This window comes from Haemaphysalis longicornis, unplaced genomic scaffold (genome assembly GCF_048455015.1).
Source record: "Haemaphysalis longicornis isolate Haplotype H1 unplaced genomic scaffold, Haemaphysalis longicornis Haplotype H1 scaffold_4, whole genome shotgun sequence".
Lineage (NCBI taxonomy): Eukaryota > Metazoa > Arthropoda > Arachnida > Ixodida > Ixodidae > Haemaphysalis > Haemaphysalis longicornis.
Genome location: NW_027526361.1, coordinates 181269262 through 181341350, shown reverse-complemented (window position 1 = coordinate 181341350; position 72089 = coordinate 181269262). Strand labels below are relative to the sequence as shown.

Genomic DNA, 72089 nt, shown 5'->3' with positions numbered 1-72089 from the left:
TCTTGGCGCAACAATTTAACGTCACGCGCCAACTCAGCATTCGTCGGCATCATTGCGATCAATGCACGCTTGGCAGTACCAGCCGTGGATAAAAAAAGAATGCAAAAAACTTAAAGGTACAGGGCCTTGGTAACTGACCTGCGTATCAGAAGGAGCGAGTTTAGCAGCGCATGCTTCTTGCCACGACTCCCACTGCTAAGTGATGCTCTGTGTTGGTCGATGCTTTTTTTATGTGGATTTCCGCAGAAGTGCCCAGTGGTGGTTGCCACAGGCCCCCCAAGATGGTGGGCTGGGCCGCCGCTTCCTTGTCTGCGCAGCACGATGTCGTCACTGGTCGGAAGCGCGTGCCGTGGACTGCGCAGCTGCGATGATGTCCAGGACGCAGTGGTTACCGTGCTCTCTTGCCAGCAGCTCGACCACCTGCGTACCAGAAGAACCGAGTTTAGCAGCGCATGCTTCTTGCCACGACTGCCACTGCCAAGTGATAAGTGACTGCCAAGTGCCAAGTCATAAGATTCATGCTGACATTTTATGCGGGACAAGGCTTCACGACCTACACCACTGCCGTAATTTTGTATTCGTTAGGTTTCTCATTTGTAGCCACAAGTGGCACAACAAAGCAGCGGGTCCCCTGCATGTATTAGGGGCACCGGGCTGTTGAAGCAGGAGCCGACACAGCAGCCTGCTGTTGCTTGCATCTTCTCTTAGTCATAAAATCGACCAAGATAAGCGGGACAAACAGATAGAGACAGTGATGGGTGTTGGAAGAAAGAAAACGGCTACACGAAAACACAAGGCACATATCAATGCAAGAAATTGATCAAGAACAAATACAGTTGTCAGAGAAAAAATGATCCCCGAAATGTGTAAATTCCCCGAGAACTCAGATTACAATACCGGCTTGCTGTTTCGCCTACTGCCTGAGTCAGGCATACGATTCATGCTGACATTTTATGCGTGAGAAGGCTTGATGAGCTACACGGCTACCGTAATTTTGTATTCGTTAGGTGCCTCACTTGTACCAACAAGTGGCACAAGAAAGCAGCGGGTTCTCTTTATGTAATAGTGGCAGCGGGTAGTTGAAGCAGTAGCCAACACCAAAGTCTACCGTTGCTTGCATCTTCTCTTAGTCATAATATTGACCAAGATAGGTGGGACCCTAACAGATAGAGAAGAAGATGTATATTTCAAGAAAGAATACGGCTACGCAAAAATAGAAGGCACATATAAATGCAAGAGATCAGTCAAGAACAAATGCAGTTGTCTGAGAAAAAATGATGCCCCGAAATTTGTAACTTCCCAGAGGGCTCTGATTGGAATACCGGCTTGCTGTTTCGCCTACTGCCTGAGACAGTCATACGATTCATGCTGATATATTTTACGCGAGATGGCTTAACGAGCTACACGGCTGCCATAATTTTGTATTCGTTAGGTGCCTCACTTGTAGCAACAAGAGGCACAACAAAGCAGCGGATCCCCCCAAAATGAAAAGTGGCACCGGGCTGTTGTAGCAGGAGACGACGCAGAAGCCTGCCATTGCTTGCATCTTCTATTAGTAATATAATTTAGCAACATAGATGGGACCCTAACAGATGGATAAAAGGATGTGTGTTTGAAGAAAGAAAACGGCTACGCAAAAATACAAAGCATATATCAACGCAAGAGGCCGGTCATGAACAATTACAGTTGTCTTAGAAAAAATGATCCCCCGAAATGTGTAAATTCGCCTAGAGCTCTGGTTCGAATGCCGACTTGCTGTTTCGCGTGCTGCCTGAGAGTCACACGATTCATCGTCACAATTTATGTGCGAGAAGGGTGGACGAGCTACACGGGCCGAGTAATTTTCTATTCGTTTGGAGCGTGAGTTAGCTTGGAGAAATAAGTGTCACAATAAAGAGGCGGTTGCCGTTTATGTAATAGTGGCACGGGGCTGTTGAAGCAGGAGATGAGGCAGATGCCAGCCGTTGCTTGCATCTTCTCTTTGTCATAAAGTTGACGAAGACGGATGGGACTCTAACAGATAGAGAAACTGATGTATATTTGAAGAAACAAAACTGGTACGTGTAAACAGAAGGCACATATATTGCAAGCCATCGGTGAAAAACAATACAGTTGTCTGAGAAAAAAGGATATCCGAAATGTGTATATTCACCTCGAGGTCTGGTTTGAATACCGGCATGCTGATTCGCTTGCAGCCAGAGACAGTCATACGATTCATGTTCCCATTTTTTGCGTGAGAAGGCTTTACGAGCTCTACACGGCAGCGGTAATTTTGTATTCGTTTGGTGCATGACTGACCTTGGAGCAAGAAGTTGCCCAACAAAGGTGTGGCTCTGCTTCATGTAATAGTGGCACGTGGCTGTTATAGCAGGAGCCGAAGCAGAAGCATGCTGTTCCTTGAATCGTCTTTTATTCCTAGAATTAACCTAGACCGAGGGGACCCTAACAGATAGAGAAAATGATGTGTAATTGAACAAAAAAAAACATTATCCCTCAACACAAGGAAAATATCAATGCAAAAGATGGGTAAAAAAATACAGTTGACTGAGAAAAATGATCCCCTGAAATGTTTCAAGTTGCCGAGAGTTCTGGTTCGAATACCGAGTTGCTGTATCGCCTGTGTCCTGAGATAGTCATACGATTCATGCTCACATTTTATGCACAATATTCTTGAAGAGCTACACGGCAGAAGAAATTTTGTATACGTTCGTTGAATCAGTGACCTTGTAGCAACAAATGGCACAACAAAGGAGCGGGTCCCCTTTCTATAATAGTGGTACCGGGATGTTGAAGCAGGAGCCGCTGCAGAAAATGATGTCTATTTCAAGAAAGGCGAACGGTACGCGTAAACACAAGGCACATATCTACGCAAGAGATCGGTCAGGAAGATATACAGTTATCTGAGAAGAAAGGATCTCCCAAAATGTTGCATTCGCCATTTGCTCTGGTTTGAATACCAGCCTGCGGTTTCGCCTCCTGCCTTAGACAGTGATACGAGTCATGCTGACATTTGATGCGGGAGAAAGCTTGACGAACTACCCGGCAGCCGTAATTTTGTATTCGTTTGGTGCAAGATTTACCTTGGAGCAACAGGCGGCACAAAAAAGGAGCGGGTCCGCTTTATCTATTATTGGCACGGGTCATTGAAACCAGAGCCGACTCAGAAGCATACCGTTGCTTGCATCTTCTTATAGTCATATAATTGACCAAGACACATTAGACCCTCACAGATAGAGAAAATGATGTGTATTTGAAGAAATGAAACCGCTACGCGTAAACGAAAGGCACATATAAATGCAAGAGTTCGGTCAAGAACAAATGAAGTTGTCTGAAAAAAAGATACCCGAAATGTGTAATTTCGCCGAGAGCTCAGGATCCAATACTGGCTTTAAGCTTCGCCTGATGCAGGAAACCGTCATACGATTCATGCTTACATTTTATGCGGGAGAACGCTTGACGAGCTACACGGCCCCCGTAATTTTCTATTCGTTTGGTGCATGACTTAGCTTGAAACAACAAGTGTCACAACAAATTAGCGGGTGCCGTTCATGTAGGAGTGGAACGGGGCTGTTGAAGCAGGACACGGCGCAGATGCCCCCCGTTGCTTGTATATTCCCTTAGTCATAAAATTCACCAAGATGGATGAGGCCCTAACAGATAGAGAAAATTATGTGTATTTGAAGAAAAAAAAATCGGTACGTGTAAACACAAGGCACATATCAATGCAAGAAATCAGTGAACAATTACAGTTACCTGAGAAAAAAAGATGTTCGAAATGTGTAAATATTCCTAGAGCTCTGGTTCCAATACCAGCCTGCTGTTTCGTCTGCTGCCTGCGACAGTCATACGATTCAGCCTCATATTTTTAGGACGAGAAAGCTTCACCACCTTCATGGCCCCCGTAATTTTCTATTCGTTTACTGGATGACTTAGCTTGGAGCAACAAGTGTCTTACCTTGGAGCAACAAGTGGCACAACAAAGGTGTGGCTCCGCTTCATGTAATATTTGCACGGGGCTGTTGAAGCAGGAGCCGACGCAGAAGCATGCTGTTGCTTGCGTCTTCTCTTAGTCATAGAATTGACCAAGACAGAGGGGACCCTAACAACTAGAGAAAATGATGTGTGTTTGAACAAAGAAAACCGCTACGCCTCAACACAAGGAAAATATTAATGCAAGAGATGGGTAAAAAAATATAGTTCCAGCGAAAATGATCCCCTGAAATGTTTAATGTCACCGTGAATTCTCGTTCGAATACCGGCTTGCTGTATCGCCTGTTGCCTGAGACAGTCATACGATTCATGCTCACATTTTATGCACAATATTCTTGAAGAGCTACACGGCAGAAGTAATTTTTTATACATTCAGTGTATCACTTACCTTGTAGCAACAAGTGGCACAACAAAGGAGCGGATCCCCTTTCTGTAATAGTGGTAACGGGGTGTTGAAGCAGGAGCCGCCGCAGAAAATGATGTGTATTTCAAGAAAGTCAAACGGTACGCGTAAACACAAGGCACATATCTACGCAAGAGATTGGTCAAGAAGATATACAGTTGTCTGAGAAAAAAGGATCCCCCGAATTGTAACATTCGTCATCAGCTCTGGTTCGAATACTAGCTTGCTGTTTCGCCTGCTGCCTTAGACAGGCATACAATTCATGCTGACATTTTATGCAGGAGAAAGCTTGACAAGCTACCCGGATCCGTATTTTGTATTCGTTTGGTGGATGACTTACCTTGGAGCAACAACTTGCACCACCAAAGAGCGGTTCCCTTCATGTAATAGTGGCACGCGGCTTTGAAGCCAGAGCCGACGCAGAAGCATACCGTTGCTTGCATCTTCTTACAGTCATACAATTGACAAAGATAGATTGAACCGTAACAGATGGACAAAATGATGTGTATTTAAAGAAACAAAACCGCTACGCGTAAACAAAATAGACGTATCAATGCAAGAGTTCGGTCAAGAAAAAAAGCAGGTGTCTGAAAAAAAATGATCCCCGAAATGTGTAAATTCGCCGAGAGCTCTGGTTCGGATACAGAATTGCTGTTTAGCCTGCTCCGTGGACAGTAATATGGTTCATGCTCACAGTTTATGTGCGAGAAGGCTTGACGAGCTACACGGCAGCCGTAATTTTTTATTCGTTTGGTGCATGACTTAGCTTGGAGCAACAAGTGTCACATCAAACGAGCTCGTGCCGTTCATGTAATAGTGGCACGGGGCTGTTAAAGAAGGATACGACGCAGATCACTGCCGTTCCTTCGATCTTCTCTTATTCATGAAATTGACCAAGACGGATGGGACCATAACAGTTAGAGAAAATGGTGTGTATTCAAAGACGAAAAGCTGGTACGTGTAAACAGAAGGTCCATATCAATGCAAGACATCAAGGAAGAACAAATACAGTTGTCTGAGAAAAGAGGATTTGAGAAAAAAGGATCTAAGAAAAAAGCTCTGGTTCGAATACGGGCTGGCTGTTTCGCCTGCTGCCTGAGACAGTCAAACGATTCATGCTCACATTTTATGTACGAGCAGTGTTAACGAGCTACACGGCCACCGTAATTTTCTATTCGTTTGGTTCACGCCTTAGCTTGGACCAACAAGTGGCACAGCAAACGAGCTCGCACCCTTCATGTAATAGTGGGAAGGGGCTGTCGAAAAAAGAGACGACGCAGATGCCTGCCGATGCATTGATCTTCTCTTAGTCATAGAATTGACCAAGACGGATGGGACCTTAACAGTTAGAGAAAATGGTGTGTATTCAAAGAAAGAAAGCTGGTACCTGGGAACAGAAATCACATTAGAATGCAAGACATCGGTGAAGAACAATTATAGTTGTCTGAGCAAAAAGGATCCCCTGAAATGTGTACATTCGCCTACACCTCTGGTTCGAATACCGGCTTGCTGTTCCGCCTGCTGCCTGAGACAGTCATACGACTCATGCTGACATTTTATGTGCAAGATGCCTTGACGACCTAAACCGCAGCCGTTTATTCTATTCGTTTGGTGCATGACTTACCTTCGAGCAACAACCGGCACAACCAAAGAGCGGCTCCCCTTCATGTAATAGTGGCACGGGGATTTGAGGCCAGGGCCGACGCAGAAGCATACTGTTGCTTGCATCTTCTCTTAGACATAAAATTGACCAAGACAGATTGGACCCTAACAGATAGAGAACACGATATGTATTTAAAGAAACAAAACCGCTACGCGTAAACAAATGGCACCTATCAATGCAAGAGTTCGGTCAAGAACAAAAGCAGTCGTGTGAAAAAAAATGATCCCCGAAATGTGTAAATTCGCCGAGCGCTCTGGTTCTGATACGGAATTGCTGTTTCGCCTGCTCCCTGCACAGTAAAACGATTCCCGCTCACACTTTATGTGCGAGAAGGCTTGACGAGCTACACGGCAGCCGTAATTTTCTATTCGTTTGGTGCATGAATTAGCTTGGAGCAACAAGTATCACATCAAAGGAGTGGGTGCCGTTCATGAAATAGTGGCTCTGTGCTCCTGAAGCAGGACACGACGCAGATGCCTGCCAATGGTTGCATCTTCTCTTAGTCATAAAATTGGCCAAGACGGATGGGACCCTTACAGTCAGAGAAAATATTGTGTATTCGAAGAAAGACAGCTGGTACGTGCAAACAGAAGGCACATATCAATGCGAGACATCGGGGAACAAGAAATACAGTTGTCTGAGAAAAAAGGATTTTAGGAAAAAGGATTTGAGAAAAAAGGTCTGGTTCGAATACCGGCTTGCTTTTCGCCTGCTCCCTGGACAGTAATACGTTTCATGCTCACATTTTATGTGCGAGAGGGCTTGACGAGCTACACGGCAGCCGTAATTTTCTATTCCTTTGGTGCATGACTTAGCTTGGAGCAACAAGTGTCACATCAAACGAGCTCGTGCCGTTCACGTAATAGTGGCACGGGGCTGTTGAAGAAGGAGACGACGCAGATGACTGCCGTTGCTTCGATCTTGAGTTAGTCATGAAATTGACCAAGACGGACGGGACCCTAACAGTTAGAGAAAATGGTGTGTATTCAAAGACGAAAAGCTAGTACGTGTAAACAGAAATCACATATCAATGCACGACATCGGTGAAGAACAATTATAGTTGTCTGAGCAAAAAGGATCTCCGAAATTTGTATATTCACCTCCAGCTCTGGTTTTATTACTGGCATGCTGTTTCGCCTGCAGCCAGAGACAGTCATACGATTCATGCTCCCATTTTATGCGTGGGAAGGCTTGAGGAGCTGTTTACGCCAGCTGTAATTTTGTATTCGTTTTGTGCATGACTTACCTTGGATCAACAAGTGGCACAACAACGGTGTGGCTCCACTTCATGTAATATTGGCATGGGGCTGTTTAAGTAGGAGCCGACGCAGATGCATGCTGTTGCTTGCATCTTCTCTTAGTCATGGAATTGACCAAGACAAATTGGACCCTAACAGATACAAAAAATGATGTTTTTGAATAAACAAAACCGCTACGCGTAAACCAAAGGCACGTATCATTGCAAGAGTTCGGTCAAGAACAAATGTAGTTCTCTGAAAAAAAGATCCCTGAATTGTGTAAATTCGCCGAGAGCTCTGGATCCAAACTGGCTTTGAGTTTCGCCTGATGCAGGAAATAGTCATAGGATTCATGCTGACATTTTATGTTGGAGAACGCGTGACGAGCTATCCGGCAGCCGTAATTTTGTATTCGCTTGGTGCATGACTTACCTTGGAGCAAAAAGTGTCACAAGGGAGCGGGTCCCCTTCATGTAATAGTGGCACGGGGTGGGTGAAGCCGGAGACGACGCAGAAGCATACTGTTGCTTGCATCTTCTCTTAGACATAAAATTGACCAAGACAGATTGGACCCTAACAGATAGAGAACACGATATGTATTTAAAGAAACAAAACCGCTACGCGTAAACAAATGGCACCTATCAATGCAAGAGTTCGGTCAAGAACAAAAGCAGTCGTGTGAAAAAAAATGATCCCCGAAATGTGTAAATTCGCCGAGCGCTCTGGTTCTGATACGGAATTGCTGTTTCGCCTGCTCCCTGCACAGTAAAACGATTCCCGCTCACACTTTATGTGCGAGAAGGCTTGACGAGCTACACGGCAGCCGTAATTTTCTATTCGTTTGGTGCATGAATTAGCTTGGAGCAACAAGTATCACATCAAAGGAGTGGGTGCCGTTCATGAAATAGTGGCTCTGTGCTCCTGAAGCAGGACACGACGCAGATGCCTGCCAATGGTTGCATCTTCTCTTAGTCATAAAATTGGCCAAGACGGATGGGACCCTTACAGTCAGAGAAAATATTGTGTATTCGAAGAAAGACAGCTGGTACGTGCAAACAGAAGGCACATATCAATGCGAGACATCGGGGAACAAGAAATACAGTTGTCTGAGAAAAAAGGATTTTAGGAAAAAGGATTTGAGAAAAAAGGTCTGGTTCGAATACCGGCTTGCTTTTCGCCTGCTCCCTGGACAGTAATACGTTTCATGCTCACATTTTATGTGCGAGAGGGCTTGACGAGCTACACGGCAGCCGTAATTTTCTATTCCTTTGGTGCATGACTTAGCTTGGAGCAACAAGTGTCACATCAAACGAGCTCGTGCCGTTCACGTAATAGTGGCACGGGGCTGTTGAAGAAGGAGACGACGCAGATGACTGCCGTTGCTTCGATCTTGAGTTAGTCATGAAATTGACCAAGACGGACGGGACCCTAACAGTTAGAGAAAATGGTGTGTATTCAAAGACGAAAAGCTAGTACGTGTAAACAGAAATCACATATCAATGCACGACATCGGTGAAGAACAATTATAGTTGTCTGAGCAAAAAGGATCTCCGAAATTTGTATATTCACCTCCAGCTCTGGTTTTATTACTGGCATGCTGTTTCGCCTGCAGCCAGAGACAGTCATACGATTCATGCTCCCATTTTATGCGTGGGAAGGCTTGAGGAGCTGTTTACGCCAGCTGTAATTTTGTATTCGTTTTGTGCATGACTTACCTTGGATCAACAAGTGGCACAACAACGGTGTGGCTCCACTTCATGTAATATTGGCATGGGGCTGTTTAAGTAGGAGCCGACGCAGATGCATGCTGTTGCTTGCATCTTCTCTTAGTCATGGAATTGACCAAGACAAATTGGACCCTAACAGATACAAAAAATGATGTTTTTGAATAAACAAAACCGCTACGCGTAAACCAAAGGCACGTATCATTGCAAGAGTTCGGTCAAGAACAAATGTAGTTCTCTGAAAAAAAGATCCCTGAATTGTGTAAATTCGCCGAGAGCTCTGGATCCAAACTGGCTTTGAGTTTCGCCTGATGCAGGAAATAGTCATAGGATTCATGCTGACATTTTATGTTGGAGAACGCGTGACGAGCTATCCGGCAGCCGTAATTTTGTATTCGCTTGGTGCATGACTTACCTTGGAGCAAAAAGTGTCACAAGGGAGCGGGTCCCCTTCATGTAATAGTGGCACGGGGTGGGTGAAGCCGGAGACGACGCAGAAGCATACTGTTGCTTGCATCTTCTCTTAGACATAAAATTGACCAAGACAGATTGGACCCTAACAGATAGAGAACACGATATGTATTTAAAGAAACAAAACCGCTACGCGTAAACAAATGGCACCTATCAATGCAAGAGTTCGGTCAAGAACAAAAGCAGTCGTGTGAAAAAAAATGATCCCCGAAATGTGTAAATTCGCCGAGCGCTCTGGTTCTGATACGGAATTGCTGTTTCGCCTGCTCCCTGCACAGTAAAACGATTCCCGCTCACACTTTATGTGCGAGAAGGCTTGACGAGCTACACGGCAGCCGTAATTTTCTATTCGTTTGGTGCATGAATTAGCTTGGAGCAACAAGTATCACATCAAAGGAGTGGGTGCCGTTCATGAAATAGTGGCTCTGTGCTCCTGAAGCAGGACACGACGCAGATGCCTGCCAATGGTTGCATCTTCTCTTAGTCATAAAATTGGCCAAGACGGATGGGACCCTTACAGTCAGAGAAAATATTGTGTATTCGAAGAAAGACAGCTGGTACGTGCAAACAGAAGGCACATATCAATGCGAGACATCGGGGAACAAGAAATACAGTTGTCTGAGAAAAAAGGATTTTAGGAAAAAGGATTTGAGAAAAAAGGTCTGGTTCGAATACCGGCTTGCTTTTCGCCTGCTCCCTGGACAGTAATACGTTTCATGCTCACATTTTATGTGCGAGAGGGCTTGACGAGCTACACGGCAGCCGTAATTTTCTATTCCTTTGGTGCATGACTTAGCTTGGAGCAACAAGTGTCACATCAAACGAGCTCGTGCCGTTCACGTAATAGTGGCACGGGGCTGTTGAAGAAGGAGACGACGCAGATGACTGCCGTTGCTTCGATCTTGAGTTAGTCATGAAATTGACCAAGACGGACGGGACCCTAACAGTTAGAGAAAATGGTGTGTATTCAAAGACGAAAAGCTAGTACGTGTAAACAGAAATCACATATCAATGCACGACATCGGTGAAGAACAATTATAGTTGTCTGAGCAAAAAGGATCTCCGAAATTTGTATATTCACCTCCAGCTCTGGTTTTATTACTGGCATGCTGTTTCGCCTGCAGCCAGAGACAGTCATACGATTCATGCTCCCATTTTATGCGTGGGAAGGCTTGAGGAGCTGTTTACGCCAGCTGTAATTTTGTATTCGTTTTGTGCATGACTTACCTTGGATCAACAAGTGGCACAACAACGGTGTGGCTCCACTTCATGTAATATTGGCATGGGGCTGTTTAAGTAGGAGCCGACGCAGATGCATGCTGTTGCTTGCATCTTCTCTTAGTCATGGAATTGACCAAGACAAATTGGACCCTAACAGATACAAAAAATGATGTTTTTGAATAAACAAAACCGCTACGCGTAAACCAAAGGCACGTATCATTGCAAGAGTTCGGTCAAGAACAAATGTAGTTCTCTGAAAAAAAGATCCCTGAATTGTGTAAATTCGCCGAGAGCTCTGGATCCAAACTGGCTTTGAGTTTCGCCTGATGCAGGAAATAGTCATAGGATTCATGCTGACATTTTATGTTGGAGAACGCGTGACGAGCTATCCGGCAGCCGTAATTTTGTATTCGCTTGGTGCATGACTTACCTTGGAGCAAAAAGTGTCACAAGGGAGCGGGTCCCCTTCATGTAATAGTGGCACGGGGTGGGTGAAGCCGGAGACGACGCAGATGCCTTCCATTGCTTGCATCATCTCTTAGTCATAAAATTCACCAAGATGGATGGGGCCCTAACCGATAGAGAAAATGATATGTATTTGAAGAAAGAAAACCATACGTGCAAACACAAGGCACATATCAATGCAAGAGATCGGAGAAGAATAATTACAGTTGTGTGAGAAAAAAGGATCTTCTAAATGTGTAAATTTGCCTAGAGCTGTGGTTCGAATACTGGCTTCCCCGCACGGGGTACCTTGAGCAATCTTGGTGACGGTGTTGGCGTCACCGCGGACCCCGAGCCCCCATACCTGTGCTGGATCCAACAGTGGCGATGTGTTTTAAGGTGAAGGGTAGAAACCTCAAACGATGGCCGTCGGAGCCCAGGTCAAGTTCCGGCGGATGGGCTGTTTACCAGGTAGGGAGCTCCGGCACCTCTCTCGGTATCAGGGTAACCCGAGCGAAGGAAGTACCCCCGTCCTTTGCTTTTTCCTATGCAATATGGTAAATCGAAAAACCCCCTCCAAACAAGATCGGACCCTGAAAAGGGTCCGCACCGAAGAATTTTTTCCTTGCTCTTCCTTCCATCAACTCCCCGAAACCTGAAAACTACCCACGTATTTTGATATTTGAATCGGTTGACAAATCCAGGCCTCTTTCCTCACAATCCGTATTTCTTGTATCCAAGTTTCTTGAATCTATCCTTGGCAAGACATACAATGTTAAAAAAAACTAAGCACTGGTGAGCTCTTAGTTGAGGTTAAACACAGCTGCAAGCCACAACTCTCATAAGCCAAACCCGCATGGCAGACCTGGATATCAGAGTCACACCCCACCACAGCCTCAACAGCTCCCGGGGTGGAATATCTGAGCCAGACCTGAACCGAGACAGACCTGAACCGAGACCGGATATCTGGGATATCTGAACCGAGACAGAGACCGATCTGCTCGAAGGCCTAAAAGATCAAGGCGTGACAGGAGTAAGGCGCATCGTCATAAGGAGGGAAAAGAAAGAAATAGCCACAAAACACATGACACTTACCTTTGACCACTGCACAATGCCCGAGCATGTCAACGCAGGTTTCATCCGTTGTTCTGTCCGGTCGTACATTCCGAACCCGCGGGGCTGTTTGAAGTGCCAGAGATTAGGGCATGGTACCAACTCCTGTCGCAGCAGAACAACATGTGCCAAATGCGCACAACATGATCATCTCTCCGACAACTGCACTGCAACCAACTTCACCTACCCGATTTGCCAGGGTCCCCACGCAGCATACTCTCGCGCTTGTGAAAAGTTTTATCTTGAGAAAAAAATCATTAACGTGAAGGTAACCGAAAACATCACCTTCCCAGAGGGGCGAAAGAGGTTCGCCTCCTTCCCCCCGAGGAGGTACGCCGACCCAGCTCGCCGGGGGGCGGGGCGGCGTCTTGTTTCGGCGGGGACCCAGTACCGAGAGTCGGACGTGGTCCAGCCCCCTCCGCCTCCCTCCCCCTTGGGTTGCCTCCTACAGTCCAACCCGCCTCCGCACCGCTCGCTGAGCCAGCAGCGGCTGTGGTGGCATCCACGTCCGGTGGGGATGCTGCTGTACCCATTGTTTCCTCCTTTCCACCGGCCAAAGCACACGCGAGGGCCCGGAGGAGATGGAGACGGAGGAAACTTAGCAATTCCCACATCTTCCGCACCGCCTGTGCCACCCGGGGCGCTCGTGACGCCCTCGGCGGTCGCGGCTAAATGAAGGGCACCAGAAAGGGTGCCAAGTCTGGGGGGTCCGGTACGCCGGGTACCCCTTCCAAATCTGATGATGAGATGGATGTGGGACCTTTCCTGTGGCACCTTTCCTGCAGGGGAAGGAGCGGGTCTCTCCATCTAAACCTCCAGAGAAGGCAAAAAAGCCCCACCCAAGAGTGCAAGCCCCGAAAGACCTTACGTAAATAGTCACACTCCAGTAGCTCTACCACATCATAATGGGAAGAGAAAACAGTTCAATGTAACTGCAGAGGCCTTCTGAATAATCTTGATGACATGCATGACATTCTGCATGCCAATCAGCCAAGTTTAATGTGTGTCCAGGAAACACTTCTGAATTCCAAGCACACAAATGTTTTGAATAGTTACCTGGTATTCAGAAAGGACAAGGTTGGCTGCACACTCTCTTCTGGCGGTGTGGCCATAATCGCCCGCAAATCGTTAGAATGCCACCCTGTCACCTTGAACGCCGTCCTTGAGGCTGTAGCCGTCAGCACAATAATATTTAATAGGTTGATAACGGTATGCTCCATCTACATCTCTCCTGATCTTGCACTTCTGAGCTCTGACTTTGATGTGCTGGTCGACCAGCTGTCTGAACCATACATCCTAACAGGCGACTTCAACGAACACAATTCTTTTTGGGGCTCTTCTGGCACGGATGCCCGAGGTCGCCTGATAGAGAAGTTTTTAACATCCTCTGGAGCATGCCTTTTCAACAAGAAACAGCCTACATATCATAACATAGGACACAATACATACTCATATTTTGAATTGGCTATTGGTTCGGCAATTCTCTTTCCATGTCTTGAGTGGGGTGTGGGCACTGACCCATATGGCAGTGACCACTTCCCCACTTCACTAACATATATAGGTAAAGGCCCAAGCAGTTCATATTCCCATAATAGGTTCAATGAAGCACGAGCTAACTGGAACACATTTACAGAGACATCAAAACTACGCCACACATCCATAGGACACTTACACGTTGAAGGAGCTACCCAACTCCTCACGGCGTACATCCTCGACGCCGCCGAAAATGCAGTTGTCTGAAAAAAAATGATCCCCCGAAATATGTAAATTCGCCGAGAGATCTGGTTCGAATACCGGCTTGCTGTTTCGCCTGGTGCTGAGACAGTCATGCGATTCATGCTGACATTTTATTCGCGAGACGGCTTGAAGATCTAGACGGCAGCCGTAATTTTGTATTCGTTTGGTGGATCACTTATTTCACGACTGTTCTGCGCACGCAGCCTCTCAGTTATGTTTGATCGTGTTTTTTCTGACTGGTACCGGCGCACGCATGGTGGCGTCAACTGCAAGTGATCGAACTGGTGCGTTCGTGATACATGGCCTATACATAGCAACCCCATGCGAACAATGTTTGATAAATGACACAATCATCCGCTGCAAAATAAAACTCAGCTGCACGAAAATATTTCCCCGAACTGCCGCATCATGATACTAATGACTGGTAGCAGCCCTGTACGGAGTACTGTGCTCCTTGTATACCTGGTTTGTTGTGCTGTTTTTGTTTAACGCACACTGTCTCAAGTCGGGAAATTGCGCTGGTATGTACAGTGGCCGATGTATCTAGTTTTAGGTGTGGAGTAGCTTAGGACCGCAGAATGCCCCTCCGCGTCCCTGCCCCATAGCACTTATAATCGCAAAAAATCACACATGCATTGGCAAGATTCGAGCATGTGTCTGTTAGACCAGATAGAGTTAGTGTCAGTCGTCTTACCCATTTGGCTACGGCAGTGAGTTAGTGCCCGATAGCCAATCGGCTTAATCCTTCGCCTGTAAGGGTACGGAGTACCTAAAGACCTCCCAATGTCAGTCCGCGTCCATCTGTGCGCACACCACCATCAAGTGAAAATCGAGCGAGATTTGATTTGAGCCGTGAGTTGCAGTTTCATTTAGGGAATAATGAAGGTGCAACTCAAGGCTAAAATCCAATGACGGTCGGGGCGCAAATCGGATAGCACTCGGGACGCAACCTGGACGTCATTTTGGGTCACCGTACTCCGCACGCTTGCAATCATTCATGGAGTGTAGATGCCGATGCTGCCATTTCCTTGTGAATAAAAACAGGATATCCTCACATCTTCGTGTTCGGCCCGTTTTTAAAATTTGCAGCCATACCAACGACGCCCACAGAGGTTTACAAAAAGAATACTACTTCTTTCACCTCCGCGGCTTGTGATAGTTGTAGATTCAAGTTCGAGAGGGCTCAACAGTTACACTCAGTGCTGTTCACTGTCACAGCAAAACTGGGGAGCGCCGGCGTATTTTCACGGTATGCTTGCACATTGCTGCATCCGAAAATCATGCGCTCTGAGTGCATTTTTTTATTGAGAGCTCCTACAAATGCCTCCCGTTGAGATGGTTGTGAGCGCATGACAAAAGAAACATAATAAGTCGTCCCCCAGAGTTATAATTCCAATACACCTTTAAAAACGTGCCGGTCTGCCTTGGACATTTTTTATTCGCTTGCGAGAGACTCTTCACCCACATCTTTTTAGAATCCACTGCTAATATTTACCTTTTGTTACCTTTTTTTCAGAGCGGTTGGAAAATCAAGGACACACCAAAGGACGCACATGCAATTACACCCGGTTTCTTTTTAGAGAACGGAAATTATACAGTGGTTTTCGAACACACAGGGTCACAAAAAACGTAAGAATTCAGCTTGAATGTCATCCGTGACAGTAATTTCATTACCGTTGAAGTGCAAGAATTGACGAGAATATTAGGGAGGCTCGAGGATATCTGCTGAGCGCCAGAGAGTTTAAGATTTTTATCTGCGGCAGCAGCGCCAGTTTGTCTGATAGAAGCATAACAGAAAATAATACACGACTGCAGCGATTTCTCCGCTCAAAAATGATCTCTATGGGGTATTCACGTGTTCCTATAAGCAAAGCGTTACTTCACCGTGTAGTAGCCGTATTGGGATCTATGAAACGACAATAGCGCGGATTCCGTACCGGAAGCTCTGATAAGTGAATCTACTATGTCACACAGCGCCCACAGCGCCCCGCGCGTATTCGCTGCATCTGACGGCGCTCGACGGCGGGGCCGACTCGTGCCTCTGAGAAACCGCCCGTGCAGACGTGCCCCAACTTGAAGACGCTGCAGAGTCGCCTCTCCTTACCCCTTCGCAATGGTCGGGCCAAATCATGCCCAGGACAAATGCCCGTGGCAGACACGCAGCAACACGTCCGGAGACGATACAGCTGGGTCTCCTTTCCTTTGTCGCCTAGGCGGCTTGGGCTGACGTAGTCGTTTCGGCTCCATTTGTGGGATTCAAACTTCGGCCAGTGAGAGCCCCGATTGGAGCGATTCAAACTTCTCGTGGCTGCCATGGACCTCCGAGGGTGTGAAACAGCACTTCAGTGAGCGGCTTAAAACGGCTCCATTCACCGAAGTAAACTGGTTCATGTGAACGGCTGAGAGGTTTCTTTTGGTCTGTAACCTGAGATAAGCATCATCTAAATTATTACTTATTTAGGAGCGGGTACTTTTACTTTTTATAAAAAACTTTGTTTTATGACTTCTGTCACAACATCCGGTGTATTTGGACAGAAAAAACTTGGCGTCACCATCGTTTCAAAGTTTTACGTGTCTGTTGTGTTTTAAGGCCACTCTCGTCTGAAATATAAAGAAAAAAAGTAAATTTTTTCTCAATTTTATTAGCACACAGACATATTCTCGTTTTGAACAGTGACACCAGAAAAATGATTTTGCAAAACACGATACATGACTGCAATTTTACTACAAGAAATGTAGATGATTGTCGTTTATGCTGAGTTTACCGAAGCGAAACGGGTTAGCCTTCTTGTACCGATAATGAATGATGCAAAAGTGCCGCACAAGATCCAGCTGAGCCGGCCGATTCGCCTCTACTAACTGCACGTGGACGTACTGACACGATTTGTCCAGAGCCACCTGATTCACCATGGTTCTCTCTCTGATCAAGCGAAGAGCCGTTGAACGGCGGTTCTTTGGGAGAGCCGCTTCTCGCCGCGTTGTGCTCTCCCACTGAACCGCCGAGAGTTAATTCAATTCAATGCATCTTTTATTTTCCAGAAAAGAGAGTGTGGATGGTCGCCACGCTTAAAAGCTGAAAACAAACAGCTTCACTGGGCCCAAGAGGCCGTTTCGAAGCAGCGGCACAGCAGAAACAGAATGTGGTAATACACAAAGCGAGTGCTGTAGCAAAAATAACAAAAATCCAAAAATGCGTGTACAACATCATTACAGTAATGAAGAAAGCTTTTTACGCACTTTTTACAATGCTACTACCAACAATTGGAGGGATCAAAACAACAACAGATTACCCAACAACACCCTACATCAGATTCAAAGAGTTCCTTTTTTTTATTGAAACAAAGATGGCTGCGTAAAAAATAAACAAATACAAGTGACAATAGGTGTTAACAACAGTTTTTGTCACACACCTGCTATGTAAAATCAACAAAAATGCTTACTAAGGACCTCCTATAAAGAAATACTGGATGGCCGCACAATCAGATTTAAAGCTTCACTTAAAAAACAGTGAGTAAGATAGGTTGGAGTCGGAATGCTACGTGTCTTCTTGCAAAAAATTTACACCATCTTCCCATGAGGAACCCTGATGAGGATGCGAAGCATCATGGGGGTTCCGTGTGAATCCAATGTGTTGCCGTTACGTTGAGAGATCTGGGGCGGTATTCTCGTGTTTTGTCCCTTTTTTGTCCCTTTTGATCGAGCCCTGATTGGTTAAAAGCAAACAACCGGATGTGACGTAACGCAAGCGCAGCGGACCTACTGCATTTGACCACGGCTTCTTCAAACAGGCGCTTTGAATTTTAAACAGACGTGTCATGTCGCGCTCGCGCCGCGTTATCATTATTTATGTTGGATGGAAGCGCCGACGTACTGGTGCTGATGCGCATGCGTCACTGATGCCCCCGGTGTAGATGAGCGCATGCATTGTACGCGGCTGGGGGTTGTTGCGTTGAGGCTGCCAGTGTGCGCCTCGGAATAAAGGCTGTTCCTGAAAGAAACCGGCTCGGCTGATGCTACAACAAACTGGCGACGAGGATGGGATTCGTCACGACGCCGTGAAGATGGCCACAGCCCCGGCAGCGATGATGACTTCTAACTTCGGCAAGCTTCCGGAGTTCCAGCCGGACAGCGGAAACATCGATGTTTATCTCGAGCGTTTCGAGCTGTTCGCCACCGCAAACGACATCGCGGAGGAGAAGAAGCTGCAGCTATTCCTGACAGCCATCGGGTAAAAGGCTTACGTCACTCTCCGCAGTCTGCTCCTGCCAAAAATGCCGAGCAAGGTAACTTTCGAAGAAGCTACCAGCGTGCTTAAAAAGCACTACGCTCCAAAACGTTCAGTGGTCACGGAAACATACCGCTTCAACCAACGTAAGCAAGAGGCACACGAGAGCGTAACGGAGTTCGTGGTCGAGCTAAAGAAATTGGCGGCCACATGCGAGTTCGGCGCGTTCCTGGGGGACGCTCTTCGAGACCGTCTCATTGCCGGGATACCAGCGGATGCCATACGGTGCCGACGTCTGGCCATGACGGATGCTGAACTTACCTGGGACCGGGCCTGCAGCATTGCTACAGCCATGGAAACCGCAACACAAGACACGAAGGAAGTGTTCACTGGTAACAACGCTGGACGTGCACCTGGCGACAGCGAAGTGCACTGGCAACGACAAGCCACGACATCGCGGCCAGCGGCGAGAAAAGCACCGTTCAACCGAGCCACGCCCCCCAAGCCCGGCACGCGGAAAAAAGGAGAGCCAAAGACTTTTCACCCCGGGTCGAAACCATGTCACCGGTGTGGAGGGCCCCATGCCCCTGTAAGTTGTCCATTTTTGAACAGTACTTGTTTTAAGTGTGACAAGAAAGGACATGTTGCAAAAATGTGTAAAACGAAAGAAGTGAACCAGCTGCTAAACGAGGGCTCTGATAACGAATTGCTAACGATTTGTCACACGGACCGCAGCTCGGGAACGCCTGCCATTGTAGTCAACGTAGAGTTAGACGGAAAAGAAGTAGCTATGGAACTTGACACTGGCGCAGCTATGTCTGTGATGTCGGAAGCCGAATTCGCGACGCATTTTCCAAAAGCCAGTTTCTGGAAAGCTAATGTGAAACTCGTAACCTACAATGGCACGCCAGTACCGATAAAAGGCATCGTGGATGTAACTGTGCAATACCATGACCAAAGCATGCGACTGCCCCTGGTTATCGCTAAAGAAACTGAGGGAGCAAGATTGCCTTCTTTGTTCGGGCGTAACTGGCTTGAGAAGATAAAGATAAAATGATCAAGATAAATTTTTGCCCAATCTAGCCACTGTGCTAGAACCCTTGCATCAGTTGCTTCGCAAAGAGACGGCATGGCACTGGTCACGTCGCTGCGACGGCGCATCCGAAAAATGCAAGATGTTGCTGACTGATAAGAGTGTTCTGCAGCTGTACGATGTGAAAAAAGAAACACAGCTTACTTGTGATGCGTCAGAATATGGACTGGGAGCGGTGCTATCGCACAGAGTAGATGGTGAAGAAAAACCGATTGCCTTCGCATCTCGATCCCTTTCGAGAGCGGAACGAAACTACGGGCAAATTGAGAAAGAAGCGTTAAGCATTGTGTTCGCCGTGAAAAAAATTTCACAAGTACTTGTACGGCAGAACATTTCAGGTATTAACAGACCATCAGCCACTAACTAGCCTGTTCGATCCAAAACGTCCAGCAAGCGCTGTTGCTACAGGCAGGATACACCGCTGGTTAGCATTCCTGGCAAATTACCAGTAGAAGATAAGTCACAAGCCTGGAACAGCAATTAGCCATGCTGACGCTTTGTCGCGGCTGCCTCTGGCGGACTCTCAAGAGCAGGTGGAAGATATTTTTTATTTTTCTCCACTTGCTGAGCTGCCGTTGACAGCTAAAGACATTGATCGCGAGACAGGCAGAGACAAGCTGTTAAGAGTGGTTGGAGACACGATATGGCATGGTTGGCCCAAGACTGTTTCAGACGAACTGAAACCATTTTGGGTTCGACGCTTTGAACTTTCCGTCGATGATGGATGTGTTGTATGGACAAACAGGGTTGTGATTCCTGAGTGTTTGCGTAATGTGGTGCTGGACCTGTTGCACGAACAACACCTGGGAATAACCAGGATGAAAGCGCTAGCCCGTTCAATGGTATGGTGGCCAGGGATGGCTGAAGCTCTCGAGCAAACAGTGCGCAAGTGCAAAATATGCCAGAGTGTGCTTCCTGCGGCACAACTAGCACCACTTTCGCCTTGGCAGTTGTGTGAGCACCCGTGGGAGAGGGTGCATTTGGATTTTGCAGAGAGGGAAGGTCAGATGTTGCTGATTGCGATTGACGCCTACTCAAAGTGGTTTGCCAGTTGCTGTGGTAACTGATAACGGGCCTCAGTTCCGCGCGGTAGAATTTGAAACTTTCCTAACGGCAAATGGCGTCAGGCATCTGCTTACGCCTCCCTACCACCCGCAATCGAATGGGGCTGCTGAGCGCGCTGTACAAACAACAAAAAAGGCGCTGCTCAAACAGTTACTTGAAGACAAAGAAAAAGCAACCACGAGGTCTTTGCAACACAGGATCGATAATTTCATGTTTTGTTATCGAACAACGCCCCATACGTTCACAGGGAAAACGCCCGCAGAACTCTTCCTGCGCCGGAAACTGAGGACTGCACCCAAATGTGGCGAGCACTATGTCACAAAAGGTGGAAAGAGTGAAAATGTCGGTCGATAAGCGCCGAGCGGGGCCACGGTCGTTTGCAGTTGGTGATCGAGTACTTGTGCGTTCTGTGAGGGGGGAAGTTGTGAAATGGTTCCCTGGTAAAGTGACGCAAGTGAAGTCTTCTTGCACGTATTTGGTATGTGTTGGCAACAAAGTACGATATGTGCACGCAGACCATTTGCGACGTTCTTGTTTAGATCAGCCACAGGAGCCACAAGTCATTCCAGAAATTGACCTGCCACATGCATCGGAGGTTCTGTGCCCGGCAACCCCGGTTCCCCAGCCGGATGCCCAACCGGAACCTACAACCCAAGTTGAGCCCCGAGACCACGCACAAACTGTCGACGGAGTGCCCGGGATTGGCGACCTCCAGAGCACTGGGGCTATGATTGTTTTTAAATATGTGGGAGGGAATGTCATGTCCGCTCGCGCCGCGTTATCATTATTTATGTTGGCTGGAAGCGCCGACGTACTGGTGCTGATGCGCATGCGTCACTGATGCCTCCGGTGTAGATAAGCGCATGCATTGTACGCGGCTGGGGGTTGTTGCGTTGAGGCTGCCAGTGTGCGCCTCGGAATAAAGGCTGTTCCTGAAAGAAACCGGCTCGGCTGATGCTACAACAAGGCGATTTTGGAAGTTCAGTCACAAATGCGCCGGTCATTGTCTTGTTTGCTCCCCGGAGGAACGGACGGTCGAGAAGTCATGTAGATCCCTTCGATAAGGCCGCATAAGCATTCCTGCAGGAGATGTCTCTCTCGGAGAGGACCGTGCGGTGGCTGTGCGACGAGCTGCAAGCCGAACTTGGTCGGAGGCCGCGCGGGCCCATGGTCGAGGAGCAAGTGACATGCGCCCTTCGTTTCCTCGATACCGGTGTCTTTCAGTCAGCCGTCGCTAACGAAGAAACGATATCGCTGTCGCAGCCCTCCGTGAGCCTGTGTATCTACGCTTCCGCGACCACACAGTAAAATAAACGATTGTCTGTGAGCAAATTCACCGTAGCAGGTGCTCTAGAATAAAGGATCATCTGCCAGCTTGTTAGCTGTCGAGCAGACGACCAAAATTACACAAGCAGTCGACATGACACTTATAACTTTTTATTGGTACTTTACGTATAAACATGCCAGCTTAACGTTAAGTTCGTATACTTCACACGCAAAAGGTACGTTGTTGAGAAACTAAAATATCCCCCCCCCCCTTTTTCACATTTTTTCACTCGTAGGGCACCACGAAAATGTCACTGACGTAACGCACCGTTCCAGATTCTTGCAAAAGCCTGCGTCGGCATGCCGGAAGTGCGTCGATGCGAAAATGCGTAACTGGACGGTTATCTTGACGCACCGGCGTCAGCACCGACCTCAAAACGGAGTTCAACAGCGAAAAACTGAGTAGCCGCAGTTTACGCTTCACTGTCACAAGGAAAGAGCTGACTGCAGCTTCCATCTTTGGACATTCCTCCCCTTGTGGTGAAAACTTTCAACGTCGTAACAAAAAAAATTTAATCGCTTTTAGTTTTTTAAAATATTTTCAAACAAACACATAAAAATAGTCTGATACGGTTTTAGCTCTTTAAAATGCGTTTGCTAGACTAGTTGCGGTATCGGAATTTGAATCAAAGGCTCACTGCTTAACCGGAAGTACGTCAAGATGAAAGGGACGTTTTAAAACGGGGCAGTTACGATAAAACCACCACTGGTGTTTGTAGCGCCAGAGGGAATTCCGCGTCCGGGTCCACACCGGTGGCAAAGGCACGCAAGTACTGTTGTGTGTCAGTGAGTAGGCGGTGGTTCTCGAGGCGCCGAAACTCGTCAGTCATGTTCTTGTCGATGTTGTCGTCTCTGTGGTAGAATCGGTAGTCTCCGTCAGCATTGGTGAGGTAAAGCTTGTTGACGTTAGTGCACCGGCTGATAGCAACGTACACGCCCTCCTCTTCGCAGCATGGGCTTCTCCTTCTTCTTCAGCGGTTCCCCTACGGGAAGATGATGACAGTGGGTGAACGCGAAGCTATCTCGTGATGGATTACCAACGCATACGCCCTCCTCTTCGCAGCTTTGTCTTCTTCTCCTTCTTTTCGTCAGCGGTTCCCCTACGGGAAGATGACGACGGTGGTTGAACGCGAAGCTGTCTCGTGATAGCTTCTTTGGTTGGCCAATCCTTAAGGGCATCCTGCCACAATCATCATCAGAGGCGCTGCGGATGGGTCATGGACAAGTGACATCCCCCGAGAGCAAGAGATGCTCTGCATTTAAAAAACACAATAAGTGAATCTCAAAGCAGAACGCGCCAATAACAAAATTTTATTTTTCATTTATACAGAACCACCCTTGGTCCAAGTCGCCACTTTCATTTATCGCGCAGCGATATCGGCAGAAGACAGACATAGAAATAGATATAGAAAAATAATTAGACTAATTTACCGCAGTATAAAATAACGACGCCAATTCTTTGCTGTTTAGGCGTAAAAGTTCAGAGAATTTGTTAAGAATGTAAGGAATGTTATATGCTCGCGCTTGCAATAGAGAAATACTTGAAATTTGTAAAACGGGCGAAACTGCGGGATTTCCGAAGTGTCATTTCTTCTAGTGTTCACTAGGATATTTCTATGTTGTAGTAAAGCCAAGCCTTTCATCCAGTTGATTACCGGATGAGAGGCCAAAAACTAGCAGCATCACTAGGCGATATTGATACGTATTTTTAACATTATTAATGCGATATAATTGAAATAGGCCTGAAGTACTTGCCTGAGGTTCTATATTTTCTATGTGTCGAAAAATTCTTTTTTCTATCGAGGTTTGTATGTGTTGTTTTAGACTAGACCAATAAACAGTAGTTCAAATATGGGGCAAATAGGTGTTATATACGTTAATCTAGTTCTTCGGCGAAAAACGGAAACGACAGCAGGATAAAACGTCCGTAATTGAAAATAGTTTATTGGACAGGTAATGTATATGATCGTCCGAACTTAAGTGTTGCAAAAAATATACACAAAGAATTTTAAATTCGGAAACAACTTCAACTTCGTCGAAATTTAGGCGGACGGTTCTAGTTAACATGATATTTCGATTTCTACCTGTAAAGATAACCGTTTTAGTTCTTAAGTTTTAGCGTATTCATTTATTGATTTTCGCCCACGTGGATAGCTTTGATAAAACGCCATTACATCGTCCTATTGTATCATTATTTCATGGCCGGAAATAAGCAGCGTGCTATCGTCAGCATAGATACGATATTTAACGTCTGAATGAATATCAACAATATTTTCACGATGCCAATTACGACGCAATTGTCTTCAAGAAAAACAAGTTTTTTGGAGCGAACTTCTGCCCCCCTAACAACTCAAAGAATACACAGGCGGCAAAGCAGCAGTCAGCAAAGTGACCTACGCAAGCGAGCGTCGGCGATCGGTATCTTGCGGCGACGGCTCTGCAGGCTTTTATCTTTCAGCGCGAGTGTTTCTCGAACCATCGACTTACATCTAGAACATTGTCGATCAAAGAAGATTACTCGAGGCTAGTGACCTTCGGACAAAACGCTCTCCGTATCAGAATGAGCTAACCCGTGATAAATAAAAATAAAGAATGGAACACGCGCTTGGCTTGGGACACAGATAACGTAGCCGGGCGCGGCCGGGCACTAAAACCAAAACATAAACAAACAAACCCAATGCCTACTTCGCGGCATTGCTCTCCCTCTAAGTGTGCATCGACCCGGTGCTAAAATAAAACGACAGTCCGAAGAAACAACAAAAAACGTCCGTCATCTTGCATAGTAAGGTTTCAAGCGAACTACGTGGACAACTTCGGACCGCGTGCGCAGTCGTGATGTCCCGGAATCACCATCGGGGATCACCTCGTAGGTAATTTGACCGACACGTCGGAGAATCTGGTAGGGTACAAAACACCGTCGCAGAAGCTTCTCACTGAGTCCGCGTCCTTGGATGGGAGTTCCAACTCACACACGATCCACTGGCTGGTACTCCGTGTCTCGGCGTCGGAGGTTGTAGCGGCCGGCATCTACCCGCTGCTGGTCCGTTTTGCGAACTCGAGCGAGCTCGCGGACCTCGTCCGCACGCTGAAGGTATTCTTGGACGTCGGAGTTGAGGTCTTCGTCTTCTACGTGCGGAAGCATGGCGTCAAGAATCGCAGTCCACCACCTTTCGTAGACAAGCTCGAACGGAGCTATTTTCCTAGTTTCTTGGATAGCCGTGTTGTACGCAAACGTGACATATGGGAGCACTTCATCCCAGGTCTTATGTCAAACATCGACGTACAAGGGCAGCATATCCGCAATAGTCTTGTTCAAACGTTCCGTTAGTCCGTTCGTTTGGGGGTGGCAGGCCGTCGTTCTTCGGTGATCCTTGCTGTAGCGTAAGATTCCTTGCATCAGCTCAGCAGTAAAGGCCATTGCGGGGTCCGTGATTAGATCTTCAGGGGCTCCATGTCACAGCACAACTTGACTTATAAAGAACTTTGCGGCTTCTTGGGCAGTCCCCTTGGAAGATCAGCGGCCTCTGCGTAGCGCGTCATGTAGTCTGTCTCTACGACAATCCACTTTTCTCCGATCGCGACGTAGGGGACGGACCCAAAAGGTCCATTCCAATCTGCTGGAAGGGCCTCGATGGGACGGCGATCGGCTGCAGAAGTCCGGCGGGTCTCGTCGGCGGCGTGTTTTGTCGCTGGCAGTCACGGCAGCTCCGGACGTAGTGGGTGTCGTCAGACGTAAGGTGGGGCCAGTAGTACCTCGCGTTCATTTTTCCAATTGTGCGAGCTGGGCAGAGATGTCCGGAAGACGGGTCGTCGTGGCACACTTCCAACATTTCGTCACGAAAATCTGCCGGCATGACAAGACGGTAATTCGCTCTCGTTCCGTGGCTGAAATTTGTGTTCACGAGGACTGAGTTTTTGAGGCTGAATGCTGGTAAGTTTCGTTTGAAGACCCTAGCCATGGCGACATTCCGTCTTTCCAGGTAGTCCATCATGACGCGTAACTCGGGGTCCGCACGCTGTTGGGCGGCTAGATCACTCTCAGTCACGACTCCGAAGAACGTGCTGTCGGCATCGGAGTTCTGAGGTGGTGGATCGACGGCGGCACTTGACAGACAGTCGGCGTCGGAGTGTTTTCTGTCGGACTTATAGACAATTGTAACGTCGAATTTCTGTAGGCGCAAGCTCCATCGCCCAATACGGCCAGAGGGGTCCTTGAAATTAGCGAGCCAACAGAACGCATGGCCGTCTGTCACAACCTTAAACGGTCTACCACACACGTATGGGCGAAATTTTGAAATGGCCCATATGATAGCCAGGCACTCTTTCTCAGAGGCAGAGTAGTTTTTCTCCCTCTTCGAGACCACGGCTGGCATAGGCAACCTATTTGCAACCGCTTTGCTTTTGGACGAGGACGGCACCCAAACCTATATCCCTGGCGTCCGTGTGCATTTCTGTTTGGGTGTTTTTGTCCAAATGAGCGAGCACGGGCGGGCTTTGCAGGTGTTCTTGCAGCTCGCAAAATGCTTCCTCTTGGGCACTTTCCCAACTGAAAGGGCTGCTATCTTTCGTCAAGCGCGTGAGTGGCTCTGGAATGCGTGCGAAGTTTGCGACGAAGCGCGGGTAATATGCGCACAGTCCGACAAATCTTCGCACGCCCTTCTTGTCTTTCGGTCTTGGCAAGTTCGATATGGTAGAAGTTTTCGCCGGGTCAAGCAGGACTCCCGCGGCATTGACGACGTGGCCCAAAAACTTTTTTTTTGAGGTGAGGTATCTTTTATTTTAATTTATCGTTATTTACATCGAAGGCTGACGATAAAAGCTGCATAGAAGCAGCTTGACGAACCCGTCCGCCCAATTCAAACGTCCGCAGCAGACGGCAAAAATGCATGCTGTACAGCTTTTACAGTAATAAACACAAAACACACCAAAGTAACGCAATTCTACTGCGATAACAAAGATATGCAAAGTAAAAAATATATAGATATATATGCACGCTAACAACTAAACAAAGAAACGATATTGTATTCGAAAAACATGGGAACGCTACAGGAAAATCATATTGTTGCTGAGAAAAAAAGACACGCAATAAAAAGTGAAACGACGAGGCACAAACTGAAACATACAAAATGCAAATAGTGTCAGTTTACAAAAAAAAATGTACCGGTAAACAAAAAGTGATAAGTAAGTATACATATGAGCTACTGCATACAACAGAACAGGAATAAGCACTTCAAGAAAAATGGTTGCACCAATCAGGGCATTACCCACAGTGAGATGTATAATTCATTAAAACGTTACACATAGGAAAAACAGTAATGCTAATTATTGAAGGCCCGAAAAATTGGAGTAGCAAAGAAGAGAAGATTAAAGGAAGGCCCGTAACGAAGTGTTTTGCAAAGCAGCATTGATAGGTGCTACCTTGGCGATAACAAGATGGGCGACGTAAAGAAAAAAAAAAGAAACATTACCAGAATGACGCTATCAATCTACACACTTCCTTTTTGGAAGTACGTGTCATATCTATATTTCGTGCTTCCAGTTTGTTCAGTAAGCGCGGTAAAGTATTAGATAAAGTTTGCAGACCGTATGATGTACGAAAGGTGGGCACGTGCCATCGTTCAGTGTTTCTGCAAGTGTACACAGGCGAATTAGGGCAAAGGCAGGCCAGCTCAGTTAAACTTTTGCAATTTTTCGCTAGTTCTTTCTTAAAGCTAAGAGCTAATCTTACATTATAAAGATCGAAAATTTTGGTAATGCAGTATTTCTGGAATAAATGACCGGTGTGGGCCGAGAAGCTGAGATTCCAAATGGAACGTAAGGATTTTTTTGCAGTACATGAAGTCTGTTTTTATTAGCAAGTGTAGTAGTTCCCCAAACTAGGTGAGCGTAATTTAAATAAGATTCAAACAAAGATTTATAAAGCAGTAACTTAACTTTAAGCGGAATTAAGTGACGATGTTTGCTAAGAATTCCTGCAATGCGAGACAATTTTATAATTACAGAATTAACGTGGTCATCCCAAGTAAGGTGACTACTGAAATACACTCCTAATACCTTCAGGCATTCCACAATTTCTATTGAGTCAGAACCAAATTTAACATACTGTGGAACAATGATTTGTTTATTTCTGGGTCGAAACAGTATAGCTTTAGACTTATTTGCGTTTATTTTTAATCGATTAGTAATTGACCAGCATTGAACAGACTGCAAGACAGCGTTAGTTTTCCTTCCGATCTGGTCTGACGAGTCCAACAAAAAAAGTATGGTCATATCATCGGCATACAAAATGCACTTCGCTTGTTGACATAAGCTTAAAATATCATTAATATATAAATTAAACAACAAGGGTCCTAATATACTACCCTGTGGGACGCCAGCTATTATACGCTTAACAGATGATTTGTGGGTGTCAATGCAAACATACTGGGCACGATTGGCTAAGTAAGAGGCGAGTAAAAAGTGACCGCAACCGCGGACACCATACCTATCAAGTTTCGATAAAAGTATGTTGTGATTATTGCAATCGAATGCCTGAGAAAAATCTACGAACACGCCTAGAACAACTTTGTTTTCTTGAAAGGAGCGTAATACGTATTCTTTTTGTTGAAGTAGTGCTAATTCCGTAGATTTGTGTGTTACAAAACCGAATTGATCATCAGAAACTAATTTATGAGTTTTACAAAATGAGGCCATCCGAATTTGAATGATTTTTTCAAGCCCTTTAGAAAATACCGGCAATATTGACACGGGCCGATAGTTTGACACACATCGCCTGTCCCCCTTTTTGAAGAGGGCGGACACTTTTGCCTTTTGCATTTCGGTGGGAAAGACGCCTGAATTAAGGCAGAGATTAAAGATGTCTGTAAGTACTGGGGTTAATATATCAAGGACGTATTTTACCGGCTTTATCTGGACGTCGTCTGCATCCCGGCTTTGAGAATTTTTCATGTTCATAAAAACAGAATAAACTTCAGAGCATGTCACTGGGTTCATAAACATGCAATTACTGTTATAAAAATATGAATTTTCATTTGGCGGTGCAGCACATTCAGTCCTTCGGCTAACAAAATAATCATTAAAGGCATCACACATGTCTTTGCCCGCGACGTTGTCGTTTGCTTGCACATTGTCGCCTTGAGTTCGTCGTACGCGAAGCGGCACTTTTCGGGCTTCAGCGTCAACCCAGACGTACGGATGGCCTCGAGTACAGACTCCTACCTTGCAAAGTGTTAGTCGAAAGTCCGGGCGAATACCACAACGTCGTCGAGGTATACGAGGCAGGTGTTCCACTTTAGGCCAGCTAGCACAGTGCCCATGACTTGTTGAATCGTTGCTGGTGCCGTGAACAGCCCAAACTCGTATAGGCCATCCGGGTTTATGAATGCAGTCTTCTCTCGGTCTCTCTCGTCTATTTCAATATGCCAGTAGCCATTCTTCAAATCTATCGAAGAGAAGTACTATGCGTGGCAGAGGTGGTCGAGGGCGACGTCGATTTGTGGCAGGGGGTTATACGTCCTTTCTGGAGATCTTGTTCATTCGCTGGCAGTCAACGCAGAATCTTAATGTGCAACCCTTTTTTTCACGGGTACGACCACCGCAGCCCAGGGGTTTTTTGATGGCTGTATAATGTCGTCACTGAGCATGTCATCGAATTGAGTCCGGATGGCTTCTCGTTCGTGTGAAGACACGCGGTACGGTGACTGTAGGGTTGGTCGGGCTCTATCCTCGGTTATGATTCGGTGCTTCGCTAGGGGTGCCTGACGTAATTTTGTAGTTCGAAGAGAAAGACTCGCTTTAGCGGCACAGCAAATTCAATAATTCATCCCGGTTTTCTCCCGGCAGCGCCGGGTTCACGTCGAAACGATGCGGCAGCTTGGAAGCATCTGCGCGTGCTGGTTAAAAGTTGGCGACCGCGAACACTTGACTTGCTTCTGGCGTTTCTTCAAGGAACGCAATGGTAGTGCCTGATACTCCTCGGTGAAGTTAGTGACGAAAACGTGGGACTTGCATTGCTGAAATCGCGCAGTGCCTCTTGCGACGGAGACACCGTGGTCGAGAAGCAAATTGTGGTCACTCTCTATGATCGCGTTGATGTCAGGAGCAGCATCTTCACATTATACGGTGATAATGAAGCTTGCGCTGGGTGGCAGGGTGACGTGATCATCGGCGATACTTACAGCAGCACGGTGTTCGGGGTTCAGGTGTGGCGTCGTGAAGGAAAAAGTTATCGACTTGATCTGCAGATCAATGATTGCATCTTTGTCCCTCAAAAAGTCCATTCCGAGAATTACGTCACGGGAGCTGTTAGGAAAAATGACGAACACAGCAGGGTACGTGGTCCCATCTATGGTGACGCGCGATGTGCACGTTCCACTTGGTGTTACCGGATGGCCTCCTGCTGCGCATATGTGGGGACCGTCCCATATGGTCGTAACTTTCTTCAGCTTAGACGCGAATGATCCGGTAGTACTGAGTAGTCGGCTCCAGTGTCTATAAGGGCGACTACATCAAAGCCGTGGATGGACACCTTGACGTCGGACGCCGCCTTCCTCTAGTTCCGGGTTCATCGGGGCGTCGCATCACCGCTTCTTGGTGTTGACGGTCGGGCACTGTGCGTCGCCGTTGTCGTCGTCTTCTCAAGGGCAGGCTCGGTCATGACGGGTACGCGTCGCTCCTTGTGGGTATTGTGTTCGGGAGTCACGTCACGTCTTGCGTAGTGTGTAGGAGCTAATGGCGCCGGTCCCGATCGTCTCCCAAACCATCGCATTGGCTGGGCGGTCGTACTGCATCGGTCGAACTTCAAGCGTCTTCTCCATCGCGACCGCCTCAGACGCGAATTCAGCCACCATCTTTCGAGGGTTACGGACGAGACAAGCAAAAAGCTCTTGCTTCACTCCTCGCATTAGAATCCTGAGCTTCTTTTCTTCACTCATTTCTGGGTCCGCACGGCGAAAAAGTAGTTTCAGATCCTCAACGAACATCAGCACACTTTCATTGGGATGCTGCGTGCGTGTCTGTAGCAGCTGCTCGGCCCGTTCCTTGCGTACCAGAGTCGTGAACGTTTTGAGAGCTTGGTCTTGAATAACTCCCACGTTGTCAACGTACGTTCGTGGTTCCCGAAACAAATCCGTGCGGAGTCTTCAAGGTAGAAAAACGCTTGCCTGAGTGTTTCGTCGTCATCCCATCGGTTAAACGTTCAGACCCTCTCAAGATGCTCCAGCCATTCCTCAGGATCTTCCGTGGGTGATCCATGAAATGATGGTGGTTCTCGGGGTTGCTGCAGAACTACGGAGGTGCTCGATGCGTTGGTTATCGTGGATGCATTGTTCAATGCACTTAGTCCAAACTCCGGCTTTAGGCCTTGCCGTCGGCGGCTGGGACGAGTTGGGCTTGCTTGACGACTTGAAGAGGGTTGAGGGTGCATGTACTCCGCACCTCGACCAAATGTCACGATGCCAAATACGACGCAGTTGTCTTCAAGAAAAAAATGATACCACCTTCCCGCGAGGGAACCCTGATTTGATGCGAAGCATCTCGGAGGTTCAGAAACATTCACGAGATTGGGTATCCAAATGACAGAAAATGACAGAACCCCGGACGGCGCAGCGTGACTCAACCGAAGCAGCAACTGAGGTAGCGGGGCGCGGACCGTGTTTATTATATAGGCAGATAGATTGGAGAGGAGGAGATGAGAGAGGAGACGCGCATGTCCGCTTATCGCGCAGCTACGGTGATGAGTAGCGCGTGCGCTAAGCACATCTGGCGTGGAGAGGGGGGAGAGAAAGAGCAGCGCACGCGCTATCGCACAGCTGGCGTGGAGAGACGGAGAGAAGGAGATGCGCGCGCGCTATCGCACAGCTGGTGGGGAGAGGGGGAGAGAGGCAGACGGCCGGACGACGGATGACGGAGCCGAGAGCAAGTGATGGTTTGCATCTAAAACAAGTTTACTGGAGTGAACTTGTGCTCCCCTAACAACTCAAAGATTACACAGGCGGCGAAGTAGCATTCAGCAAAGTGACCCACGCAAGCGAGCGTCGGCGATCGCTATATCGCTGCGTCTGCTCTGCAGGGTTTTATCTTTCAGCGCGAGTATCTCTCGAACCATCGGTTTACATGTAGAACATTGTCGATCAAAGAAGATTATTCGTGGCTAGTCACGTTAGGACGAAACGCTCTCCGTATCAGACTGAGATACCCCTTGCGGCATAGAAATAAAGAATTGAACACGCGCTTCGCTTGGGACACAGATAACGCAGCCGGTTGCGGCCGGGCACTAAAACAAAACATGAGCAAACAAACCCAATGCCTAGTTCGCGGCAATATAATTAATGTATGAAGTAAATCAAAGAGCCCTAATATACGCCCTTGTGGCACCCCGTGTCTAATAGCCAGAAAGGCCGTTTTGAAGTTATGGTGTGAACATATTGTGTCCTGTCTTATTCTTCTTAATGAGACCTAAACCTTTTCGGCGAATCTCATAGCAGGTTCGCTTATCTATGAAAATGGTGTGATTAAGCGAGTCGAAAGCTTTTCTAACATCAGAAAAAGTCGCAACAGAGAAATTTTTTTTTTCACTGTGTTGTAATACATGTTTTTTAATGTTGGGGAGCATTTCGGTTGTTTTTTATAAATCCAAATTGAAAGGGAGTTCTGATACCTTGTTTGTCAGGGAATTTATTCGTACGAGTGAAAGTTGTTTTTTCGAATGCTTTAGAGAAAACTGAAAGAGTTGATGCTGGTAGGTAGTTTGTAGGCAGATTTCGGTTTTCCCCTTTTAAATCAAGGACACAGTGAACTGTTTCATTGCACGAGGCAGAGTACCAGGTTTCAGAGCCAAGTTACGAGAGAGAGAGAGAGAGAGAGAAACAACATTTATTTGTCCAACATGGTTTTGATGCAAAGTTGGCCGAGCCTCCATCACCCCCTCAGACGGCGGCCAGAAGTCCTTGGGCTCTGGCGGCGTCTTCGGCAATTTGGACAACCCGTATCTGTACATCCGGATCGGAGCTGCGCAGAACGGTCTCCCACTGCTCCTCGGTCTTAATTAATAGCAAAGCACCTAACGAATTCTTTTGCTGGGGACATTCCCAAAAAATGTGCGCAGGTCTGCACTGCCCGTACATAGCTTACATTCACTCGTGTAGAGCACCGGGTAACAATGGCTGTACATGACCGGATTGGAGAATGTATTTGTCTGCAAGATGCGCCATGCTACAGATTGCCATTAGTTGAGAGTACAGTGAGGGGGAGGATACTGAACCCGTTCCTATCTGTAATGATTAACTATGTCTCTGTACGAGACTATGCGGTCCCTCCTCATCCCAGCGCGCGAGAAGTGCTCAGATGTTTCCTCGACGTGATCGGCTCGGTTAGCAAAACCTCGAGCCGCGTCGTGAGTGTTCTCGTTACCGCGAAGAGAAGAGTGTGCCGGCGTCCAGCCAATTTGGATCTTTCTCCGGTCTTTGAAGCCGACCAAAATTCTCAGTGCCTCGGACGAGATCCGTCCCTTTGCGAAATTCCTAATTTCAGTTTTAGAGTCCCTGACAATAAATTTAGCTTTCGTGGCGGCCATGGCCATCGCAATGGCCGCCTCTTCCGCCGCATCCGGTGACGACGTCAGTATCGTGCCGCTAGCTACGGAATCGCTGTTGCAATCGATAGCTACCACGGTCATGGCATCGCGGGCTGCGTATTCCGTGGTGTCCACGTAGACCACGTTCTCAGAGTTTTCGAATCTCTTTTTAAGGCTTTCTCTCTTTCGCGTCTTCTTTCTTTGTTGTGTTCGGGATGCATATTCCTCGGTATAGGAGGGACGTGTATGGATTCCCATACTTCACATGGAATCTGGCGTTTGGCGCCGAATTGAGATTCGTACCGAATGCCTAGAGTCATTAAAATATTACGGCCAGTCGAGGTTTTTGTGAGTCCTCTAGAGCAAAGTTAAATATCTGTGCTAGTACTGATGCAATTGATGGCAATTCATACTTAGTTGGTAGTATCTGCAAATTATCTGCATGTAAAGCTCTTGAGTTTCGCAATCTCGTGAGCACATCAAGATTTTTGCACTCATCAGTCGGTTCGAGAAATATAATATAAAAACAAAGCTAATTCTTCGGTCAGTCAGCTCTAAAGCATCGTGGCGGAAAACGGCAACGTTTACAAAATAACGGCTTATTTAATCAGCAAGGGCTTTGACACTCAATTCTGGACCATTCAACAATATCGCGTAGGGCAAGATATCGTTCTTTTCACGTCCCAAAACGTTGTTCATTACTTTCCATGCTGCTTCTGGATGTCGCATTTTGTGTTCTCAAATAAATGCTTATAATAGTGATACTTTGCTCATCAAAGTTCCTTATTTAGCCGGTTTCGAAACTTCTTATATTCTAAGAAGGTGTCTTTCAATGTTGTGCGCAAAAAAACTCTCATAAAAACGATTTTTAACTTTTATCTTTTGAAAATGTTCTCGACCTAACCAAGGCTTCCGTCCCTTTCTTGATTACCTACTAACCTTAAAGGGGAAGGGCTTAGAATAGATGTGGATGAATATCTTGATGAATTCATTATTGGCGTCGTCAGAAGTTTCTTTATCTTTAACAGAAATCCACTGTTCCAATCCTATTTCACGCTTAAAAGACTCAAAACAACTCCTTTGTGACGAATTGCACTGTAACGGCTGGTTTTCCCCTCTTTTTGTTTGGTGTACAGGGAATTACCCGGCATTGGTCACTAATACCCAATGAAATAGCACCAGCGCTGAGAATCTCTGTGCTAATGTTTGTTATTATCAATCTAACGCTGTTGATGAAGAGCATGTAATGCGGGTTGCAGTGGATATTAGATTAGTAAAAGCGGATAACAACAACAGTGCACGGAAATCGCGCGTAGCGGCATTTTAGTTCTAATATATTCAGGTTGAAGTCAGCCCCACTAATAAGGCGAGAATTGTATTTGCGAACGTAATCAAGAAGACTTTCAAAAACATTTATGAAAGATAAGTTTCCTTTTGGGAGCCAGTAAAGGAATGAAAGTTTCATTCCTTTCAGCAAAGTGACGTGTCAACAAAGTGACGTGTGCGAGCAAGCGTCTACGATCGCAAAGCCGTGGTGCCTGCTCTGCCCGCCTCTATCTTTCAGCGCGAGTGTTTCTGGAACCGTCGATTTACATCCAGAACATTTTAGATCAGAAAAGATTATTCTGGGCTAGTGACGTTAAGACGAAACAGCCTGCTTATCTGAATGAGATAGCCCGTGCGGCATAAAAATAAAGAATGCAAGACGCGCTCCACTTGACAGGGACAACAGGGCCGGGCGTGGCCGGGCAGTAAAAACAAACAATAAATAAACAAACAAACGCAAACATGGTTCGCAGATTACCCCCTCTAAGAATGCATCGACCCGATGCTGCAACAAAAGACAGTCCGAACAAACAACGAAAAAGTCCGTCATCTTGCATAGAACGGTTTCAAGCGAACCACGTGGACTACTTCGGGCCGCGTGCGTCGTCGTGGTGTTCCGGAATCACCATCGGGGATCACCTCGTAGGTACGTTGGCCGACACGTCGTAGAATCTGGTAGGGTCCGACATACCGTCACACAAGCTCCTTACTGAGTCCGCGTCTTCGGAAGCCAGTCCAAACCCACACACGATCTCCAGGGTGGTACTCGGCGTGTCGGCGTCTAAGATTATAGCGTCCGGCATCCACCAGCTGCTGGTCCGTTATACAAACTTGAGTGAACTGGCGGGCTTTCTCCGCACGTTGAAGGTATCCCTGGACGTCGGCGTTGAGGTCGTCGTCTTCTATGTGCGGAAGCATGGCGTCGAGCATCGCAGTCGGCCGTCTTCCGTAGACAAGCTCGAACGGTGTCATCTGTGTATTTTCCTGCGTCGCTGTATCGTACGCAAACCTGACATACGGGAGGACTTCGTCCCAAGTCTTATGCTCAACGACGACGTATATGGACAGAATATCCGCAATCGTCTTGTTCAGACGTTCCGTTAGTTCGTTCGTTTGGGGGTGGTACGCCGTCGTTCTTCGGTGATCCGTGTTGCTGTAGCGTAAGATCCCTTCATTAAGTTCCGCAGTGAAGGCAGTTTCGCGGTCCGTTATTAGGACTTCAGGGGGTGCATGTCACAGCACAACTTGGTTTATAAAGAACTTGGTGACTTCTCGTGCAGTCCCCCTCGAAAGAGCGGCAGTCTCTGCGTAGCGCGTCATGTAGTCTGTCACTACGACAATCCACTTGTTCTCTGATCGTTGTGACGTAGAGAACGGGCCCAGAAGGTCTATTCCAATCTGTTGAAAGGGCCTCGATGGGACGGCGATCGGTTGCAGTAGCCCGGCGGGCCTTGTCGGCGGTGTTTTTCGTCGCTCGAAGTCACGGCAGCTCCGAACGTAGTGGTTGACGTCGGATGTAAGGCGGGGCCAGAAGTAATTCGCCTTAATTTTTGCAATAGTGCGAGCTGTGTCGAGATGTCCAGAAGACGGGTCGTCGTGGCACGCTCCCGAAATTTCGCCTCACAAAGGTCTGCGGTGATGGCAAGTAGATAACTCGTTCTCTTTCCGGGGCTGAAATTCTTCTTCACGAAGACGGAGTTTTTTTAGACTGAATGCTGGTAAGTTCCGCTTGAACGATCTAGGCACGGAGACGTTGCGTCCTTCGAGGTAGTCGATCACGACGGGCAAGTCGGGGTCGGCACGCTGCTGGGCGGCTAGGTCGCTCTCCGTAACGACTCCGAAGAACGCGCTGTCTTCATCGGATTCTTGTGCTGGTGGGTCGACGGGGGCGCGGGACAGGCAGTCGGCGTCCGAGTGTTTCCTGCCAGATTTGCAGAATATTGTAACGTAGAACTCTTGCAGACGCAAACTCCATCGCCCAAGACGACCAGAGGGGATCTTAAAATTGGCGAGCCAACACAGAGCATAGTAGTCTGTCACAAATTTCAACGGTCTACCATACACGTATGGGCGAAATTTTGAAATGCCCCAGTGATAGCCAGGCACTCTTTTTCGGAGGCATAGTAGTTTTTCTCCTCCTCGACAGACCACGGCTTGCATAGGCGATTACCTTTTCGCAAGCACTTTGCTTTTGGGCGAGGACAGCACTCACCCAAACCTATATCGCTGTCGTCCGTGCGCATTTCCGTTTCGGCGTTTTCGTCGAAATGAGCGAGCACGGGCGGGTTTTGCAGGCGTTGTTGCAGCTCGCAGAATGCTCTTTCTTGGGCGTTTTCCCAGGCGAAAGGGGTGCTATCTTTTGTCAGGCGCGTGAGTGGCTCTGCAAGAGTGCGAAGCTTGCGACGAAGCGCCGGTAGTATGCGCACAGTCCGAGAAATCTCCGCACGCTCTTTTTATCTTTCGTTCATGGGAAGTTTGCTAAGGCTGAAGTTTTCGCCGTGTCAGGCAGGAATCCCACGGCATTGACGACATGGCCCGAAAACGTGAGTTCATCGTACGCGAAACGGCACTTTTCGGGCTTCAGCGTTAGCCCCGACGTACGAATAGCCTCTAGTACAGACTGCAACCTTGCAAGGTGTTCGTCGAAAGTCCGGGAGAATACCACAACGTCGTCGAGGTATACGAGGCAGGTGTGTCACTTCAGACCAGCTAGCACAGTGTCCATGACTCTCTCAAACGTTGCTGGTGCCATGCATAGCCCAAACAGCACCACCTGGAGTTCGTATAGGCTGTCCGGGGTTATGAATGCAGTCTTCTCTCGATCTCCCTCGTCCACTTCAATTTGCCAGTAGCTTGTCTTCATATCCATCGATGAGAAGTACTTCGCGTGTCAGAGGTGGTCGAGGGCGTCGTCGATTCGTGGCAGGGGGTACACGTCCTTTTTGGTTTTCTTCTTCATTCGCCGGTAGTCAACGCAGAATGTTAGTGTGCTGTCTTTCTTCTTTATGAGTACGACCGGCGCAGCCCACGGACTTTATGATGGCTGTATAATGTCGTCGTTGAGCATGTCGTCGACTTGAGTCCGGATGGCTTCGCGTTCGTGTGAAGAGACGCGGTACGGTGACTGTCGGGTAGGTCAAGCTCCATCCTCGGTTATTATAGGGTGATTCGCCAGAGGTGTCTGACGTAACTTTGAGTTCGACGAAAAACATTCGCTGTAGCGACACAGCAAAGCCAATAGCTTGTTTCTTTCTTTTTGCGGTAGCGCCGGATTCACGTCGAAGGGATGCGGAAGCCTGAAGGTATCTTCGCGTGCGCGTTCCAAGTCGGCGACTGCGATCACGTCACTAGCTTCTTGTATTTCTTCGAGGAACGCAATTGCAGAGCCCTTGTTTAAATGCTGGTACTCCTCGGTGAAATTGGTGACCGAAACATGGGATTTGCGTTTCATAAACCGCGCAATGCCTCTTGCAATAGACACCGCGGTCAAGAAGCAGCCTTTGGTACCTTTCCATGATAGCGTCGACGTCGGGAGCAGCACCTTCACAGTAGACGGTTTTCACCAAGCTTGCGCGGGGTAGCAGGGTGACATGATCAACGGTGATCCTTACAACTGCACGGTGTTCGGGGTTCTGTTCCGGCATCATGCAGTGGTCGGAAGAAAAAGATATCGACTTGTTCTGCACATCAATTATTGCGCCGTTGTCCGTCAAAAAGTCGAATCCGAGGATCACGTGGACGGAGCAGTTAGGCAATATAATGAAGGCGGCAGGGTACGTCGTGCCATCTATGGTGACGCGGGATGTCCACGTTCAACTTGGCGTCACGAGGTGACCTCCTGCTGTGCGTATTTGCGGACCGTTCCAATCTGGACATAACGTTCTTCACCTTAGACGCAACTGGTCCGCTCATTACTGAGTAGTCGGCTCCCGTGTCTACGAGGGCGATTACGTCCAAGCTGTCGATGGCACCTTGACATCGGATGCCGCCTTCCTCGAGTTTCGGGTGGCTCGGGGCATGGCATCTCGGCTTGTGCGTGTTGACGGTCGTGCACTGTGCTTCGTCGTTGTCGTCTTCTCCTCAGCGGCAGTATCGGTCATGTCGGCTACGCGTCGCACCGTGTAGCTGTCGTCGTGGGCGGGAGTTTCGTCAAGGATATGTTGGGTCGTCGGGATGAGGGCATGTCGTGAATCACTGTCTTCGGCGCGTCCTCGCGTCACGGGAGGGTGTCCGATTTTCTGCCGTAGAGCAACTTCGCCTCCAGACGTTCTTCTTTTAGTTTCCACCGCGTGGGCTGGGGGACCTTCCAAGTGCGAAATCAGCATTGCTACGCCGGTTGGGCCACAGGTAAGGGTAGGGCGACGGCAATCGGTTGAAACGGGCTGGTCCACGGCTGGCGTTGGACAGGTATTCTTCGATCTCCGATGGGCGCTGGCCGGGTCGGGGGCGGGGTGCGTCGATGTAGAACCATCACAAACCGAGCCTCTTGTAGGGGCAGCGACGGTAGATGTGGTCGGCCTCTCCGCAGTGGTAGCACAGCGGACGATTATCGGGGGTTCGCCAGACGTCCATTTTCCTCGGTTCTGGTTTTGGGCGGCAGGGGGTCATGCGAGCGACAGTAGACGGCGGTACGGCGGGGCTTCTTGACAACGGGTTGGATGGTGGGAGGGTTGACGAACAGCCGCGGAGTAGGTCATGGCTTGTGCTTCGCGGGGTGCTTCCGACAGCGTAGAAGTTCCCAGTGCGTTTTGGACTTCTTTTTGGATTACGTCGGTCAGGGAAGCCACTTGAGGTTGCGGCGTCGTTGGAAAAAGCTTCCGAAGCTCCTCCCTGACCACTGCTCGGATGGTCTCGCGCAATGTACCGGAGCTTAAGATGCGGCACCGATGGTCTCGGAGAACAGCGCTTTGACAGGGTGGTCGTACTGCCTCGTTCGAATTTCTAGCGTCTTCTCCAGCGCGGCAGCTTCAGACGCAAATTCGTCCACCGTTTTAGTTGGGTGTCGGACAAGGCAAGCAAAGAGTTCCGGCTTTACTCCTCTCACCAGAAACCTTAGTTTCTTTTCCTCCGTCATTTCTTTGTCAGAACGGCGAAAAAGTCGCTTCACCTCTTCGACGAAAATCATGACCCCTTCGTTGGGGGCTACGTTCGAGTTTCAAGCAAAAGCGCAGTGCGTTCTTTTCTGACCACGGTAATTAGGTTCCTAATGGACTCGCTTTTGAAGTGAGCCTAGTTAGTCAAGGAGCTCTCGTGGTTCTACAACCAAGTGCGAGCTGAATCCTTCTAGTAAAATAAAACATGCCAAAACGTTTCTGCGTCGTCCCACCGGTTGAATTTCCGGACGCGCTCCAGTTCCTCCAACCAGCCTTCTGGGTCTTCTACGGGGGCTCCTCGCAATTATGGCGGTTCCCGTGGCTGCTGCAGGACGATTGGTGATGTTGCTTCTTACACCATGGTGTTGGTTGCAGCGTTCGTTCTCTTGGGCCCTTCTGGCAGAAGACCGAACGCGGGTAGTAATCCTTGCAGTCGGCCGCTTTTCCCGGGTTGGACTGGCTTTTCGGCTTCCAGATGTCGTAGAGAGCATGAAGGGTGCGTACCAAGCACCTTCACCAGATGTCACCAAGCCAGAGACGACGCATTTGTCTTGAAGGAAATTGCGGCCACGCCGGCCGCTTTTGTGATGGAGGCGAAAAGCAAAAATACCCATGTGTACGAGATTTCGGCGCACGTTCAAGATCCCGAGGTGGTCAAAATTAATCCGGAGCCCTCCACTACGGCGCCCCTCATCGACTGCGTTGCGTCGGCGCGTTAAACCGCCACAATCAATCAATCAATTGTCTTGAAGGAAACAAAACTGACCACCTCCCCTTGCGGGAACCCCTGTGTAGATGTGACGCATAGGCGGTGCGGCGAAGGGACCGCGTTTTATAGCGCGCATAACGTTGAGGGGACTGCGTAAGCCGGTGCCAGTCGGTGACGACGTTGGCGTACGTGTAAAGCGGCGTGGACTCCAGGTGTTTGAGCCAAGCGTGGATGTTGCTTCGCCGGAGAACGGCACACCGGTTATATGCGCAGCGCGCCCGAAGGAGAGGAAACCGCGTAAGAGAGAATCGTACTGCACATGCGCCGGCCCCGGCGCGTCTGCCGCGCCTATGACGCAACGTGCCGCGGCTATGACGCAACACAATCCAACACAATCCACTTTAATCCAATCCAATCCAAATTCAATCCAATCCAATCCAATCCAAACCAATCCAATGCCCCTCGCGAGAGAGTTTTCGCTATCGGAGAGGAGGAGAGGGGGTGAGCGGCGGAGAGCGCAGCTGGCGCGGCAAGGAGAATGGGGGACGGGTCGACAACGACGACGACAACGACGACGCCGGAGGGACAAGGCGAATGAATCAGATGCTCTGCATCTAAAACACGTTTATTGGAACGAACTTGCGCTCCCATATCAACTCAAAGAGTACACAGGCGGCGAAACAGCAGTCAACAACGTGACGTGGGTGAGCAAGCGTCGATGATCGGAAAGCCGTGGCGTATGCTCTGCACGCATTTATCTTTCGGCGCGAGTGTTTCTGGAACCGTCGATTTACATCCAGAACATTTTAGATCAGAGAAGATTATTCTGGGCTAGTGACGTTATGACGAAATAGTCTGCTTTTCTGAGTGACATAGCCCGTGCGGCATAAAAATAAAGAATGCGAGACGCGCTTCGCTTGACACAGATAACAGAGCACGGCGTGGCCGGGCAGTAAAAACAAACATTAAATAAACAAACAAACGCATACATCGTTCGAGGGAATATATAGCGACATGCCCGTGGCTGCCGCGGATTTTTGGAGCCATCGTGCCAAACAATTGCCGTGTAGGGAAGGCACGCTCCGTCAGATGGGGCTAAGTTTAATCCCGAAATTCGCCGGCTTCGCTGCCCTGTATGGGTTCTGTGACTGGTCGGATAAAATATAGCGATCGCACTAATAAATTCCGATTCTAAAGATCACTACCTATTATAGCGGTCAGCAACGAGAATTCACCGCTAAGTCTAACCCTATTTTTTAGCTATGCAGACGCGAACGTACAGAAGTAAACTAAACTGCTACCATATCCTCCTGCTCGGCTTGCGTTCTTTATTTTCAAGCATTTTTGTACATTGAACCTGTTACAAGACTCGTGACGCACTGCTATAACACAAGAATGTCCTTTATTGAGAACTAGCCGGGGCATGTCCGGCGTCGTCTGTTCTTTGGCGTGCACTGCTGCTTTCGGCCCGCGCAATCTACGTCACGTGAGTCACTGTTTGAAGTAGGCCCCACCAGGTGGCGGAACGTGTCCGGTTATGGCTTTATGGAGCGCAGTCCTTGAGTTGGGGCCTGCCGGAGCCCGGTACATAAAACCTCTTCCCCCTCAGAGAGGGTAGCGGCGAGGCTTCCGTATTGCCACAGAACAGGGAGGATTTTAGAGAAGCAAAGGTCTAGCTTTGTCTGTAGTGCCAGAAAAAGCGTAGTGGCGGCGTCGTGAACTACCCAGTACGCCCGCTTGATGGCGCTGTAAACACGGCTTTGTAAACATGGCGGATGCTTTTTGCACAGGCCGCTTGAGCTCCTTAATAACATGGCTGCCCTCGCACGGCGGCCGCCGGCTCGCTGCTCCACGGCCGGACTCGACTCTCCTCCTCCCGCGCGCGAAAGGGGCGTCGAGTCCGGCCGTGGCTGCTCCTGCTGGCTCCTGGCTGGCACGCTGGTCGCGTGTTTACTTGCGCCGCGCTAGTGAAGTGATGTTACGCCAGGTGACCAGATGGCCTCGACTGGCACAGACCACAGTGAGCAGCAAGTGAGAACAAATCGTTTATTGACATCCGCAAGTTTACAGAGGCCAGGACATCATTTCATTTCGATCGCTGCAATTGTACGTCGCTTTCGTGACAACATTTTTTTTTGCCATAACAACTCGTTCACTTGCGCGAAGATTTCGAACGAAGGGCACAAATGAAGTATTGACGGCGACAACGGTTTCCTTTGCACCGTCTTTCTAGCGGAGTGCATAACACTCACCTTCTGTTGGAAGAATCGAATATTCTGGCCTCGACAGCTGCCTTCCGATGCGGAATTTCCCACATTTGTCATTCCACAAGCACTCAATTCCCGTGTTTTGCCAGTCCTCTCAACAACTGATGGACGCAAAAGCACATAACAGCAATAACAGTCACGAAACCGGTGCTCCGCGCACATAGAAACGGTCGGCCGTTGCAGCGGTTTCAATTTGAATTGGCGGCTTTGTGGTTGCGAATTCAGAAACGAGGTGGTGCACCAGTCGGCTGTTCGTAAAAAGTTGCGTACATTTTTGCTCAACAGATGTTTAATGCGGAACTTGTTAATAGTATTTTTAAATAACACATTGTAAGCGAACTGTGTGGGCTCTTTGAGTCACGGAATGAATGTTTTGTATTCTATACCAAAAGTAACATTTTGCCTGCGCCGTCTGGTGGGCTTGATGGTCGAAAACAGCGCTTTAGGTTGGTCACGTGGGGCGTCGATTTTTACGCCGCCTATAGGGAAGACAGGGAACGTCCAAGCTTGAGAGGCCTGGTATTGCTCGCTGAGACTTCCGGGGCTTCACCGTGTGAGACTCTCGTCCGTTCCTTGCAGCAATCGCGATGGGTTACGCTGGACGTTGTTCCACGACTGTTTTTGGTAGGTTACCCCGGTGTTCCGGCGTGTCATCTTGGTTAATTAGATCCAGGTCCCACGCCAACGTCCCTGATGGGGCATCTGTGACTCTCTTGGTATCCCGTTTTCTTTTTTGATACAGGTGTCTATTTATTTATTTATTTATTTATTTACAGAGGCCTCACAGGCTCCTGAGTAGGAGTATTGCGTAGGAGAATATTCATCAACAGAGGTAGGGATCTCGCGAAGAAGGTACATCCTTAAACAGTAGTTAATGGCATGTACCCTTGAGGCCGGAGATATTGCAGGTAAGACAGTCTATGTATACAGGAATGTAGAACAATATTATGACAATGCACATAGGTATCAAATAAAAGGACATAGCAACTTGGCAATAAAATGTACCTAGAACACAAAGTTTCTCAGTTCGCCTCTGAATTATACGGGATTACGGATGTTAACAATGGAATCTGGAAGTTCGTTCCAGAGTATTATCGCGCTAGGCAAGGCTGATGAATTGAAGGCGTTAGTGCGGCTAGGAAGGCGTTGGTAGCTGAGGTTATTATGAAGACGACGTGATGTACAGACGGCTTTGTTAAGGGTAGGTCGAAAGGGCGTTGACTGTAGTGTATTTTGTGTAGAAGGGCGAGAAGGGCTATCTTCCTACGTGTCTGCAGTGTATATAGAGAGAGAGTTTAATGTTCGTGACGCTAGAGTTTCGCTTATAGTCACCAGTGATGAAACGCGCCGCACGGTTCTGTACGCACTCGAGGGCACGGATAAGATATGCCTGGGGAGGGGACCAAATGGATGCCACAAACTCAAGTTGGGGGCGAACGAATGATTTATATGCTATTAGACGAGTGGTGGCCGGGGAGCCGCGCAAATTTCGTTTAAGGTATCCTAAAGTGCGTCAGGCCTTGGCGGTTGTTTTTTCTACATGAGTGGACCACGAGACGGTAGGCGTGAAATGTATTCCGAGGTACTTGTAACTGAGTGCAGGGCATAAGTGTCTTTCGTTTAGGTTATTTGTGAAGGTAGAGTTAAATCGCTTGCGACTAAAGGTCATTAATTTGCACTTATCAGTGTTAAGAGACATTTGCCACGATAGGCACCCTTCCCTAATACTATCTAGATCCTGTTGAAGAGCAACGTGGTCACTTGGAGAACAAATTTTTTGATAAACTATACAATCGTCAGCAAATAAACGGATGGAGGAGGTAATGTTTGCGGGTAAGTCGTTTATATAAATAAGAAATAACAAGGGTCCTAAAATGCTACCCTGTGGTACCCCGGATGTAACGTCACATAACGGAGAATTGCTGTTGTCAACAGTTGTGAACTGTTTGCGAAATGACAAAAAGTTTCTTATCCATGAGATAGTTAATGAATCTAGATGCAAGGATGATAGTTTGGCGATTAGACGACAGTGAGGTACCCGGTCAAATGCCTTAGAAAAGTCAATAAATACACAATCAGTTTGAAGATATTGTTCCTTATTAGAAAATAAATCGTTAGTAAATTCTAGTAATTTTGTTTCACAGGAAAAACCTTTCCTTAAGCCGTGTTGTTTCGGCAAAAAAAGTTATTATCTTCCAAATGCTGCGCAATTTTGGAGGCAAGTATATGCTCTAGGAGTTTCGACGCGAGACATGTTAGTGAGATGGGACGATAGTTCTCTACTTTGCTTTTGTCCCCAGGTTTAAATATCGGTACCACTTTTCCAATCAAACGGAATTTCACCTCATGCGAGGGACAGTTTAAAGATATGGTACAGGACGGTGCTTGAAAAGGGAACGGTCTGCTGGAGAATGTTTGTGTTGATGGGGTCAATTCCAGACGAGGTGGACACTTCAGGATTTTGGATTAGTGACGTAATTCCTTCGATGGTGATATCTATGGGACTCATAAATCGATAGTCAACATCTGAAACCGATGGAATACTGGAGTAGTCTTCTTTCGTGAACATCTCGGAAAAGAAGTCGTTGAAAACTCGGGGGCATGCTTCTTGCGTTATCGGGGTGCCAGTGTCATTGCGAAGGGAAATGTGATCAGATGTGCTAGGAGGTGATATTGTTCTCCAGAATTTTTTAGGGTTGTGCGTCATTAAAGATTGTAGGTCATGTAACAAATACTTTAGCTTTGCTTTACGAACAGCACTGCAGTATGCTTTTTCTGAGGCTCTGTGGTTATTGGTTGCAGTGGCTGTTTTTGAACCTTTGGCGATTTTAAACAGACGCTTTTTCCTATTTCGAAGAGTGCGAAGTTTGTTGTTAAACCATGGCTTTGAAGAACTAACGTGGAAAGATATACGTGGGATATGAGTGTCAATTAGTTCCAATAACTTTGTCTTATACAACGACCAGTTATCATTTACTGAACGATTGAAAAATTATCAAGAAAAGAAGTGCAGAATTCTTCCAAGCCACGGTTTATGAAATCGTAGTCAGCTCTTTTGTAATCAAAAATTTGTTTGGGGATGGTGACACGTGCGGTAAAAGACGTAGTAATCGCGAACTCCAGAAGTTTGTGGTCGCTAAATCCGTCAGAGCAATACATCTGGTTCACCGTATCGGGCGCTGAAGCAAATACCAGGTATAATGTATTTGAGCCTGTTGTTGGCTCGTTCACTAATTGCTCTAGGGAGAAATGTAGTGTAAGTTCTATGAATTTACTTGTTTCGCTAGTTCTGGAAGTTAGGTTACGCCAGTCAATATCCGGGTAATTAAAGTCGCCGGCCAAGAGAATATTGGCCTTTGGAAACTTAGCGGTAATTTCAATAAGGTTATTGTGGAAATCGGAAGTAAAAGTCTCAGGACTATTAGGTTGTCTATAACAGACACCAAAAATATATTGTGAAGATTTCGACGTAACACAAATCCACAGTAACTCTAGGCGAGTTGTTACATCTATAAGAAAAGAAGTAATATGCTTTTTTACAGGGAACCGGACACCTCCGCCCCTTCTGGTAGTCCTATCTTTCCGGTAAATAGCAAAATTGCAGCAGTCTGGCAGTACTTCGTTGTTAGTAATATCAGGGTAGAGGCAAGTTTCAGTTAAGGCTAAAACGTCGCAGTTTGTGTTATCGAGATATGAGCACAGTTCTGTACGTTTTGAAGGATACTGCGCATGTTAGAATAAGATACCGAAAGTTGGTGCTGCTTGGTTCTGTTGTACGGAGGTTCCGAAGGCTTTTTTAACCCGCATGATGCCCTCAGCTGTCGTGGGTATTTAGAAGATTGCGTTACGCTGTCACTTGTGGCATCATACACATAAATGTTATCTCCAATTAGCAGTTTGTTGCCGCGAAGTTTGTATGAAGCGTCTTGCCCTTTACCGAATTCCATGAGCTTTTTTCTTGATAGCCGCGTTGCAAAACAACAATCTTCGGGCACTGCCAAGTCTGTTCCCGTGAGTTTAAGTCCGTTTGCCAAGACAGCCTGCTTATCTTTGTGAAAAGCGAATTTAGCAATTATGGGTCTGCAGTTCTCAGGGTTGTAACGACCAAGCCGATGAGCGCGTTCAATTTGGGATGGCTGAAGTGTTATTTCGAGATGTTGCGAACAGAAATTTATAATTTTGGCTTCAGATTGAGCCCATGTTTCGGAAGATGCGTCACCTATGCCGAAAAAGAGTAAATTATCACGTCGAAGCCTGTTCTCGGCGTCGTCGCAGCGTGTAACTATGGCTTTCGGTTTGTCGGATATGCTTTTCGGGAGGGATTCAGGAGAGGCAGGCCCCGAGGGTGAGCCACTGCTATGCAATGCAGTAGTTTCCATTGATTGGATTCTTTGAGATAGTTGTTTTATTTCTGTATCAACTGATGCCTGCCACTGTGTAACGGACGTTTGCCACTGCTGCGCTAAGTTCATTTCGAATATCGTCTTGGCCAGACTCAATTCTTTGAACTATTGCCAAAACCTTAGCTAACATATCATTGTTATAAAGGTGGGGAGGGTCCTTATGAGTACTGGTATTCGCGACAGGGATGTTATCCGGACCGGGATTTGATTCCACGTCGCCAGACAAAAGCAACAACAAGCTACTTACACACTGGGTGATTCTTTTTTTACATCGTTCAAGCACACAAATAGAGTGTCTGGGGCACGACACCACTAAAAGACAGCGATTTGACGATTTAACGCAGAAGCTGTTATTCAAATAACTAACCTGCTACAATACGAAGGGTGAGCGATCCATTCTTGCAGTGATGTCGTGCCCCAAGACTGACGCGGTGGCCGGCTACTTATACTCGGCGGCGAGCATGCTGTTATCTGGGTGGGTGGAGCTATGTGGCCGTGGTTGCCAGCTGTCTTCCACTGTGGGCGAAAATAGCGGCGGCGTCCAGTAGTCGGGTGAAGTGGTTCGGTTGTAGTGCCAGTCCGCCAGGAAATCCGTGACTGCCGGAGCATCATGCAGGCAGAAGATAAGGGCCATCTGCAACAATACGAAGGGTGAGCGATCCATTCTTCCAGTGATGTCGTGCCCCAAGACTGACGCGGTGGCCGGCTGCTTATATTCGGCGGCGAGCATGCTGTTATCTGGGTGGGTGGAGCTATGTGGCCGTGGTTGCCAGCTGTCTTCCACGGTGGGCGAAAATAGCGGTGGCGTCCAGTAGTCGGGTGAAGTAGTTCGGTTGTAGTGCCAGTCCGCCAGGAAATCCGTGACTACCGGAGCATCATGCAGGCAGAAGATAAGGGCCATCTGCAACAATACGAAGGGTGAGCGATCCATTCTTGCAGTGATGTCGTGCCGCCGTGATGTCGTGATGTCGTGCCCCCAGTGATGTCGTGCCCCGTCGAACGACTCCTCCTTCCCCACATCGGACGTTACAAGATCGGGCGCCGATCTGTTTCTCGAGGACTCCTGAAATCCACTTGGGCTCCTGCAGAAACTGCTGTACCATGACTTTTTCGCCTGCCACTAATTGTCGGTTATTGCGCAGCTTCTCTTGTTTTTCAGTTGGTTCTGGTCCAGGCTTGATCTTGTCTAAGTGGGTTGGAAGCTCCCGTTTAAACATTGCCATGGCTGGGGGATTCCTGTGGTCTGGTGGATGGTGCTGTGCTGCCGAAACAAGAATCGCGCGGGCCGGCTACTGATCAGCCCAGACTTGTCCCGTGGCAGTGCTGTTTTCACATCGCCAACATAGCGCTCTGCCTGCCTGTTGGCAACAGGGTGGTACGGCGCCGAGGTTATGCGGCTGATTCCGCTGTATGTGCAGAACCTCTGCATTTCAACAGACTCGAAAGCTGTGCCATTGTCAGACACAATTTTTCGCGGTACACCAAAAGCCAATACCGCAATGACTGCTGCTGACGTAGGCTGGTTCACTTCTTGCACTTCCAGCCATTTGGTAAAAGCATCTGCTACCACCAGACATGTATGTTCATCCACAGGTCCAGCGAGATCCACATTCACTGTGTGCCACCTCGTTGACGCCGGTGTCCACGACGAGAGCACGCAGCTGGGTTGCGCTGCGTTCTCTGGCATGGCTCACATGAGCGAGTTGTTTCCTCCATGTTGCCATCTAAGTCAGGCCGCCACAAGTAGGTGCGCGCGCAGCCTTTCATAGTCACGACTTTACGATGTCCTGCATGCAACAGTGACATCGCTTGTTTGCGCGCGACCACGGGAATGACTACCCGGGACACCTAAGTCATACAATCACGATGGTATGCCAGCTCAGAGCTTCTACGCTACGGTGTGAATTCGTCTCCCTCGAGCTGCTGTATTGTACCTATTTGTACAGCTGTGAACAGCTTCGAGAAAGTTTCATCTTCCTGTGTTAAAGTTGCTATGACACCTGCTGTCAGTGGCCGGCTGTAACAGGGCCTCAAACATGACTACGTCACCTGGAAAATGTGACTCTTCAATGCACTGGGGTACCGGCAACCTGCTCGGCGCATCCGCATTTTGGTTCATCTTCCCCGCCCGGTATTTTATGTCATAGTCGTAGGCTGCCAGTTTCAAGCACCATCGTGTCATAGGGGGGAGAGCATCTGCGGCACTGCCTTTTTTGGACCGAGGATTCCAAGCAGAGGCTGATGATCCGTTATGAACGGGACTTTTCGTCCTAGGATGTACCTGTGGAAATGGTCAGCCACGAACACTGCCGCAAGACCTACCTGGTCTAGCTGTGCATAATTACGCTCGGCTGCTCCAAGTGTGCGGGAAGCAAAAGCTATCGGGGCCTCTCTTCCCATACTATCTTGCTGAGCCAGTACTGCCCCAACGCCGCAAGGTGATGCATCACATGAAATTATGAGAGGCTTGGCCTCGTCATAATATGCGAAGACGGTTCTTCTCGCAATGAGCCGTTTAAGCTCATCAAAAGCGTTCTGATGCTTCCGATTCCATTTCCACGGAACATCTTTTTGCAGGAGCTCGTACAGCACCGAAGCGATCGTTGCTCGGCCTTCTAGAAAACGGTCATAAAATGCCAACATCGCTAGGAATGACTGCAAGGTTTGCTGGCTTGTCGGTGCATGTGCTGCGACGATAGCCCTGACCTTGTTATCCGTTGTGTGAATCTCTTTGGCATCGATTTTGTGGCCCAGAAAATGTACTTCGGGTTCTGCGAAACGACATTTGACTTTGTTTAGTCGAAGGTTTACATTGGCTAGTCTGTATAGAACTGCTTCCAGTCAGTCGTTGTGCCCTGCCTCGGTGGGGCCACTGACGACAACGTCGTCGAGGTAAATACAAACACCAGCAAGTCCACACAATGTCGTCTCCATGAACCTTTGGAAAATGGCTGGGGCTGCTGATACTCCGAATGGTATCCGCTCAACCTTGTACAATCCTTTTGTCGTGTTGATAGTGAGGATTTCTGCCATCTCTGAAGTCACCCGAAGCTGTTGATATGCTTGAGCTAGGTCCAGCGTGCTGAAGATCGTTCCACCTTCCAGGTTACTCAACACTTCCTCCATTGTGGGAAGGGGCATATGCAGTCTTCTTTGTCACCTCGTTGACAGTGCAGTAATAGTCACCACAAAGGCGCAGATCGCCGTTTTTATGGTCTACACAAGAGGTGTAGCCCATTCGGCATGATGCGTTGGCTCTAGCACCCCCTGCTCTTCCAGGCGGTCAATCTCAGCTTCATACGCCGAGCGAATTGCAAAGTGCACAGGATGCGCTATCATGAACTTGGGTTTCGCTTCCTGTGTTAACTCCAGATGTACTTGTACACCAGTATGTCTTCCGCAAACACTCCCTGGTACTCCTGTAGAAGCTCGGCAATGCGTGAGTGCTCAGTTGACTGATGAATGCCATTGATGTGAATGCCTAGCTTGGCGAACCAGTTGCGCCCCAACAAACCGCAGCCTAAACCGTTCACCACTATCACTGGCAGTTGACACATTTTGTCACTGTGCTTGACATCTACCGTTGCTGTTCCAAGAACATCGATCGATTGCCCAGACTAAGTGCGTAGGTAAATGTCGTTAGGTTGCAGCTTTCGGGCGTTTCTAGGCCACAAGGTACAAAATGTACCGTGACTGACCATTGTGCAGGCGGCCCCCGAGTCTACCTCGAACATTACCGGCTTGCCCTGCACCTTGACTGTCAGCGTTATGCCCTCACTTGGAACCGCGTGAAGGTCGTAAAGCTCTGAAGCCAGCGGATCCGCCTGTTGGGGTGCCTGATGCTCAGGCGCCGCACCCAAGTAGTTGTTGCGCTGACACCGCTTCCCTCCTTTCTTCTTCGCGATGTAGGCTCGCTCTATGTGCCCTCGCTTGCTGCAGAAGATGCACGTTGCCGTAGCGAACTTGCACGTTCTCGGGCAGTGCTTGTCGTGGCAGCGCCAGCATCGTTGTCTTTCCTTGACTTGGCCTTTCTTGTGCATCGTTCCGGACACCACGCTGCTGCTTGCTTTGTTTACTTCCGTCTATTCTGCTTTGATTCTCTGCTGCTGACGAGCCGCACCCTCTGCGCGGACCGCCAGGTCGTAGGCTCAGGAGAAGGTCAAGTCTTTTTCGGCGAAGAGCCGCTGTTGGAGCTGTTCGTCGCGAAGGCCGCAAACCAATCTATCGCGTAACATGACTTCCAGCAGGATCAGCGTCGGGTTCGTAACCGGAGCCCCCCCCCACCCTTCCCGCGAACCGGCGATGGCGCCCCTGTAATGGGGGCGGCTCTTTCCGGCTCCACTGCACCATTGTCAAGGTCACCGAAGGAAAAGTTCCGAAGTTACAGCTAGCGTAGAGCTTGCGTAAAGCTGTCGCGTACTCACTCACTGATTCTACGTGAAGTTGATCTTGCCGCTGGAACATCACCCGGGAACCCGCCGCGGTGGCTCAGTGGCTAAGGCGTTGCGCTGCTGAGCACGAGGTCGCGGGCTCGATTCCCGGCCGCGGCGGCCGCTTTTCTGATGGAGGCGAAAAGCAAAAACGCCCGTGTGTACGAGATTTCGGCGCACGTTAAAGATCCCCAGGTGGTCAAAATTAATCCGGAGCCCTCCACTACGGCGCGCCTCATCGCCTGCGTTGCGTCGGCGCGTTAAACCCTACAATCAATCAAATCAACATCGCCCGGGAGTACACATCCGACGGCCGTGGATCGAAGTGCGCCTGAAGAGCGGCCACAATGTCGGCGTAGTTGAATTTGTCCGGCGTGAGAGGTTGCAGTAGAGCACAAACAGTCTAGTACGTTTGCGCGCCGCACAGCGTGAGAAGGTGTGCACGTTTCTTCACTGCGTCCCTGACGTCGTTAGCTTCGAACTAGAACTGTAGAAGCCCTGTACCATGAAGTCCATGACGCAAGGTTGCCGCCGAATTCTTCAATCCGGTCGGCGTAGTCCGTCGTACGCGCTGCCATTCTCACTTCTTGAGTAATTTCTGCCGCTGTGGGTGCTCCGCCTCGTCGCCAATGTCACAATACTCGTGACGCACTGCTATAACACAACAATGTCCTTTATTGAGAACTAGCCCAGACGTGTCTGGCGTCGTTCATGCTTTGGCGCGCACTGCTGCTCTGGGCCCGCGCAATCAACGTCACGAGAGTGACTGTTTGAAGTAGGCCCCACCAGGTGGCGGGACTTGTCCGCTTACGGCTTTACGGAGCGCAGTGCTTGAGTTGGGGCCTGCTGGAGCACAGTACATTGTGCACAAAAAATCGTCATATTTCGAAGTTTAGCTACATTTCCGCGTCAAAACTCTGGTGCTGAGAGTTTCAGTGGCTTCATTTGGTCCTCATCGGGTTCGAGAGTAGGCAGATTTAAGGTGTTCGCGAAGGTCAATGAGTTGTGCGGAACTCCTTAAATCAAAATGACATTAAAGCGAATGGCATTAGATTTTAGCGTGTAGCAGCAAATTAGTGGCATTAAAGCTTAAGGCATTAAGCATTTAATGTCATTTTTCGTGTACGTGTGGCACGGGTATCATCCTACTATAAATAGCCGTATACAAATTTTCGTTTCACATAATCAACCTCAACGCCTCGAGTTCGTTAATTCGACCGCCATCTCCAAGAACTTCAACACCATCGCCCTGCCAGCCTGCTGCCAAATCAACCGGAGCCCGGGCGATTGGGTTTCTGATCGACACCGGACTTCGGGGAAACGAACCACAACAATCTTCACTCTTACTAGTTTTTTACACCCTTTTGGCCGAAAAGGGTGCAAAAATTATGGAGGAAGAAAAAAGTTAGGAGATGGCGCCACTGGAGAAGCGTGAAGCCTATACATAAAAAGTAAAATCGAAGTCTGCCCAAGCGTCACTGCACCACGTGACACCACTGCACCGCCGCCGTGTGAGAGCGCGCGGTGGGATATATAGGCCGCCGCGCGCTCTTCAATTTCGTCTCCTCTAAACTACTCTGCGGCCGGTTGTCGCGAAGCCTGCTATATGTTAGTTTTTTCCCACGGCACGTCTTTCGCACGTACGAGGCACTCCTGCCCGCAAGAGGGCATGAGATGTCTGAGCATACAAATGCAGCAAGGACGGGGAAAAGCTACCGCCAACCAAACACGAGAGATGCGCCGGAGTCGGAGACCGCCGCCGCCGCCCGTCCACCCTACCATGGAGGTCACGTGCTGGGCCGACTGCGGCGGCTTGAGAAAGGGAAACGGCGGAGGGAGGGGCGTCAGCAGAGTTGGGCTTGCGGAGGCTAGCTGCGTGACGTCATGCCGTCTCCTAACTTTTTCTTCCTCCATGGTAAAAATCTTGTCCCATGGCTAACACCCTTAAAAGATGTTTTGGCAAGAAAAGGGTGTACGGATGAAAAAAGGGTGTTGAGCTGAACACCCTTAAAAAAGGGTGTTGAGCGTCCTTACACCCCTTTTACGGTGATGGCATGCGCAGTGGCAATGTGAATTGGCGGAGCGTGCTGCGTTGACCATAGTCAATACGCACAAGTTACACTTGGAACACAAATGAACTCAGCAAGAACACCAGCGGCCAATGAAGAGGTTTATTTGTCCATCGAAGCAGATACATAACATGCCTCGAAGGAACTATGTATCGGGTAACAAATACACATTACAAAAGGGAAACACACACACAAAAACAACAATCCAGAAGTGGCTGCCGCTGGCCTATGTACAAGTTGTAACATTTTGTACCACGCAGGGTACAACATAGATCGAGTGGAGAGTTCAGTTCTCGACCAACGCGAATGGTAGCTTCAGGGTCGAAACACCACGAATGTGGGTAGCAGTGCTACAGTCTTAGATAGTTACAGATACACACATGCTAAAGTGAACACTGCAGATAACTATCTATCGCATGTAGTCTTGTTAGAAGGTAAATATTCTAACTTGTTTTAGTATGGTTACAAGGATAATATTCAACTATTCGTATTTCCAAACGGGCGTTCTTCACCTTAATGAAGCGGCACGCAATCAAGGTAGCGCACTGTTCTAATCATCGCCCGCATTCTAACCTAGTGTGATGAAGGGACTCAGTGCGAAAGCGGAAGTGAGAGTCTGTCCTTTGAGTGAAAACGCGACTGGGAGGCATGCGTGCCTGCCACTTTGTTGCCCGGCTTCAAGTCAGCTCCGCACGAGGTTACGGGCGCCAGCCTTGCGAAGCTTGTATATGACCGGGGAAAGAAAAAGCGCTTCAAATGACTAGACGAGCCGTGGGCACAAAGCTATTTCTAACGCTGCATTCGTTACCCCGTTCGAAACAGTCCATCGCGTTATTTTGAGCTTCGGTATCAAAAACTTGCCGAATTGCTTCTTTGAACTAACGGATCATGTGTTTCGCGTCCTGCCTGGGTACGCGTTCCCTTACCTCGACGATGTCAAAAGCATTTCTAGCAAAAGGCAGGAGCACGTAGAGCACTCAGAGTCGTGGTGAGCAGGCTCAAAGAAGCTGGCCTATCAGTCAAACAGTCGAGTGTCGCATAGGTCAGTGGCAGTAATGAAAGTAGCCGCAGTAGTGAACTATCGCCGACCAACCACTAAGTCTGAAATAAGGGCTGTTTGGGGTTTGGCTGGATATTACTAGGTATATGTGAAAGATTACTTCACACTTGCTAGTGCTTTAACTGAGGCTCTTAGAAAGATGAAGCCAGTTACGGTGGAACGTGACGCAAAAGAGGACGCGTATCAAACACTGAAACACGCCTTGAGCGACGCGCTTTAAGCGAGTTTTTAAATGGTTTCATGATTCACTGCGATGCGAACGATAGTGGCATGAAAGCTGTACTATGCCAAGAGGATGCGAATGGCCGGAACTACCTTTTTTTGTACCAAAGCCGTAAGCTAGCTTGCAGTGAAGAGGCGTACAGTACGTCCGAAAAGGAATGTGGCTGAGTCGTGTGGGCAGTGCAGAAGTTGGCATGCTATGTAGCGGGGTTCCCAGTCTGTTGTAGAAACTGATCATTCACCGCTAACTCGGCTAAATAAAATGCTCACTAAAAGCGGCTTCCCTGATTGTTGCCCTCATTTGCTGCGTCAGTTGATTATTTCCTGACCACGTGATTTCAAGTAATCAATCTTAGTTATGAACTTTTTATGTCGTGTGTTATCTTTGACAGATAGTTCGAGTTCTTATTTAAAGAGTCTTGCGTCCCGCATGGGGCTTTTGGTGTAGAGGGTCCAAAATTGGGATAGACACTTAGCTAGGGAAGTTTACCGCGTTTTTTGGAGTTTGGTGTTCTGACCGAGGACAGAGGGTGCTTGCTTGCGCTGGGTGTTGCCTGTTGCCGGTCGCTTCTTTGCAAGCTGCTGAACAATCGATGAGCAACTGGTGCTGAGAAATGAGACCGGAAGAGCCGGGCGAAGCTGGTCGAGACACCTGGGAAGCACGGCCAAGTAATTTCGATCCTGAACTATTATCTAGTACAGGTTCGTGGAAAGGAGTGTGGAGCCGCCATTTTTCTTGACCACTGGAGGTGAACCTGGATGAGCCTGTCGAACAAGCGCGCCCAGGATCCGAGCCACTCGGAGGCAGCTCATCTTCCTGGCGCATTGTCTGGAAGCGGGGGTGCTGTTGTGCCAGAGCGCCCCGCCCAAATTTGTTGTACGGGGCGCCACGCCGATAGCGGGGCTGATTGACGCCTCGACCAAACCGAACCTAACCACCCACGGCCGACAGGCCTAAACTTCCACCACCGCAGACTCGCCTATCCTTTTGCGTCGCGGCAGCTCGGCGGAATCATGCATCCGGTGAACCACCGGCAACCGACATGCAGTTACACGCCTGGAGACGGCGTGGGCGTCGCCCTCTCTTTCCCAATCGTGGTGGCTCGGCTTACGCAAACACTTAGTCTCCATTCGTGGGATTTCAAACTTCAGCCAGCGAGAGTCCTGATAGGAGCGCTTCAAACTTCTCCGGGCCACAACAGAATTCCGAGATTATACAAACCCGCCCGGAGGCACTTATCATCGGCATTATTCGGCGGCACTTTTCGGAGGCACCGAGTGGAGACGTGCTGTCGCCTCTGTGCGAGCCATCTAACATTTTGGTTCCCCTTGTACATACTGTATATAAATGGTGCTTCAAATTTTCGTCGGTTCAAAACTTCATCGCACTGCTCTTCACCGCGTCAGTAGCGGACGGAGCCAGAAGTGTCCGTACACCGGTGACTGCGCTTGGGTCGCCAGTCGCAACAATGATGGCTGCGGTGAGATGTCCGGTCCGAACAATTGTAGCGAGTCGTTTTATCGGGCGCGATACACCTATAGAGTGGAGAGTTGGGAAACACTACCGGCAGGAATGTTTACCTACGGTGATCCCTGCATGTACTCACGTCTTTCTCAGGTGGACCGTTTTAGTGAAAGCATACCTTTTAGCCTCGCAAAGTTCAGCCCATACGAATACAATGTTGCAGCAACGGCGAACGGTGCTCGGCGGCGACCACCGCGGTTTTTTATGCCAAATGTTCTCCGGGCGGGCTGCGCGCACTGTGTGTAGCCAAGGATAAGAGTGCTACGCAGTTGAAGCAAGGATCGAAGCGGTGTTTACCGCAGATATCTCGTAGAATGGCGAGTCATCGAGGTCCAGCTGACGTGCCAACTACCGATCACATACGACTACTTCCCGGGCTTCTTCTGAGAAAGCATGTTGCCCTCTCAATGACACTATGGCCAATAGCACGTTCCCGGGCAAACAAAGCTGCTACTACACCCACGTTTTCCCCCTACCGAGCTAACCACTTCGTGGGAGCTGTTGTGCAGTTGTCCAGCCCCTCGTAAGGGGTAACATGAGTCGCAAGGTGTTTTGTGGGTGGCGCCACAACGATTCCCAGTTCCGTACGGGTGTCTATACATGCAGGTATTCGTTGCCTACCAGCACCCCATACCGGAGCACCTGCGGCTCATTCCGAACCCAGATGTGCTGTGGTCGAACTGCACAGCTTACAGCGGCACTTCCCGGCTGTGTGCAGCTTAGTCGTAATCGGCGAAAATGGCTAGCTGGTGGCTGAGCCAAAGCTGTTCCAGGGGGAAGCCGTCAGTGGCCTTTTTCTGTCTTGCTCTCAATTCTTCCACCTCCGTGTCTGCTTTCATACCCCGTCCTGCGATCTGCATCCCCTGGCAACAAAACAATCGGTGTAGTGGCAACATAAACAAACCACTTAATTGCATACGCGTCCATCCGGGCAACCTCCCCTCGAGACGCCGATGAACTCGCCCTTGCCTTCTACCCTCATTCAATCCTCGAAGGTTACTTTGTAACCTTTGGTGATCGTGGCTACAGGGGTTTCCAAGCGCACAAGCACAAGCCCTACGTGTCTGTCTGGGGTTACCTCTATGCAGATCGACATGTGGAATGACTACAGAAGCGCCAGCCTGCCAAGTTGGAGTCTACCTCACGCAAGAACCTCTTCGTGTGCACCTCCGACATCTGACAAAACATGAATGTGATCCCCTGTCGATGGTTTGCAAGGACCGGCCGACCTCAAGCGACTCCAGAAGTATCTTGACAAAACAACATTTCATGCCATCCAGATTCGCAGCCGTCAAAATTTCAGACGTGCCTGTTTGGTTTGTAGCTCACCTTAAAGTGCGGGTATCGATTTCTGGAATCCATAAAAAATCCAATATGTCATGTTTGACCCGAAAAAGGCTTTCACTAATTTGCATCAATAAAATGTAATGGGAGGCGTCGCGCGTACTTGTTGACGGCTTGGTCACGGCACCTTCAGCGGCGGTAGTTGTCGTACCTGCGCATGAATCGATTCAGCGCTGCAAGATTGCTCACAAGATATCGTCTACCGCAGCAGAGCTGCTTTGTTTACGAGAAGCGTTCGCACCATTATTTGTGAAAGGCCAGAGCTGTGGGCTATCTTTTGTGACTATAAACCACCGCTGGACCTAGCACAATACCTATGAAGCCAGGAGCGTATGACCGGATGACCACTGAAGTGCCTATGACCTCGCCTCCAAGATGGGTGCGGAAGAAACAAGCGTTAGCACCGCCGAAATTTGTCAAATACGACCAAAACGAATCACCCAACAATATTCGCTGGCAGCCTCTGTTAGGGTAATAAATTCTTGGGTCCGCGCATTGTTTTCCGTCGTGTTCCAGTGGATTGGAGCTTAGGTGCTGGTGTTGTGGTTGGAAAGTCTATGGTTCGCATATTGGCAACACCTCACGGTTTTTAGTTTTTTTGCAGTGAGGGTGTCATCGAAATTTTTTTCAAGGCAAAAAAAGGTATAGTACTTTGCTGTTTAACCTACGAGTGACGTTTGACGGCAACCTCAGTATCAAGCCAGCCCCCGAAATTTGCTTTGCTCACACTATGAATTCATGAAGGTGCAGCCGGTACGTAACATCAAGGTTAAATCACGTAGCAAGTAAAGTTATGCTAATTGCGTCTTCGTTCATCATCTTATCTTATTTTGTTCAGATTTGGCGTAAATGACCCCCACCCCCTAAAAAAAACCTTAGAACGCTTGTTGCCAACGTCGCTTGTAAACGAATTCTGCACTAAGTCCCTGCCCCTTTCCGTGAGGTTCGGTATTGGGCTACTGTTTTGAAGGTCAAAGGTTCAAAGCAATAGTGGTGGATTACAATACTTGCACAAAACCCCTCGGTAACTTCAATACAGTATGCCTGCGGAGAGTTTGCAAATAAAGTATAGGAGATATAGCTAAAATAAATGTAACTGCGATAGACATGTTCGAAGTAAAAAACGGACATACCAGCAACATCTGAACAACGTCAGCAAAATATGTCTAAATGCTGTCCCCAAATGAAGCAGCAGGAAAATCGAGAGTACGTCTTTAGCAAAGATGAAAGAACGTCCGACATTAGGGTACCAGCAACGTTATCTCAACATACAAAATTTTTCATTAAAATATTGCACGTTGTACGGATGTCTAATAGAGATACTGCTGGGACATAGACGTTCGGATCTTTTTGGGACGTCGCAGGGATGTTAGTGGTTTGCTGGGTTCTATTCTTAGTTGTGTGAAAAGGGCCACACAGGTTGTGTTTCAGTGGATACCAAGTCACCATGGAATCGCTGGAAACGAGTTGGCGGATTAAGCAGCACCGCAGGCACACCATAGTAGAACTTTCTTGGGTATACAGTCATGTCTAGACGAGAACTTTCTTGGCTATACTGCTACACGACCACATTCTTTATAGCCATATAGTAAAGATGATCGTTGTTCTTTTCCCCGAAGTCCGATGTCGATCAGGAACCCAATCGGCCAGGCTCCGGTTGATTTGGCAGGAGGCTGGCAGGGCGACGGTGTTGAAGTTCTTGAAGACGGTGGTCGAATTGAAGAACCCGAGGTGTTGGGGTTGATTAAGTGAAACGAAAAGTTTATATACAGCTATATACGGTGGGAAAACTGGTTACATGTGTAATGAAAAGAAAAACTTCAAACTTCAGCTAGACCCTAGCTCCAAGTGCGCACAAATCACTTGAGCTTCTCAACTTCGTCTAACTCTCCTAACCTCGGAGCGTACACAAACCGCTCGAGAAACGACGGCCGAGACTCTGTCTCGCCGCAAGATCCGTCTAGTTGCCCGGTACGGCGCTGTACCCTAAACTTCCGACGCGATCTTAACCTCTAGCCTAGGAGGCTCACAAATCCCACCCTAGCTTTAACGGTCGAGACTTCTTGTCCTGCCGGGAACAGCCCAGCTCAGCGCTCACACAAGAACGATTTCTAATGGCCAAGTTCGGCGTTATAACACCTCGAGATCACACTCTCTCTGGAACACCCCTGTAGCGTTCGTAGACGCGTAAGGGAGTTCTCAAATTCACGTAGACAGCTGTCACTCAGCGCGCTACGGAATATTCAGTGAGGCGCCGCCATCTTTGGGTCAACAGCACGCTCGCGGACGAGCAAATGCGGGCGACCCCGCCGGGTGAGAGCGAAAGGCGGCAACAGTGCACTGTGCCGACGGGGGCGTGTTAATATTGGTGTCTCGCGCGGCGCGCGCTTCGACGTCGGTAAGTCCACCTCCACCGCGCGTCACGTCGACGATTCTCGGAACCCGGCGGTGCCGTCTGCGTTATCAATGGGGGATTATCCTCATGGTATTCGGTGGGCCAGACAATCCGTCTCCCGTGCGCGCCGTGACGAATTGGCGACGGCTGCGGTGTAGAGTCCAGTGTGTTGAGCCCCCATTCAGAGTTGCGGATTCTCACGCGCAGCGCGGGCGCCTGGCCGCTGATCTCATAAGTATACCTAACACATATTGCCGTGAACCATGTATGGGTTTGTTTATTTATTGTTTGTTTTTACTGCCGCGCCAAGCCCGGCTGTGTTATCTGCGTTCCAAACGAAGCGCGTCTTGCATTCTTTACTTTCATGCCGCACAGGCTATCACATTCAGATAAGCAGACTGTTTTGCCCTAACGTCACTAGCCCAGAATAATCCTTTGTGATCTACAATGTTCTGGATGTGAATCCACGTTTCCAGAAACACTTGCGCCGGAAGATAAAAGCCTGCAGAGAAGACGCCGCGGCATTCATTTGACGACACTCGCCTGTGCTAGTCACTTTGTTGACCGCTGCTTCGCCGCCTCTGTATTCTTTTGAGTTGTTAGGGGAGCACAAGTTCGCTCCAATAAACTTGTTACTCCTTCAAGACAACTGCGTCGTCCTTGGCTTCGTGACATCTGGTAGAGGTGCTGGGTACTAAGCCTTTATGCTCTCTACGGCATCTGGAAGCCGCCAACCCAGTCCAACCAGAGAAAGCCGCCGATTGCAAGGATTGCTACCCGAGTTCGGTCTTCTACCAGAAGGGCCCAAGAGAAGGAACGCTGCAACCAACACCATGGTGCAAGAAACAACGTCGCCAATCATCCTGCAGTAGCCCCGAGAACCGCCAACCTTCAGGGGAGCCCCCCTGAAGACCCCGAAGAATGGTTGGAGAAGCTGGAGCGCGTCCGCATCTTCAACAGGTGGGACGAAGAAGAAACTTTCCGGCATGTCTTCTATTACTGAGAAGATGCTGCTCGAACTTGGTTCGAGAACCATGAGAGCTCTTTGACCGAATGGACTCAATTCAAAAGGGAGTTTCTTAAGACCTTCACTACCTTGGCGAGAAAAGAGCGAGCTGCGCTTTTGGTTGAAACTCGAACGCAGCACCCCAACGAAGGAGTAGTGATTTTCGTTGAGGAGATGAGGCCACTTTTTCGTCGTGCGGTCTCTGAAATTACCGAGAAAAACAAGCTCAGGTTTCTAATGCGAGGAGTGAAGCAAGAGCTTTTTGCTTGTCTAGTCCGTAACCCTCCAAAGACAGTGGCGGAATTCGCGTCTGAGGCGGCCGCGATGGAGAAGACGCTAGAAATTCGAACGAGGCAGTACGACCACCCTGTCAACGCGCTGTTCTGGAAGACCATCGGGGCCGCAAATGGAACCCCCGATACATTGCGAGAGACCATCCGAGAAGTGGCCAGGGAGGAGCTTCGGAAGCTTTTTCCAACGACGCCGCAACCTCAAGTGGCTTCCCTGACCGACGTAATCCGAGAAGATGTCCAAAACGCACTGGGAACTTCTACGCCGTCGGAAGCACACCGCGAACCACAAGCCATGACCTACTCCTTGGATGTTTGTCAACCCCGCCCTGCCGTCGTCAAGAGGCCGAGCCATACTGCCGTCCAATGCCACCCGCCTGACGCCCTGTAGACCAATACGAGACGCCACGGAAGACCGACGTGTGGCGAACGCCCGATAACCACCCGCTGTGCTACCACTGCGGAGAGGCCGACCACATCTACCGTCGCTGTCCCTACAAGAGGCTCAGTTTGCGAGGGTTCTCCGTCGACGCCCCACGCCTCCGATACGGCCAGCGCCCTGCTGAGATCCAAGGATAGCTCTCCAACACCAACCGGGGACCAGCCCGCTTCAACCGTTCATTGTCGCCTTACCCGTATGAGTCACTGAACCGCCGTAGCACTGCTGATTTCTCACGTGGAAGGTCCCCCAGCCCACGCGGGGGAAACTAAAAACAGCAACTTCGGGAGGTAAAGTTGCACAACGACGGAAAAATGGAAACCCTCCAACGACGCAGCGACTCTCTGAAGACCATGATTCAACACATGCCCCGACCCCGACGACCCAATCTAAACCTGACGTGACTTCCGACCACGACGACAGCAAAACGGCGCGACGTGTACCCGACATGACCGAACCAGCCGATGAGAATAGAACGAAGACCATGACGCACAGTGCCCGACCGTCAACACACAGAAGCCGAAATACGACGCCACGACGCACCCAGAACTCCAAGAAGGCAGCGTCCGACGTTCAGCTGTCCATCGACGGCTTTCAAGTAGTCGCCCTCATAGACACGGGCGCGGCTACTCGGTCATGAGCGGACGTTTTGCTTCTAAGCTGAAGAAAGTTATGACCAGATGGGATGGTCCGCACATTCGCACACCAGGGGGCCACCTCGTGAGGCCAAGTGGAACGTGCACATCGCGTGTCACCATAGATGGCACAACATACCCTGCAGCGTTCGTCATTTTGCCTAACTGCTCCCGCGACGTAATTCTTGGAATGGAATTTTGACGGACAACGGTGCAATAATTGATCTACAGACCAAGTCCATAACTTTTTCCTCCCATCACTCCATGACGCCAGAACCGAACCCCGAACACCGTGCTGCTTTAGGATCGCCGATGATCATGTCACACTGCCACCCCGCGCAAGATTGATGATCACCGTCTACTGTTCCTGACGTCGACGCTATCGTGGAGAGTGACCAGAGGTTGCTCCTCGACCGCGGTGTCTCCGTTGCAAGAGGCATTTCGCGCTTTACGCAACGCCAATCCCAAGTTTTGGTCGCTAATTTCAGCGAGGAATACCAGCATTAAAACGTTTAATTGATTGGGTGGTTTAACGCGCCGACGCAACGCAGGCGATGAGGCGCGCCGTAGTGGAGGGCTCCGGATTAATTTTGACCACCTGGGGATCTCTAACGTGCGCCGAAATCTCGTTCACACGGGCGTTTTTGCTTTTCGCCTCTATCAGAAAAGCGACCTGCGTGGCCGGGAATCGAACCCACGACCTCGGGCTCAGCAGCGCAACGCCTTAGCCACTGAGCTACTGCGGCGGGTTAGCATTTAAACAGGGGCGCTCCAAATGCGTACCTCGTAGAAACGCAAGAAGCAAGTGACGTGATCGCAGTTGCCGACTTTGAACGTGCAGCCGAAGAGACCTTCAAGGTTCCAAATCCCTTCGACGTGAATCCGGCGTTACCGCAAGATGAACGGAAGAAATTGTTGGATTTGCTGCATCGCTACAGAGAGTGTTTTTCGTCGAACTCAAAACTACGTCAGACACCTCTGGCAGAGGACCTAATAATAACCGAGGATGGAGCCCGACGTACCCGACAGTCACCGTACCGCGTCTCTTCACACGAGCGGGAAGCCATCAGGACTCAAGTCGACGACATGGTCAGCGACGACATTATACAGCCTTCGAAAAGCCCCTGGGCTGCCCTCGTCGTGCTCGTGAAGAAAAAAGACGGCACATTAAGGTTTCGCGTTGACTGCCGGTGACTGAACAAAATCACCGAAAAGGACTTGTACCCCCTCCCCCGAATCAACGACGCCCTCGACCACCTCTGCCACGCGAAGTACTTGTCATCGATGGATCTGAAGACCGGCTACTGGCAAATTGAAGTGGACGAGAGAGACCGGGAGAAGACTTCATTTATAACCCCGGACGGCCTATACAAGTTCAAGGTGATGCAGTTCGGGTTGTGCACGGCGCCAGAACGTTTCAACGAGTCATGGACATGGTGCTAGCTTGCCTGAAGTGGCAGACTTGCCTCGTGTACCTCGACGACGTTGTGGTATTCGCCCGAACTTTCGACGAACACCTCGCAAGGTTGGAGTCTGTACTCGAGGCCATCCGTACGTCGGAGTTAACGCTGAAGTCTGAAAAGTGCCGCTTCGCGTACGAGGAACTCAAGTTCTTGGGCCACGTCATCAACACCGCGGGAGTCCTACCTGACCCGGCAAAAACTTCAGCGATTGCGAACTTCCCAAGCCCAAAAGACAAGAAGAGCGTGCGAAGATTTCTCGGACTGTGCGCATACTACCGGCGCATCGTCACAAATTTTGCACGCATTGCAGAGCCAATCACGCGTTTGACGAAAGATAGCACCCCTTTGGCTGGGAAAACGACCAAGAAAAAGCATTCTGCGAGCTGCAAAAACGCCTGCAAAGCCCGCCCGTGCTCGCTCATTTCGTCGAAAACGCCGAAACGGAAATTTACACAGACGCCAGTGATGTAGGCTTGGATGTCGTCCTCGTTCAAAAGCAAAGAGGTTGCGAAAAGGTGATCGCCTATGCAAGCTGTGGTCTGTCGTAGGAGGAGAAAAATTACTCAGCGTCTGAGAAAGAGTGCCTCGCAATTATGCGGACCATTTAAAATGTGCGCCCGTACGTGTATGGTAGACCGTTCGCGGTTGTGACAGACCACCGTGCGCTCTGTCGGCTCGCCAATTTGAAGGACCCCTCTGGCCGTCTTGGGTGGTGAAGCTTGCGCCTGCAGGAGTTCGACGTTACAGTCGTCTATAAATCGAGCAGGAAACACTCCGACGCCAACTGCCTGTTCCGCGCTCCCGTCAACCCACCACCACTAGACTCCAATGAAGACAGCGCATTCTTCAGAGTCGTGACGGACAGCAACCTAGCCACCCAGCAGCGTGCCGACCCCGACTTACGAGCCATAATCGACTATCTCGTGGGCACAACGTTGTCGTGCCTAGGGCGTTCAAACAGAACTTACCAGCATTCAACTTAAAAAAAACTCCGTCCTCGTGAAGAAGAATTTCAGCCCCAGAAATAGAACCAATTATTTACTTGCCTTGTCCGCAGACCTTTGTGAGGCGAAATTTCGGGAGCGTGCCACGACGACCCGTCTTCCGGACATCTCGACACAGCTCGCACTATTGCAAAACTTAAGGCGAAGTACTTCTGGCCCCGCCTTACATCCGACGTCAACCACTACGTTCGGAGCTGCCGTGACTGCCAGCGACGAAAAACACCACCGACAAGACCTGCCGGACTTCTGCAGCCGATCACCGTCCCATCGAGGCCTTTCCGACAGAGTGTAATAGACCTGGGCGCATTCTCTACATTACGATCTGAGAACAAGTGGATTGTAGTAGCAACAGACTACATGACGCGCTACGCAGAGACCGCCGCTCTTCCGAGGGGGACTGCACAAGAAGTCGCCAAGTTCTTCATAAAGCAAATGGTGCTGCGACATCGAGCCCCTGAAGTCCTAATCACGGACCGCGGAAGGCCTTCACTGTCGAGCTCATCCAAGGAATCGTACGCTGCAACAACACGGATCACCGAAGAACGGCGGCGTACTACCCCCAAACGAACGAACTAACGGAACGGCTGAACAAGACGATCGTGGATATGCTGTCTATATACGTCTACGTTGAACATAAGACTTGGGACGAAGTCCTTCCGTATGTCACGTTTGCGTACAACACGGCTATCCAGAAAACTACGCAGATGACACTGTTCGAGCTTGTCTACGGAAGACGGCCGACTACGATGCTTGACGCCATGCTTCCCCGCGTCAAGACGACAACCTGAACGCTGACGTCCAAGGATACCTTCAGTGTGCGGATGAGGCATGCCAGCTCGCTCGAGTTCGCACAACGGAAAAGCAGCTGGTGGATGCGCGACGCTACAACCTCCGACGCTGAGACACCGAGTACCGCCCAGGGGATCGTTTGTGGGTTGGGACTCCCATCCCACGACGTGGACTCAGTGAGAAACTTCTACGACGGTATTTCGGATCCTACCGTATTCTACAACGTGTTGGCCACCTTACCTACGAGGTGAGCCACGATGGGGATTGCGGAACATCACGACGACGCACGCGGCCCGAAGTCGTCCACGTGGTTCGCCTGAAACCTTTCTATGCACGATAACGTACTTTTATTTGTTTGGACTGTCGCTTATGTTAGAATCGGGTCGATGCACTCTTAGAGGGGGGGCAATGCCGCGAACCATGCGTTGGGTTTGTTTATTTGTGTTTGGCTTTTGCCGCCAGGCTGCGCCGGTCTGTGTTATCGGTGTTGTGTGTGCCAAGGGAGGCGCGTGTTCGGTTATTTCTTTCTGTGGTGCATGTTTTATCGCTTCTGATAGGGAGAGCGTTCCGAACTAACGTGAATGGCCTAGGATAATCTTCGATTGATGTACAGTGTTTTGCATGCAATTAGACTATTCCAGAAACCCTCGCGCCGAGTGATAAATTCCCTCTCAGCAAATGCCGTGGCATTCGAATCGTCGACACCAGTCTACGCACGTCACTTTGTTGACTGCTGTTTCGCCGCCTGTGTATTGTTTGAGTTGTTAGGGGAGCACAAGTTCGCTCCGATGAACTTTTGTCTTCAAGACAGCTGCGCCGTCTTTTGCTACGTGACATTATTGTCAGAAAGTGACAAGAGACATATCTGCTGACTCTCGTGCTTCCCGACTGTGTGAGCCAGGCACAATGCACTTTCACGCCCGACGCGGTAAGATACATGAGCCCGGCCGCAGAACAAAGCGTTTTACGCTTGTTATCGATTATGAAATGCCATTCAGGTTATGCATAAAGAAACTGAACATATCCTTGGCGTCACCCAAGGTGATGCCGAGAATGTTTGCAGTGGATTGGTGCAGGACAACTGTTGCTTTCTTACACCGTCTGTTCCTGCATGATCTCTTCCATTTCAATGCAAACATTGACAGTCCTATGGAGTTGTATGGACGGCCTTTCAGCACAAATAGGTGATTTTAGTATAGTGTCGTGCGATAACTTGTGAGGGGTTGCTCACTATGATGAAATGTGTCGTGGATTGAATGCATACTTGAAAGCATTGTAGAGATTGTAACGAAAATTGCTTAAAGTGCTCTCGCCGTCCAATCCCTCTTCACGGATCAGTCAATCCCCGAATGAGCATGTAGCACGGATAAACGACTGTCATCACCGGTGCGTGATCGCATGGCACGAGTCGAATCCTCTGGCTGGTTCACCTTGGATGGTTTTGCCTCTTGATCACTCTCCAACGGATTCTGTCTTGGTGGAGGAGTGGACGACTCTGTCTTGGTGGTGAATTGGTGGAGGAGCTGGGGTTTGAGGTGAACCGTTGTACAGCCTGGAGTTCTGCAGTCAGAAGCTACCAACGCCCGTCACCCCCATGGCCACTGCCGACCAACCGCCTCCACAGGTGCCATCGGTCATCTGCGCTGGAGCGCTCCGTTACCGCGACCCGCCGTTTTTAAGCGGTAATGGTGACTATGACGTTGAAGATTGGTTGTTTTCTTACGAGCGAGTTAGCGCCTACAACAAATTGGACCACGCTACCAAGCTGCACAACCTCTTATTTTCCCTCGAAAAACCCGCGATCTTGTGGTATAACAACAACATAGCGACCATCAAGACCTGGTCTGACTTCAAGAACAACTTAACTCGGGACTTTGATCGACCCGCCGTACGGAAACTGCACGCTGAACAACGCCTGCGGACAGGGATGTAACAACTGGGTGCGAAATTCACCAGTTACAGTGAAGAAGTTGTGGATCTTTGTCGGCGCGTCAACTCGTCCATGTCCGATGCTGCCAAAATCAAACACATTCTGAAAGGAGTGGACGACGACATTTTCCACGTGCTTGTGTGCAAGGACTCACGATCTGTGACTGAAGTGATTGGCCTGTGCCAGAGTTTTGAGGAACTGCGCTGGCAAAGGGTCTTGGTTCGCCATTCATTGCCGGCAACAGGATCTCTCTCGAGCTTCACGCTCTCTTTGAACCAATTGCAGCTCGAGGCGAAAATCAATGAATTTGTCGGCGAGGAGGAAGCACGTCAGCTATCGCTGGTGCCGTTTACTGAGCAGGCGTCGTCCAGCCTGCCTTCTGCTCTGCAGGCGACCGTCCGCGAACGGGTTGGCGAAGCCCTACCGCCAGCTAACGTCGCTACCACAGCGGTCGCACACCTGGCCGTTCCACAGGTGGCAGCTACAGTCGCTGCAGCTCCAGCATTCATGCCAATGACATACGCTGAATGTCTCGCGCAGCCAGTGCACCCATCTTTCCAGTCGTTTCGACCAGCGATACCAGCGGTGGTACCTCCCACTTTGCAACCACCTGCTCAGTTTCCACCGACCAGACCACCAGCTGTGCCGTACGGGAATCCCTGGCGCACTGCCGACAACCGGCCTATATGTTTTTCCTGCTGCTGCCCCGGTCACGTTGCCCGTTACTGTCGCCGTGTCGTTTCATCTCAGACGTCTGCCTACGCCGCACGACCACCACTTCATAATGTGTCTTCAGGACAACCTCCAACCTTGTTTTGGGCCGGCCGTCAGATGTTCGAAGGCCGGCGATCGCCGTCGACCCGTCGCCGCTCCCTATTCCCTATGCGCCGCCACTCCTCCCAACCTCCAGAGAGAAACTTATTCGGGCAGTTCCTGAGGCATGAACGGCGTACCCTTCGTAATACCGAAGCCCTCACCTACCTCCGCAAAATGTAATTGACGTGTCAATAGATGGAGTTCCTGCGCTGTCGCTTGTTGATACCGGAGCAGCCGTGTCGGTCACCAGTGCAAAACTGTCGCGCCCTGAAGAAACTCACGACGCCACTTCTGGGACTTTCTCTCCAAACTGCAAGCACAAAAAAAAAGCTGCACATTTGGCTGCGTGTACTGCTCGAGTCGCCATTCAAGATATTCTCTACAGAATTGAATTCGCCGTCTTGCCCATGTGCTCATATGACGTTATCCTTGGGTGGGACGTTTTGTTGAATCAAAACACCATAAGTGACTGCGCCCGTTCCGAAGTCGAATTCTGTTCACAAAATGACGCTCCATCCCCCAAAAATTCCTCTACTAATGGAGAAAAGCTGGCCGTAGACGAAGACGTGGATATCCCGCCACAAAGCTCAGGTCTCGTCGCCCTTTCTTGCAGTACACTGGCGGATGGACCTGTTTTATTTACGCCATCACACGCTTTCGTTGCTCTCAAGGGTTTGCCGCTTCCGTTTGCTGTGCTGACACTATGTGTCTGCACAACGATGTTGGTTTGCAACCAGGCGACCCGCCCTTTCAGCTTGCTTCGTGGAGAAACCGTCGGTAATACGGAACCTGTTGACTCCGTCTTCTGCCTCGACGTTTCCGACAACGCACTTTCACAGCAGCTAACTTCGCTCAAAGCGATTGATCCCACTCATACGCCCACCTCTGACGACATTTTCGAGAAGTCTATCTCTTCCGCTTTATACCCCACAAACCCAAAGACCTTCTGGCTCTTAGGAAGTTTCAGTCTTTCTTTTACTGCAAGCAAGGTCCTTTGGGCAGAACATCCACGGTCGCGCATCAAATTGACACAGGTACCCACATACCGTTGCGACAGCGACTCTACAGGGTGTCGGCACCAAAACGTTGCGTTATTAGTGAGCGTGTCGATGAGATGCTACGACGTAGCGTCATACGACCTTCTCAAAGCCTCTGGTCGTCGCCTGTGGTGCTAGTCACAAAATATGGGTCCCTCCAATTCTGTTTCGACTATCGCAACCTTAATAAGATCACCCGCAAAGACGTTGATCCCCGGTCTCGAATAGATGACGCCCTCGATTGTTTGCATGGTGCTGAATACTTCTCCAGCCTTGATTTGCGCTACGGTTATTGGGACGTTCCGGTTGCTGAGTCTGATCGACCAAAAACGGCTTTTGTTACGCCAGACGGCCTATATGAGTTTAATGTAATGCCGTTTGGCCTTTGGAACGCGCCCGCCATGTTCGAAAGAATGATGGATAACATCTTGCGTTGTCTCAAATGGCAGACATGTCTCTGTTAACTAGACGATGCCGTCTTGTTTTCTTCGGATTTCCAGACTCACCTTACTTGTCTGCACCAAATATTGACATGCCTAACTGCTGCAGGGCTTTAACTGAACCTTAAAAAGTGTCGCTTGGGTGCTCCACATTGACTATTCTTGCCCATGTCGTGTCAAAGGATGGCCTCCTGCCCGACCTCGAAAAGCTCCGTGCTGTTGCCGACTTTCCCAAACTGACGTCAATTTAAGCCCTCCGCAGCTTCATTGGGCTGTCCTCGTACTTTCGACGCTTCCTTGGAAATTTCGGGTGTATCATTGCGCCACTGACTAAGCTTCTCGGTGGTGACAATGGCCTGTCCTCGTGGTCCAAGGACTTCGGTCAAGCATTTACAACCTTGCGGCGTCTTCTGATTTCGCCACCCATACTGCGGCACTACAATCCGAACGCCCCTACTGAAGTCCATTCTGATTCCAGCGGCGCAGGCCTCGGTGCGTTACTCGCTCAACGCAAGCCTAACTACTACGGGTGCGTCGTCGCGTACGCAAACTGGACTCTTACCAAAGCTGAACAAAACTATTCGGTTACCGAGAAAGAATGTCTTGCCATCGTCTGGGCTCTTTCCAAATCTCGACCCTATCTATACGGCCACCTTGTTGATGTAGTAACCCACCATCACTCGCTCTGCTGGCTGTCGTCCCTGAAAGACCCTATGGGACGTCTTGCGCGTTGGGCGCTCCGTCTGCAGAAGTATGATATTCGAGTTGTTTATACATCCGGCCGCAAGCACTCTGCTGCGGATGCACTGTCTCGATCTCCGCTGCCTGGTAACCCGGGACGTCTTGCGGGAACCGATACGCCGGTAGCGTCATTGGCCTTCACCGACATAGCTCCGCGGCAGCTCAGTGATCCATGGATTGCGAAAATGGTCGAGTTTCTCTCCACTACATCGACTCCTACGCAATCCAGGGCTCTTCGACGCCAAGCCGCCCAGTTCGCCATATGAGATGCCCACCTTCTCTATCGCCGCAATTATATGCCCGATGGTCGGAAGTGGCTTGCGGATGTATGGGCTGCTTGCCATGCTGATCCCCAAACCGCTCACGCTTGACTTCTTAAAACGTACACTCGTTTCCGCCAACAATACTATTGGCGTGGAATGCACAGCTCCATGCGCAAATATATTCGTGCCTGCACTGACTGTCAGCGCCGCAAGACGTCTGCACCGCAACAAGCCGGCCCTCTGCAGCCTTTGTCATGTTCTCTTCGTCCTTACGATCGTGTCGGCATCGACCTATCTGGCCCCTCGCCATGCACTCCTTCCGGTAACCGATGGATTATTATTGCGGTAGAATATTTCAAACACTTAGCCGAAACCGCAGCGCTGCCAGCCGCTACGTACACGTTGCTGGGTTCGTCTTCCGCTCCCTCGTCTTGCGGCATGATGGACCCCGCGAATTACTCAGCGATAGAGGGTGCGTATTCCTCTCTGAGGTTGTAGAATTCCTTTTTGCTCAATGCAGAATTGTTCATCGCACTACGTCCGCATACCACCTACAGACGAACGGCCTGACCGAGAAACTGAACCGCCCACTCGGAGACATGCTCACCATGTACGTCGCTCGTGATCATTCATATTGAGATGTGGTACTACCTTTTCGAACGTTTGCTGACAACACCGCCGCACAGACAACTACTAGCTTTGCACCTTTTTTCCTCCTCTATGGACGCAAGCCGCCTTGCACAATGGACACAATACTGCCCTACAGCCCTGATTCTTCTGAGTGCCACCCTATTTCTGACGTAACCCGACAAGCAGAAGAGTGCGGCAGCTCGCCCGCTCCCTTGCAACAAATGACCAGTGTCGCCAGCAGCATCTTCACGACAACGATCACGCCTCATCTTCCTTTCGTGCTGTCGACCTTGTGTGGCCGTGCGTCCCCGCTACAACGCCGGGCCTATCCTCCAAACTGCTTGCGAAATATCATGGCCCCTACCGTGTCGTCAAGTGTACCTCTCCCGTGAACTACACAGTTGAACCACTGACGCCCTCTACAGACCTTCGCTGTCGTGGCAGCGAAACCGGCTACATCAGTCGCTTGAAGCCCTAC

The 72089-nt window shown here is 49.2% G+C and overlaps 1 pseudogene across 1 annotated transcript; it reads left to right on the top strand.

Annotated features, from left to right (window-relative positions):
- The first annotated feature begins 17925 nt into the window (after positions 1-17925).
- Positions 17926-21346, top strand: LOC144179540 (uncharacterized; annotated as a pseudogene). Its single transcript, XR_013324279.1, has 2 exons — positions 17926-18818; positions 20927-21346. The product of XR_013324279.1 is annotated as an uncharacterized LOC144179540 (transcript).
- Positions 21347-72089: the final 50743 nt, after the last annotated feature.